Raw genomic sequence first — 72,089 nt, forward strand, 5'->3', positions numbered from 1 at the left:
AGGAAATGGGATTGTCCTCTGAAAGATGAGGGGGTACCCCCCAAAAAACCGGAATTTTTCCCCAAAGTTACGTATTTAAATTTTGTTTACAAAACAACCTTCAAAGTACTCTCTATTACACTTAATACATTGGGAAGCATTTTTCAAACTCATCTGTTTGGATGGCTGACAGCACCTCCCTCATTTTTTCTTCACCTCCTTCTACATCATCAAATGGCTATCCTTTCATGTCCCTCTGCATTCACAGAAACAAAACAAAGTTGCACAGAGTGAGCCCAGGTGAGTCAGGTGCATGGGGCAGGAAAGGCGTCCTGTTGTTTGCCCAAAACTGGAGCACTGAGATGTTGCGTGAGCAGGTGCTTTGTCGTGGTGGCAAAACCAGTGCTCCATGTGCTAGAAAGCAGGCCTTTCTGTGTTGCACACTGTTACACAATCTTTTCAGAGCCTCTAAACAGAAAGCTTGATTAAACCGTCGGACCTGGTGGAACAAACTCCAAATGCACCAAGAGTGGATATTTTCTTCCATTCAGGAAGTTGACAGCTGTCCAGAATGAGGTGTGTCATCAATCAACACTTCACCTTTTTAGAAAAGAGAAACCCATGGGCTGTGACAAGAGTTGTACAAGCCCCCCAAAAAAATGATTCAAAAAAGAAAAGAGAAAACCACTTGTACACTTGAGTTTTTCCCATAGTGCTGTCCTTGTAAGCTGTGTTCAACATCACAACAGTTTCTGCAGCATTCTTCTTGAGCAAGAAACAAAATTTCACAGCTGCACGCTGTTCTCTTAAATTGACCATCACAAAAAATGAGGTACGAAGGGAACTGCTTTGATGAACAAATTCAGTGACCAGAGAGAACCTTCCAAGGCAACGCCACTGGGTGCACTAACTCAGGGAGTTGCTCAATGCTCGCCTAGCAGGGAAAATGCATACTATGAAAGCTTTGCTTTGTGCAGAACAATTCCACTTTTTTGGGGGGGGTACCCCCACCCTAAGCCTGTGCTATCTATCATGGTGGCCCTCCTGATAGGCCACATGTGTCGAACTATATCATTGAGTGGCTTCCTCTTTTTTGATGACCCCTGCTTTACCAAGCCCGATGTCCCTTCTCCCGATAACATGTTCGAAGTACATGCGATGAAGACTTGCCATCCTTACTTCTAAGGAGAATCCTGGCTGTACTTCTTCCAAGAGGCTGTGCTTCTTTCGGTTTGTTCTTCTGGCAGTCCACAGAGCTTTCAAGAGTCTTGTCCAATACCATGAATTCAAGTGCATCAATCCTTCTTCAGCCTTCTTTGTCCATATGCTCGCAGTGGTTTTCCATTTTATGATGTGTTGTAAAATCTCACCTCTACACCAGTGGTTATAGTCCCATTTTGGAGTGAATTGTCTATTATAGTCCTATTTTGGAGTGAATTGTCTATTATGCTAATTAGACAGGACTATTGTGCTAATGAGTGAATTGTCTATTATGCTAATGAGGTAGGCTATATTTTTGAGTCTCCACCTTACTGGAGGGTCTGACTTGAGTCATCATCCCTTGTTTCTTCGGGGGCATGGTCTTCAGGTTAGCCATAGTGTTTGATATTTGCATAAAAAATAGAACCAACTTTTGGTTTTAAAGTGTTCTCGTAATAGATGGGGAGCCCTGTGGCATAGTGGTTATAAGTTGGGCTGCTAACCGCAGGCCAGCAGCTTGAAACTGCTCTGAGGGTGAACGAAGAGGCTCTCTACTCCCATGAAGGGTTACAGTCTTGGAAACTCACAGGGGCAGTATTACCCTGTCCTTTGGGGTTGCTCTGAGTCAGCATTGCCCCGATGGCAGTGCGTTTATTTATATTAATAGACAAACCACCACTGCCTGCTTCATTGAGAAAAGCAGGAGCCTGAGGTCATAGCCTGAGACTCTACACCTGACCTGCCTCAGATATGCAGGAGTGACCAACAACATGCCCTTGACCTAACTTTTTGATGTCAGAAGGTAAAAACCAGATCTCCATCAAAGCCCCAGACATGGGCAAGACATCCTCTTTGTAACCACCTCCCCTTCTAATGTAGACAACTAGTGCTGAGTCACCCTTGACAAATACCAATCATGCTGGTCACCACCCTGAAAAAAATCAAAAACTAGCCCAGTACACTAGACCTGGACCTGCACTGAGCAACTGTGGGAAAACACATGCTCTTATTCTGGACCGTGCAACTTGTTTGCCCCTGACTGACCTCTCATTTTGGAACTTGTGGCCACAGCGTAACATCTGGCCTGATTCACCAGCTCCTGCAACCTTGTGAGTCAACTGCCCTATTTGGAGTGAATGAGGACGTTCCTCTAGATAGATACCTGTACTTCGGCTGTGGGACTTGTCAGCTTCCACCACGAGGTAAGCCATCTCCTTGACAATCGGTGGGTTTGTAAGACCTTACAAGGAATTGTGGAGCCCTGGGAGAGCCCTGAGAGGCGGGTTGGAGATTGATCTCAGGGATAATGATTTTTTAGACATTTGGGACATCTTGAACTTCCACGTCATTGGGACCAATTTCACGTGTTTGTTTTCCACTGTGACTAGTGGAGACTATTTGTATTGAGCAGAACTGACCTAATGATTACTAAGAATTAGGTGAGGGGGAATGGAGTATAGACCAGAGGCTGGAGGTTTAATAATAAAATCCAGCCTACCAGTTCTACTTGTTAATACAGCGTTACCTTTTGAAATCACAGTAAGTGGGGGATTTACTGTATGCTTGGTACTGTGTTTTATCTGACGTCCACATATATTCCTGTTTGTTGTTGATGTCCTTGTTGCTGTTGTTGTTGTTGTTAGGTGCCCAGCCATGCACCATCTTCACAATTGTTACATTTGAGCCCATTGTTGCAACCACTGTGTCATTCTTTTTCTCGGACCCTGTACTTGACCAAGCATGATCGTCTTTCCCAGGAATTGATCTCTCCCGATTATATATCCAAAGCATGTAAGACAAAGTCTCTCCATCCTCACTTCTAAGGAGTACTCTGGTTGTATCTCTCCCAAGACAGATTCTTCGGGCAGTCCACGCTACTTTCACCAGCCTTCACCGACAGCATTATTCAAATGCTTCAACTCTTCTCCAAGCTTCCTTACACATATCTACCTTTCACGTGTATATGAGAAGATGGACATCCCGTGGCTTGGGTGAGGCACATCTTAGTCCTCAGAGTGACATCATTGCCCTTTAGCACTTTAAAGCAGTCTTGTGCAATAGATTTTCCAAATGCAGCTCCTTAACTGCAGCTTCCATGAGCATTGCTGGTGGGTCCAAATAAAATTAAATCCTTGACAACTTCTTTTCTCTATTTATCATGAGGCTATCTATTGGTCCAGCTGTGAGGACTGGGGTTTTCTATACATTGAGTTGTAGTCCATGCTGAAGGCTGTACTCCATCAGCTAGGAATTCAAGTCCTCCTCACTGTCGGCAAGCCAGGTTACATCAAAGCTGTTAATAAGCCTTCCTCCAGTGCTGATGCCTCATTCTTCATATAATCCAGCTTCTCTGATGATTTGCTCAACAAACAGATTGAATACATCTGGTGATTCCCAACACAATTGCCTAAAACAAAATGGGTGCATAAGCAAATGTGGTGAAGAAAGCTGATGGTGCCCGGCTATTAAAAGATATAGAGTCTGGGGTCATAAAGGCTTGAAGATAAACAAGTGGCCATCTAGCTGGAAGCAACCACGCCCACATGGAAGCAGCACACCAGTTTGTGTCATCCTGAGCTGTCTACAAGAACAGGTACATCAGGAGGGAGGGGGCGAAAAAAGAGGACCTGATGCAGAGGGTTTAAGTGGAGAGCAAATGCTTTGAGAGTGATTAGGGCAAAGAATGTACGGATATGCTTTATACAATTAATGTATGTATATGTGTGGATTGTGATAAGAGTTGTATGAGCCCCTAATAAAATGTAAAAATAGAAAAGAAAATGATTAGGGAAAAGAATGTACAGATGTGCTTTATACAATTGATGTATGTATATGCATGGATTGTGATAAGAGTTGTATGAGCCCCTAATAAAATGTTTTAAAAAAAAGAACAGGTACATCAGAAGACCCAAAACAAACAATCATATTGATGCAAACAGTGGGGGAGGGGTGACACAGAGTGTAGACCCAAGCCCATCTGTAGACAATTGGACATCACCCCATAGACAAGTCAAAAGGAAGGGATGAGTCAGCCTGGGTACAAGTAGAGCACCAACAAAGCATACAACATTCCTCTAGTTTTTTAATGCTTCACACACAAGCGCACACACTATCATGACCCCAGTTCTACCTTACCAATCCAGCTAAACCACAGCTTGTACACTGGTACCAATAAGAGCTCTCAACACATGGAATCCAGGAAAGATTTACCCCTCCCCCTCAGGAACAATGAGAGTAGCAATACCGCGTGGGTAGGGGAAAGGCGGGGTGTAAAGGAGGGAACCAATCACAATGATCAATATATAACTCACACACACCCAGGGTAACAAACAATAGAAACATAGGTGAAGGGAGACAGCAGGAGGTATAATACATGAAAATAATAATAATTTATAATATAGATTTGTGAAGTTGGGCAGGGGGGAGGGAGGAAAAAACATGAGGAGCTGATACTAAGGGCTCAAATAGAAGATGTTTGAAAAGGATGATGGCAACATATGTACAAATGTGCTCGACACAGTGGATGTACAGATTGTTATAAGAGCTGCAAAAGCCCCCAATAAAATTTTTTTTTAAAACACATCCAGTGAAATAATACAATCTTGGAACACCCTTTTCCTGACTTTAAACCATGCAGTCTGTCCTTGTTCTATGAATGACCGCCTCTTAGTCTGTGTGTACAGCTGCCACACAAGCACAATTAAGTGTTCCAGAATGCCCATTCTTTGTGATATGAGCCATCATTTGTTATGATCCTCCCCATCAAATATCTTTGCATAGTCAAAAAAACACAAGTATGTATCTTTCTGGTAGTCTCCACTTCTAGTCAAGATCTATCTGACATCAGCAATGATGCCGCTCAGTCCATGTCTCCTCTTATTTAACAGCACCAACAGCAGCCGCATGGCTGTCAAGTCAGGCCAGCTGATGGCACCTCCAATAGGATCTCTCACGCTGCAAGGATTTCTAGGAGCAGACAGACTCATCTTTTGTCCCCTGGAACAGCTGGTGGATTTGATTCATTGACCTTGTAGTTAGCATCTCATGTCTCTTTTGAAAAAAAATAATTTTATTGGGGGTTCCTACATATATGGATCCTTATCACAATCCATATGTCTATCCATTGTGTCAAGCACATTTGCATATTTGTTGCCATCATTCTCAAAAAACATTTGCTTTCTACTTGATCCCTTGGTATCAGCTCATTTTTCCCTTCCTTCCCCCACCCTTCCTCCCTCACAAGCCCTTGATAATCTATAAATTATTTTGTCATGTCTTACACTGACCGATGTCTCCCTTCACCCACTTTTCTGTTGTCCATCCTCCAGGGAGAGGGTTATATGTAGGTCATTGTGGTCAGTTCCCCCTTGCTACCCCATCTTCCCCTTACCCTCCTGGTATCGCCACTCTCATTATTGGTCCTGAGGAGTTTATCTGTCCTGGATTCCCTGTGTTTCCAACTCTTATCTGTATCTGTATACATCCTCTGGTCTAGCTGGACTTGTAAGGTAGAATTGGGATCATGATAGTGGGGGAGAGGAAGCATTAAAGAACTAGAGGAAAGTTGTATGTTTCATCGGTGTTATACTGCACCCTGACTGGTTCGTCTCCTCCCCGCGATCCCACTGTAAGAGGATGTCTACTTGCCTACAGTTAGGCTTTGGGTCCCTATTCTGCACTCCCCCTCATTCACAATATGATTTTTTGTTCTTTGATGCCTGATTCCTGATCCCATCGACACCTTGTGATCACACAGGCTGGTGTGCTTCTTCCATGTGGGCTTTGTTGCTTCTGAGCTAGATGGCCACTTATTTACCATCAAGTCTTTAAGACCCCAGATATTATATCTTTTGATAGGCACCATCAGCTTTCTTCACCACATTTGCCTATGCACCCGCTTTTGTCTTTGGTGATCATGTAGGGAATGTGTGCATCATGGAATGCCAGGTTAATAAAACACAGTGCATTGAGGGAGTAGAGGCCCAATGTCCATCTGCTACCTTAATACTGAACCTATAAATATATGCACATAGATCTATTTCCCCATCATTATATATAAATATATTTACTTATGTACATGCCTATATTTAGGTCTCTATAAATGCCCTTTGCCTCCTAGTTTTTCCCTCTATTTCCTTTTACTTTCCTTTTGTCCCACTATCATGTTCAGCCTTCATTTGGGTTTCAGTAGTAATTCTTCTCAGTTACATTGACCTTAATCAAGCCCTACCAGGCCTCCTATACCTTCCTTCACATTGATTTTGGATCACTTGTTGTTCTCTTGTCCCTGGGTTTGTTAACACCCACTTCCTTTTCCCCGCCTCCCTCTCTCCCATGCCCCACCCCAGAATTGTCAGTGCCTTTGTTTTCTCCTCCAGATTGTTTATCCCCCCCTGTCTTATCTGGATAGACATGCAGAGATAATAATATGCACACACAAAAAAACAAGACAAAGCAAAACAAAGTAACAAAAGAAAACAAAATAAGAACAAAAAAGAAAAGCCTGTAAATAGTTCAAGATTTGTTTGTTGACCTTTAGGAGTGTTTTCTGGTCGAGTCTGATGGGTCGCCAAGCCCTGGCCCCAAAGTCTATTTTTGGTATTCCCTGGGGACTTCGTTGCTCTGTTCCCCCTTGCTGTTCTGTTGTATGCCCTTAGTGTTTCACCTCAGTGTGGTGGAGTCAGATCGGGTGCAATTCCCACACTGTGTCTCCAGCGTTGTCCCCCGTGGTGCTTTGGGTCAGTGAGGGATGTTGTGTCTCGTAGTGGGGCCAGCCATATGGTCCTCTCTGTGCTTTGGCTGCCCTGAGCAGGAATATTGTCCTCAGGGCTTGATGGGCCAGGATGTGCCCCACTCTCTTCCTCCTCCCCCTTCATTTGCTCCTGTGTGCTCTGATCAGACATGCCCCTCTCCTTGAGCTGTAGCTTCAGTGCTGTCCTCTGAAGTAAATTCTTCTGGGGGAGGGGCAGCTCTCCACATAGTTGGCATTGGGGCTGGACCCTCAGACCTCTCTAAGCATCTCAACTCTTAACCCACTACACTACCCTCAGCGAAAACAATAAACCCCAATTGTCACCAAGCTGATTTCCACTCAAATTCATGGTAACCTGGTTTTCAATGGCAGATTTTTGGAAAGTAGATTGCCAGGCCTTTCTGCCGAGGTGCTTTTGGGGGACTCAACCAGCCAAACTTGTGGTCAGCAGCCATCTACCCACAACACCTCCCACTGTAGGGAAGGAGACGAGGTGTCTTGCATCCATAGATGCCTCGAGGGAAGGAGAGTCCCAGAGTAGGGTGGGCTTAACACGGAGAATTTGAGACTTATAACTAGAAGAGAGAACAACTCCCTTATTTCCAAATATTTGAATGCCTAATGCACATATATTCTAGACTCTCTCCCAGGGCACAGTAGTGAAAAAGAAATCTGCCATCCTTAACTCTACAAGGTTATAGCAAATTAATGGTATCCATGCCATCCTGTCCCCACCCTGCACCTCTGACAGACATCACCAATCAACCCCAGGATCCTTTCTAACAAGCTCTGCATCTCAAAATCTCTTTCCAGGTGGCTGGTGCCAATCAGTTGAGGACTGCGTGTGAGATGACAACTCTCCTCCATTCTCCTTTGAACGTTAGAGTTCGCAAAAAAGATTGTCCGAGTCCCTATCACGTGGTGACCAACACTCGGAGAATTTGTCAATTGTTTTGAAGCTGTGCTGCCCGTGAGGATCACCTAGGAAGCTCTGAGAACTCCCGTTGCCTGCCCCCACTCCCCACCTCCAGACCAGTGGCCTCAGACTCTCAGAACACGCAGGCATCTATATTCGTCTCTCTCCTCCAGTGAGTCTAAGGTAGAGCCAGGCTCTGAGAACCGCTGGCCTCAAGTGTGCCTTTGTGGCTTCTTCTCCTTCGTGGGCCCAGGGAGGACAGGAGCTGCCAGCAACTTGCTCAGAGTCCGAGTCGAGTCAGCTCCGTGAGGTGATAGCCAAGCTGGAGACAGGCGGCCAGCCTGCCAGCTGCTCACCCTCCAAACCGCATCCCCTGCCGGGCGCAGCTCGGACAGAGCATGGCCAGGCCTGCTCCCCAAGGCGCTGGGTCCTCCAAATAAAAACAGGCAGCCAGAGTTCAGGGCCTGCTGGCGTTCTCCCGGTAAGCACCTTTTGTTCCAGGCTCAGAGCTGTTAATTAAAGAGCCGTGATTAATGAGGAGGCGCTCCTGGTCCCCATCTAGGAGGAGAGGTCCTGGGGATGCTGACTTTGCTGGAGGAATCTGCAGTCAGGTTCCAAGCGGAGCTATTTTTAGTTCGGTCTGCGCAGGTTGGGTTGGGAGGAAGGGGCCCCTCCTTCTCCCTGCTCCTCGCCCCCACCCCCAACCCCAGCATACCATGATCAAATGTAAAGGTGGAAATATTTATTGAAGAAGAAGTTTTAAAGAGGTAAATCCCAGCATGCATGCATCACGCTGACACATCCGCACGTCCGTTTCCTCAATGTGTATTTACTGAATGCCTACCATGCACCAGGCTCCTGGCCAGCTGGGGGGCCGAAGGAGGGTGAGGCTGCAGCTCTGACATGGAGATGGACATGTGCCCACCATTCCAAAGTAGTCATAGTCAAGGACATGTGGCACAAGGGAGAGCCCTTGGGTGACCTTACTAGTCAAGCTGCTACTAACCAAAAGGCTTGAGCCTACTCCGAAGTACCCCGGAAGAAAGGTCTGGTGATTGACCTCTGATAACCCAAAGGAGCGCCATTGTACTCTAGCACGCATGAGGTCACCATGGGTGGACCCAACCGCAACAGACCGGGTTGGGTTTGGCTCTGGTCTATGGGTGGGAAGAGGTTGATTGGATCCACAGAGTGCGGAAGCAAGGATTTCCATAAGCCCCCCAACCACCCTGGCAGGTTCTGCAATCTCCCTTTTCATAAGGAAACTGAGATTAGCCACCTTGAAGATGGTAAGGTCACCCAAATAGTCTGTGGCAGGGTTCAGGGTCAAAGTCAAGAATGGGAGAGAGACCACTGTGAAACTTTCCTAATAATGCATTTCCTCTCAGAGGGCATTGGGCACAATCAGGTGGCACAGTCTAGCCTGCAAAGACAACATTCTACATCCTACTGTGATGACTAATGACAAGGTGAATAAGAACCCATGAGCAGGGTCTTTAAAGTTTGCAAGCAGCCAACTAAGCTGCAAACCTTGGTCTAGTCCAAAGGTCTCATGGACCACAGGATCCACAGCCTCCACTAGCCTGAGACCGGAAGAATTAGATGGTACCCGTTACCGACACCTCTCGTCAGGATCACAATACCAAGTCCTGGCTGAGTGAGGGGCAAAAGAAAATGTAGAACAAAATTCAAAATCATTCAGAAAGCCAGATTTGCTGGTCTTACAGAGCCCTGGTGGCATAGTGGGCTACACACCAGGCCAGCCGTTCAAAACCGCTCCAAGTGAAAGAGAGGAGAATTTCTATTCCCCAAAAGAAACCCGCAGGGGCAGCTCTGCCCTGTTCTATAGGATCACTATGAGTCGGAATTGACTCTGTGGCAGTGAGTTTTGGGTTGGGGTTGTTTACTGTTCTCATACAGACTGGTAGAGCCTGGAGACTGTGGCCCGCACACACCTTTCAAACCTGGAGCTGAAGCGCTCCCCAGCTCAAACAATAGGCAGATGTATGACGTGAAGAATAACACCAGGAGGGATATGCCCCTCCATGCAAGCTAACACATGAGAGCAAAAGCGTAGCATTTGCTCCAGAGCCACAGCTCAGGACGCAGGAGCGGGCAGGAAAGAAGGACAAATGGAAGCAGGAGAGGCAGGGAGGAGGGGAGAGGAGCTGTTACATGAAGGGGACTACATTCAATGGCACAGAGCAAAATATGTGCACAGTGTTGATGAGAAACTCATGCGCCCTGCACACTTGCACCCAAGTTACCATAAAATGATCCAAATAGAATATCATTGCCTTGTCTTCTCATGTACCTGTCCTATGATTAGCCTCCCCACCTCCACGCATGCTCTCATGAGGTCCAAAAGCAGAAGTGATGTGCACCCCTCCATGGGAAAACCTACCCCAAAACTCCTGGGCACCGTCCTCCAGGCTCCGGACGATGGCATCACGATGACCTGGGAACCACTTTTCAGAGGTTCTACCAGCCTGGCTTCTCAATAGGCTTTGTGGAGCGAGCACCTTCCTTCCGCCGACCTTGCCACCAAGTCACAGCAAGATATAAGCTTCATCTGCCAAGCTTGAGAGACAGCAAGGTCTACCTGTTACAGAAGCTAGCACAACCTAAGTAATACAAGAGAGCTGCCTGCCCAGCCCCGTACTTTCTCTGCTAACCCTGAGAAATCGTGGGCAAGTCAAGGATGTTCAACTTCCTGCGCAGACACCTAGAGAGGCAGCCTGTCATTGAGACTCAGCCCTAAGATGTCCCAGCCCTAGCTACCTTGCTTCCCTCTTAACTGCTAAAACCAAGGAAGTCCACCCACACCCACTGGGGACAGAGGGCAGAGCCAGCAGCCCTGCCTCCTTGGAAAAGGCATCCTCCCAGAGTCTAGACCAGGACTATGGAGAAGATCCCTGACACTGGCTGGGCAGCCCGGAGGAGGAGAAGGGGCCCTGGAATTGAAATCAGAAGACCTGGAATACCTGAGGTGAGTGACTCAGGCCTCAATTTCCTTCTTCATTAAATGGGTATGGAAACAAGCTTCCACAATCCCTGACACGCAAATGACAAAAAGTTGTATACCTGCTTGCAAACCTTCTGGGAACTTGAGTCTGAGAGTATATTGTTGAGCTGTTGAATCGGCCAACCCCAGGACCACCTTATTCATATCCAGCCTTCTCAATGTCCAAGCTACTCAATGCTCCTCGTTGTTGGAGACCATTGTAATTCCGGCTTTGCTAGTTGTAGCAAAAGGCTTTCTGGGTCATGTATGGGACAAACCCATGGCCAGCAAATTGATTCAGACTCATAGCGACCCTGAAGGACAGAGTAGAACGTTCCCCATAGGATTTCCGGGCTGTAGTCATTAAGAATCAGACGACCTCATCTCTCCAATGGTCAATCTTCTGGTTAGCCACTAATGCTTAACCCACTGTCTAAGAGCACATAGCGTCTGCGTCCTTCTCCTCGACTGCAAAATAGGAACGTCACTTCCTTTTCCATGAAGATGTGTGATGGTGGGGACAACCCTAATAACCATGCCCACAGTGCCAGGGTTTTGTGATAACTAAATGAGATTGTGTTTCAACGAACAATTGGAATTGGAGAGCGTTTCTCAAAGTGCCTCTCTTTCCCTGCAGAGCTAGGCGTGGCCTGAGAGTTTGTGTTGCTCACGTGGTTTTTCCAGTCTTTGCTAGATACAAAATCCTGTGGCTATGCCACGTACCAAAGGGTTGCTGGGTGGGGTCAATGGTTCACGTACTCAGCAGCTCCTGGTAGAAAGGCTAGATGTTTGAGAGTCTACCCAGAGGCACCTCATAAGAAAGGCCTGGTGATCTTCTTCCCCAAAGCCAGCCACTGAAAACCCAACAGAGCACAATGCTACTCAGACACACATCGATCCGGTCGACATGAACCAGAATCAAAGCAACTCAACACAATTAGTTGGTGGCGTGAACTGAACACCAGCATCCAACACCGATGTAACCAGATGACAAATTTGTCAATACATGGTCTACTGGGCTCCTAAGGTGGCTGGCTCAAGAGGCAGCCTTGTCCACCCTGGCTCTGCTGAGCCCTAATAGGGTGGGGTCAGCAAGGTGGAGAGCTGACCCCCAGCTCCTCCTCAAAAGGAGCGGAGTGTCTCAGACTGAGAGCAGAGGAGGGCTGAGAGGGAAACTTGTGCGGAGTCCCAGGCAGTGCTCTGTGGGATGTGGCACTCGCCCATTCACTCCCAGGATGTCAGTAAAATGAACGCATCTCCACAATTTCTGGTGTGAGTGGGCATGCGGCGAGCTCCAACGAAGGCTGAGCGACTGACGTCAGTGACAAGAAGGCCAAGTAAGGACAGATGCAGAACTCAAAGGAGAGGGAGTCTCAGGGACAGGGGAGGCTCCAGGAGGAACTTGTCCAAGGTCAGTGAGCACGTGGGGCACAGGTGTGCTTGGTCCCAAAGCAGTGCCTTTCAACACCTGCTGTCATCCCCACCCACCTGCCACCTAGCGTCCTTCTGCGCTCCCAGCTTTGTCCTCCAGGGTCCCTCTGCTCTCCACCTTTGGGAATAAAACATGCAGAGGGCTCTGAGAGTGGGCCAGGCTGAGTCTTGCTTGCTGCCTGGAAACCCATGTGTGTGTTCATAGCACACACACACACACACACACACACACACACACACACACCTCTGAGCTGTCCTTCCATATCCCCTCCACCACCACCCCACCCCCCACCCCAGGGGAGCTGGCCCAGCCTGGGGACCTTTGCTGAACACGCTGCTCTGCCCTTGGCTGCCCTACACCAGATTCAGAGTTCCTTCTCCATCTTCTGAAGCATCTCCAGCTCCTGTTTGTTAGGCAGAGAGAATGGCCATGTCTTAGACCCCTACCCAAGGCTAGGATCCCCCAGAAGAGGGCTCTGAGCACCAATGGTTTGTTGGGGAGATGCCCCAGGGAAGGGAGAGGGATGGAGAATGGAAAACAGCCGACCCGGGGCCCTTCCCCAGCAGGGACCCTGAGCATCACAGAGGCTCAGACTCCTTACGAGGCGCCTCTAAGACAGTGGTCTCAACCTGTGGATCGAGACCCCTTTGGGGGTTGAGTGACCCTTTCCCAGGGATCTCCCAATTCATAACAGTAGCAAAATGATAGTTATGAAGTAGCATAACTGTATGAAAGGGCCGTGGCATTAGGAAGGTCGAGAACCACTGTGTGATAAAGTACCATTGGAGGGGCTTTATCCAACAGTTCCCAACCTCATTGTTGCAGGAATTCTCCAGTGTCTGCCCCCACTGCTGTCCCCACACACAGTGAGAGTGGGAATCAAGATGGCGGGAGGTCCCCCCAGAGGAATTTATTTCAGAGGACAGCACTGAATCTGCAGCTCTGGGAGAGGGACATATGTGATTGGAACATATGGGAGCAGATAAAGGAGGAGGAGGAGGAGGAGGAGAGAGTGGAGCACATCCTGGCCCACCAGGTCTTGAGGACGATGCTCCTGCTCAGAGCAACGAGTCCACAGAGAAGACCACATGGCCAGCCCCACTATGAGATGGGACGTCCCTCACTGACCCATAGCCCTACAGGGGACAACACTGGAGACACAGTGTGGGAATTGTGCCTGATCTGACCCCGCCACATTGAGGCAAAACACTAAGGGGGTGCAACAGAACAGCAAGGGAACAGAACAGAGAGGTCCCCAGGGAATGCCAAAGATGGACTTTGAGGCCAGGACTTGGAGCCCCAACAGACTGGACTGGAAAACACTCCTAAAGGCCAAAAAACAGTCCTTGAACTAACTATAAGCTTTTCTTTCTTGTTGTATTTTGTTTTTTGTCATTGGTTTGTTGTTGTTGTTTTGCTCTATATTGTTGCTTGGTTTTACTCTGTCTTGTGTTTGTGCATGTTATTATCTCCGCAGGTCTGTCTAAAAAGATAAGCTGCATGAACAATCTGGAGGAGAAAACAGCAGGACTGACAGTTCCGGTGGGACATGGGAGAGGGGGAGGTGTGGGGAAAGGTAGTGGTGTTAACAAACCCAGGGACAAGGGAACAACAAGTGATCCAAATCGGTGGTGAGGAGGGTGTGGGAGGCCTGGTAGGGTGTGACCAAGGGTAATGTAACCAAGAAGACTTGCCGAAACCCAAATGAAGACAGATCGTGATAGTGGGACAAGAGGAAAGTCAAAGGAAATAGAAGAAAGAGCTAGGAGGCAAAGGGCATTTATAGAGGTCTAAATAAAGGCATGTACATATGTAAATATATTTATATATGAGGATGGGGAAATAGATTTATGTGCATATATTTATAGGTTTAGTATTAAGGTAGCAGATGGACATTGGGCCTCCACTCAAGTACTCCCTCAGTGCAAGAATACTTTGTTCTATTAAACTAGCATTCTATGATGCTCACCTTCCCAACATAATCGCTGAAGGCAAAGCGGATGAATAAGCAAATGTGGTGAAGAAAGCTGATGGTGCCCGGCTATCAAAAGAGACAGCATCTGGGATCTTAAAGACTTGAAGGTAAACAAGCGGCCATCTAGCTCAGAAGCAACAAAGCCCACATGTAACAAGCACACCAGCCTGTGTGATCACGAGGTGCTGGAGGGATCAATTATCAGACATCAAAGAATAAAAATTCATATCATTGTGTGCTCACCTCCCTGATATGATCGCAGAAGACAAATAGGTGCATAAGCAAATGTGGCGAAGAAAGCTGATGGTGCCTGGCTATCAAAAGATATAGCATCTGGTGTCTTAAAGGCTTGAAGGTAAACAAGAGGCCATCTAGCTCAGAAGCAACAAAGCCCACATGGAAGAAGCACACCAGCCTGTGCAATCACGAGGTGTTGAACGGATCAGGTATCAGGCATTAGTAGAACAAAAAAAAAAATTGTATCATTGTGAATGGGGGGTGGGGAGTGCAGAGTAGAGACCCAAAGTCCATTTATAGGCCACAGGACATACCTTTACAGAAGGGTCTCTAGGAGGAGACAAGCCAGACAGGGTGTAATGTAGCAATGATGAAAAATACAACTTTCCTCTAGTTTCTAAATGTTTCCTCCCCAACCCCCACTATCATGATCCCAATTCTACCTTGCAAGTCTGGCTAGACCAGAGGATGTACACTGGTACAGATAGGAGCTGAAGGCACAGGAAATTCAGGGTGGATGTTCCCTTCAGGACCAGTGGAGTGAGTGGCGATACTGGGAGGGTAGAGGGAGGGTGGGTTGGAAAGAGGGAACCGATTATAAGGATCTACATGTGACTCCTCCCTGGGGGACAGACAGCAGAAAAGTGGGTGAAGGGAGACATCGGACAGCACCAAGATATGACAAAATAATTTATAAATTATGAAGGGTTCATGAGGGAGGGGTGAGCGGGGAGGGGGGGAAACATGAGGAACTGATGATGGACTTGGGTGGAGAGCAGATGTTTTGAGAATGATAAGGGCAATGAATGTACAAATGTGTTTACACAATTAATGTATGGATGGATTGTGATAAGAGTTGGATGAGCCTCTAATAAAATGATTTTTTTAAAGATGGCAGGAGGACACAGAGGCTGGACACTGGCAGCATGGACTACAGCTCCATCCTCCTTCCCACCATCTTGGGCCTCCATGAAATTCAAGCAAACGTGTACACACACACCATCTGTGCTTACGTGTGCATTTATTTACCATTTTGCCCACCTACATATACACAACCATAACCACACCCGTGTGTGTGAGCACGCGCGCATGCATGCTCCGGGATACTCACCTACACACATAGACACCCAAGACACAGCATGGGGCTATACACAAGGACATCCTCACCCCACCCCCAGGGCACACACATCCCCCAAGAGCATGCACTGGCACCCGTTGGCCCACACAGGTCGCCCGCACACAAGCACTGCTCTGGGAGCCCAGCATAAGAGGGGGTCCTCCTCAGGCTGTCTGAGAGAGCGCTGAAGTAATTAGCTCTTTCATTAAAGTCCTCTCGCCACGCGCTGGCCACGAGGACCTGCATGCCAACCCCTGGCTCAGATCCTAGGCATCTCAGAGGCTGCAGATGGGCCAAGCCTGGGCCGGCCCAGAGCTGGCTGGAGTGGGTATTAAGGACAGGCCTCAGCTGAGGAACAAGAAGTCTACCAGGTGCTCCTCCCCCGCCTCTTCACTTCTTGATTTCAGGAGATGAGATCCTGCCAGTGCCAAGGCTCTGTTTTCCCACGGCCTAAGTAAGCCTCTGCTGGGGCTCCACTCCTCAATGTACCACCCCCAAATCCACCACATACATACACCCCCGGAGAAGAGAGAGGCCAGGGGCCCAGCACAGGCCTAAGACAAGCTTCAGGGCTCCCAGCCCATCCAGCACAAGGCCAAATGGGAATGAACATACACAGGGCCCCAAGCCACCTTCATCTATTTCCCCCAAGCCCGGCCCAGCCCCTACTCACCCCTGTCCGCCCCTCTCTCCACCAGGCCTCCCGCATTTCCTCCAACCTGTCCTGTTGGCAGGCACACAATTCACACCACACTACCCAGTCTGTGTGGCCTCTCCCCACTCCACACATTGTTCCAATTCGCCATGGGGTAATTCGAGTCAGAAATGGATTCATTCATTTTTTAAAGGTGGGGAGTACCACCATCGAGTCCCTCCTGGTTCCAGGCAGCCCCTTGTGTTCCAGGGCACAACTGTGACCCAAGGGGTTTCCTGGCTGTAATCTTGACTGAGGCAGCTTACCAGGTCTTTCCTCGGCAGCACAGCTGGGTGGGTTTGAACCGCCAACTGTTTCACTGTCAGCCAAGTGTAACACCATTTGCACCACCCCGGACCCTAGTTAATGCGTGATCCATTGATTTCCACCTATTTACTCTACATGTCCCCTTATATAGATAGATCGCCTTCTATGTGCAGACACCCTCCAGAGTGGTCCTACCAAACAAGGACAAGTGACCACACACATGGAATTATACCAGCTCTCCAGCCACGTGCTCAGGACCTGAGCACCAGGCAGCAACCGAGAGCAGTGGAGAGGAGAGCGGGTGGCCACTCAGGACTGGGTGGTCAGGGACCACTTTCCCAAGGAGGAGATCATCCCACTGAGACCTGAAGGATAAGAAGTTTCTGCTGTGCAAACGAGTTTAAGAAACAACATTCCAGGCCGGGCTAACGACAAGCCTGAAGACACGGAGAGCAGAGGCAAGCTCAGCATGGCCCTGGAAGAGGAAGGAGGCAGACCGAGTGCACTGTCCAGGGACCCAGAGGGGGAGCCCCTTTCTGGGGCAGGGAACTGAGCAAACCCCTGCAGTCCCCAGAGTGTGTGAGACGAGGCCAGGTGGCTGGACCAGGGCTGCATCACCAGGGCCTCGTTGGCCAAGAGAAGGAATTTAGGTTTTACCCTAAGAACAGAGGTGGGCACATACCTGTGGAGGCTGTGCTGGAAGAAGCCAGAGCAGGAGTGAGGAAAGCAGAGGCCAGTTTCCAAGACACCTGTGCCTCCATTCACCAGAGCCCACCTGAGCAGGCCTGAGGATTGCAGTGTCGTCCGCACGTGTCCTGGCTCCACTGGCTGCCGTGTTTTAACCTGAGTCTGCTGAGGCCAGTGATGGTATGTAGGAATGCTCCTCAGCTGTCCATCGAGGCTGGCAAGTGGCTGTGATTGGAAACACATTTCAGCCGAGCTGAATGACCAGAGCAGACAAGGAACAAAGGCCTGGCGATCTGTTTCTGGAAAATCATCCTGTGAAGACTCCCCAGATCAAGAGACGTCCAATCCCACCCTGTGGGAGGGGTCCCCATGAATCCAGGGTGTCAGGCTTGGTATAGCTACAGCAGCAGTGTGGAAACACTGCAGTTCCATGATCCTGAAAGCGAATGAGCGTCCAGCCTGGTCCCTATAGAAACGGGTTGACATAAGCATCGAGGGTGATGTCCTGGCAAATGTGTGGATCCTCACGTGCCCCGAGACTGGGGTCCTCAGGAATTGTGGGAGCAGAGCCTGCACAAGGGTCAGAAGTGGCCTCACACCTTTCCCGTGCTGGTTCCCTTTGGCTCCCAGAGCCACCAAGCTTTCTCCCAGCTCAGCGCCTCTGGACTGTCTGTTCTCAAGGGTGGGAACACGCTTCCAGTAGCCCTCACATCACTGGGTCTTCCTCTTTTGAGTGCTCACTTAAATGCCAAGCCGAGAGGCCTTCTCTGACCACCCCACGTAAAGGGAGCCCCCGTCGCCCTCCACCACGGCAGCCTCCATAGCATTTATCCTCATGGCTTCACTGATTGATTTCTATATTGTCTGAGTCGCCTCCCCACCCCCAGTTAAAGTCCCTGAAAGCTGGCTTACATGGCTATCTTCCTGCAGAGAGAGGAAGTTCAGAAGGAGGAAGGGAGAGAAGAAGGGAGAGTAATTATTAGGTGCTGGAGTTTCAGGTGGATCAGAGCAGGTTTTATCAATTGTTGACAAGGTTTTGCTATTGTTGACATCTTGGGCCAGACCATTCCTTGTCTTGGGCTGTCTGAGATGCCAGGAGTACCCGTTCCTGTCAAGTCCTTGGGTGACAGGCTGGCCTGGAAGATAGCAGAGCGGGAGAGGCCAGACGCTGTAGGATAGAGTAGAACTGTCCCGCGGGGTTTCCAAACCGACAATCTTTACAAAAGCTGGCTGCTTCAGCTCTCTCCCACAGAGTGGCTGTGGGTTCAAACTGCCACCTTTCAGTAGAACAGCTGAGAGCTTAACCACTGCACCACCAGGGCTCCTTGCCAATAGGACACCTCCCTCCCTCAACTACCAGACCTTTATCTAGGCATTGCCAAACACCTCCTCAAGGATCAATCATCCTAGGGGGGCACCACTAATCCAGAAGTCTTCTATCTGTTTTCAACAATTGAACTCATGTCAGACATCATTTGATGCAGAAAACCAATGTCTAAAACACATGGCTGTAGACCTGCCTTGGAGCTCTGTATTGGTCAGCAAGTGCCACAATACTGCTGTGTAACAGAGCAGCTGCAAGCATTTATTCTCGTGCTCTGCAATGTGACTGGCTTCAGTCAAGCCTAACTGCGCTTCTCAGGCTGTAAACTAGGTTAGATCTACTCCTCACTGTTTATTCCAGGGGTACCTAGACGGGTTCTCTGCTCTGGCAGGTCAACGATATACAGGAGAGCACAAGTTAGATCACATCTGCTCATGTTTCACTGGGCACAGCAAGTCACGTGAGCAAGCCCAACACCAAGGGCCCAGAAGTATAGGCCTGCTCTGAATAAAATGTGAGTGGATATTTGTTGCACGGTGATTCCTGCAGGACATCCGGGTCTGATTTTCAGCCAATGCACCTCTTGCACAGACACTGCCTGTCTTTCAGTGGAGACTTGCTTGGTGCTATGATGCTGATGAGATCTCAATGGAGCTTCCGGTCTAAGGCAGACTGGGGAGACAGGCCTGATGACCCACTTCCACGCATCAACCACTGAACGCTAGGGTTCACAACAGTCCGATCTAGGACCAGTCTGAGGATGGTGCAGTGTTTTATTCCTTTCTACACAGAGTCGCCATGCACTGGAGGCGGGGGTTGGGGAGGACGACTCAATAGCAGCCAACAGCCAACTCCGTCCAACTCATTGATCCAAAGACTTGAGGCTCTTACACAAGACCAAACCCCAAGCTTGCCCCAACATATCCCAGATATCAGTGCCTCAGTGAGCCTCTGCTCATGGCTGGACCACACCAGAGCATCACAGGGCTCGGAACCCAGCGAGGTCAACATATGTGATCTATATGCCAGGCCACACTCGCCACTCTGGCTTCTTTGTAGTTCAAATATGGCTTCCACCCAATACACAAGTTCCTAGGGCCTCCTCGGTGTCCAAATGGGGATCGGTAGTGAGCATGACCCCATTCTCTATGGGGTGGCCCCAACATACCCAATTAGAGGGTGCCACTGTGAGCCACAAAGCTCTTCTTGCTCTGATGGGTATGCCTGGTGCCCATCACGTCCAGATCGGCACTGGACCTTCACAAAGATCCTTTTTCTGCCATGGCCCTGGCCCCTCTAACAGGGATCCTTTTGATACGAGACTTGTCTCATCAAGATATCATCATGTCTAAATCGAGGCTGTGTCAGCACCCCATGAAAATGAATAATGCTCACAATTATGACCCATGTAACAGCCCAATAAAACCTAATTAAAATGATCCACATCCCATCTGTCAAGTGCAGGGCAAAGCAGGCAGAGAGGAAGGGGGCCTAGTTAGTTCAAGGAGAACAAGTAACACGAATAATAATAATATGAATATATTTTATTTAATAATTATATATTTTATTGTAGCTAACATTTATTATGTGCCTGCCGTCTCCCAGCCCGTATGCTAACTAAACACTGTATCATCTCATCTAACTCAAACTGGTTTACCATGAAGGAGCCTTGGGGTTCAGGGTGACAAGCAGGGCTATTATCCACAAGGTCAGGAGTTCAAAGCCGCCAGCAGCTCCTTGAGAGAAAGAAAGTTGGTGGCAGTAAGTTGTTTGCCACAAAGGAAGGGCTAATACTATCTCCGCTTGCAGGTAGGGAAACTGAGGCACAGAGAAGTTAACTTGCTCTAAATTGCACAGCTAGTAGGTACCAGAACCTGCTCTTCTGTCTATACACACTTAAGCCCCGTGTGATATTGTCCCAAACAATGCCAAGCGTGCAGCTGCCGTTCAGTGCATATTTGTGGACTGCATAAATGAATTTTGCCAGGAGTCTAAGTTAAGGAACCCAAGAAGTATGCAGACACCAGCAAACATTTACTTAACATCAACTAGCCGATGTGGCTACCTGCCGGGCTGCTACCTTCAAGGTCAGCGGTTGGAGATCACCAGCCACAACGAAGGAGAAAGATGAGGCTTTCTACTCCTGTAAAGAATGACAGTCTCAGAAAGTTCCAGGGCCAGTTCCACCCTGTTCTCTAAGGTCTCTGTGAGTTAGAATTGACTCAGTGGCAGTGAGAGACAGCAGGTGCTTTTACTAGGAGGTGGAGAAAAAGACAAGCAAATAAAATAATTAAAAGTTCATCTAAGCACATTGCTCTAATGGAAGAATGTACAAGCAAATGAGGACATGGAAGACTCACTGCCATCAAGTCAGCTCTGACCCATAGCGACAGGGTGGAACTGTCCCTGTGGGTCCCCAAGACTCTATCTCATGATGGGAGTGGAAAGCCCTGACTTCCCCCGCAGAGCAGCTGGGCGTTTCACATCCCTGACTTGTGGCTAGCGGTCCAACACATAACCTCGATGCCGCCACAGCGCCTCTGGCTACACAGAGCGGGTGGGGAATTTAGGCCAGAAAATCAGGGAAGATTTCCCAGCGGCTGTAGCGTGAAAGCAGGCTCTGAAAGGACGGATGGGATGACATCGTCATGGATAGCAAAGTTTTTAAAAACAGAAAATAACAGACACTGGAGAAAGTGCAGAGAGATCGGAACCCTCATACACTGCTGGTGTCAAACTGCACCCACTGTGGACGGCCGGGCGGTGCTTCCAGAGACAACTGGGAGAGTGACACCATTTGACTCAGGAGTCTCTTCACTTGATATAGATCCTACAGGTAAGAGCCATAGCATGCACAGACATGTGCACACGCATGTTCATCGCACCACTAAGAAGATGGAAACCAGCTCGATGGCCATCAGTGGAAGGCTGGATAGGTAAGATGCATCACATACTCACGGCACACTATACACCACTGAAGAACGATGAAACTGCAGGACACTCACAGCACGGATGGCTTCTGCTGAGTAAAATTAGTCAACCGTGGACAAATGATGTACAAGACCACTGTTGGAAAAGAGAAAGTCAGGATAAAGCTTTTCATATCAAAAGAAACCGGTTTTGCCAGTCAGGGTTCAGGGAAGCAACGATGAAACATATAGCCTTCCTCTAGTTCTGAAATGCTTCCTCCCCCCACTATCATGATCCCAATTCTACCTTACAAATCTGGCTAGACCAGAGGATGTACACTGGTACAGATAGGAACTGGAAACACAGGGAACCCAGGATAGATGATCCCTTTAGGACCAGTGCTGAGAGTGGTGAAACCGGAGGGTGGAGGGAAAGTGGGATAGAAAGGGGGAGCTGATTATAAGGATCTACATATAACCTCCTCATGGGGGACGGAAAACAGAAAAGTGGCTGAAGGGAGACGTCAGACAGTGTAAGATATGATAAATAATGATAATTTATAAATTATCAAAGGTTCATGAGAGAGGGGGAGCGGGGAGGGAGGGGGAAATATGAGGAGCTGATACCAAGGGCTCAAGTAGAAAGCAAATGTTTTGAGAATGATGATAGCAAATGTGCTTGACAATGGATGGATGGATTGTGATAAGAGTTGTATGAGCCCCAATAAGATCATTTTTGAAAGAAAGAGGAAAGAAAGGCATGAAGGCAGGAAGAGAGAAAGAAAGAAAGAAAGAAAGAAAGAAAGAAAGAAAGAAAGAAAGAAAGGAAGGAAGGAAGGAAGGAAGGAAGGAAGGAAGGAAGGAAGGAAGGAAGAAAGAAAGAAAGAAAGAAAGAAAGAAAGAAAGAAAGAAAGAAAGAAAGAAAGAAAGAAAGATAGGTGGTGGTGGTTCGCAGGAGTGGGAGGGAGAGAGGGAACCAGAGGGCGGCTGTTGATGGTGTCATGGGGTGGGTTCCTATCCACAGACACCTGACACACAGCAGAAAGAAACACTGCTCAGCCGGCGCCATCCTCACACGTGATCCCATGCCTGAGCCCAGTGCTGCAGCCCCGGCCTCCCCCTCTGTCACTGTCCCTCTACTGTACCAAGCAGGAGGTCCTGCTCCGGGGACCAGTCTCTGGAACCTGACGACATGGCCAGAGTCCATGAGATTTAACCTCGTCGTCCTTGCCTCTCAGGAGCACTACTTCTTCCATGATGGATCGGTTTGTCCTTTTAGCAATCCATGTTACTTTCTGTATTCTTCGCCAGCACCACGATTCAAGAGAAGCTGCTAACTGAGGGGGAGGGAAAGGCAAAGTTCTACAGGAAGGAGAGGGGGAGAAGGAGGAGGAGGGGCCCAGGGCAAGCTATGGGGTGGGGAAGGGGGATCAGTTTATAAACTGTTTACATTGTTGGATACAACAATTATTACCTGAAATGTAAACCCCTACCTAAGTCACAATAAAAAATTAAATTAAAAAGAAAAGAAAGACAGGTGGGTATGTATCAGATGTCTCGGACGTACAGTGGGGGAAGGCACCGCAGGCAGAAGAACAGCAAGTGGGACGTTATGAAAGGGTCTTATCTGGCATATTCTCAGAGTTGCGAAGTTATGTCAGATGTGACTTACAATTTCACACTCTGGCTGGAGCCTGACGTGAGAGCGGGTCTTATCTACAAGGAGGTTGGATGGAATTGATGCTCAATACATATTTGATCATTAAAAAACTACCTTTCAGGCCAAGTTCAGGAATTTAAATTTTCTCCTAAGCCCTAGGGATCCACGGAACATTGTAAAGGAGAGGACCAGTCCCCTGGGGAGCAAGGCAGGGAATGTCTAGGCAGGAAATACATTGCATTGTGTCCCCCAAAACTACCATACTGCAAATCCTAACCCCTCTACACACAGAAACCACTTAGGAATGGTTTCTTTGGCTGTGGTAATGAAGCAGCGTTCATGCAAGGTGTGTCTTTTGAGATTTGAAAACAAACGAAGCAAGCAATCAAGGGAGGGGGAAAAAACAGCACCTGGTAGCCATCAAGTCTGTGCCGACTCACAGCGACCCCATAGGACAGCGCAGAACTGCCCCTGTGGGTTTCCCAGACGATAACTTCATCTTTCTCCCAACAAGCAGCTGGAGATTTTGAACTCTGACCTTGTGGCTAGCAGCCCAACTTGTACCCACTATGCCACCAAATCAGCAAGGAAGGAAAAAGCCCAGATGCATGGGAAGACGCAAACGGCTGGATTGCCAAGGAACCCAGGAATAGAAGGTGGGAAGCGCTGGGACAAAGTCCTTCTGCTGAGAGGACAGAAAGCTAGCCGCCTGAATTTGGACTTCTAGCGTCCTGGACTGTGAGAGCCACACATGTGTTGAGACCCCACAGATAACCCAGACAGACCGAACAGCCCAGGCCCTGGGATGTTTGCACGGAGCACCCACAAGCAGGAGGGCAGATTGCCAGACCTCTCTGATGGAGACTAAACCTGTCAGCAAGCCCAGCATGTTCAGCTGTGCAGCCCCCACCTGCCTCCACCTGCCATGACAGACAGCCAGAACAGGACAGGCGTCTCTTTGGTTTTTGCCTGAATAGCAGGTAGAACATTCAGATCACCTCCAACGGGTGCCACCCTCTCTCCACCCATGGGACCACCCTGCCAGGAACCACACAGCCACCTTCAGAGGGTCCTGTTGGCCATCAGGATGGCAAGCGATGACAGAAGCAATCATTCAGGGAGGAGCTGACTATCCCAAATGGATGGGGCTTTTGAAAAGCCGAGAGCCCATGGGTTGCAGGCGCACAGGACGGATCAGCTTTAAAAAAAAAAAAAAAACTCTTTCTGTGGTTGTCTTTGTCATTTCCAATGATGCTGCCCTTTGACCCAGGAAGAGTTTCCAAATGCATAAATAGAGCAATAATCTCCAGCATCAATGTTTTGATAAAATGAAAGAGGTGGGGGGGAAATACATATTATAAACACCACCTCCGGGAAGCGCAGTCAGGAAAAGTTATTAAACAGTCTGTCAGGAGCATTGCAGACGGCGCTGTCCACCCACCCGGCACTGAGTCCCTAATAAAGGCAGCGTCTTGGAATTTGTCACTCTCGAATGCATAATTCACTAGTCCAAAAGCAGCGGTAATACATTGCATTTTCATAAGGGGCTCTGAAGCTGTCTAATTTCCCTGAGCTGCAGGACGGCAGGAGGCTGTGGCCACTCACGGAGGCCCCTTTATGCATTATGGATAGACACTTTGCAATTCAAAGCGACAGCTCAGCCTCCCCATCGAGTGCCCCCCGAACCCCCTGATCGTATTGGAAGGCCTAGAACGAAAGGGCAGGTCTGCCCCAAAGCCTACAGTCACTGGGCAGCTAGAATTGTGTGTGTGTGTGTGTGTGTGTGTGTGTGTGTGTGTGTGTGTGTGTGTGTGTGAAAGTAGAGTGTCTGGGTTTCTGAGTGCTACCACAACAAAATACACCAGATTGGGAGGCTTTAAAGAAGAGAATTTTTTTTTCCTCCGGTCAGGGGCTCGAAGCCCCAATTCAGGGTGTGCTCTAGCAAAGGGTTCTTCTCAGTCTGATCCTAGTAATTGCTGGCAATACCTGACATTCCCAGGCTTGTAGATGTACCTGCCGCCGTGTCCTGTCTCCAAAGGGTGCCTTCCCACTATGTGTTCCTCCATGCATCTTTCCCATTTTCATAAGAAACCTGTCCGAGGGCTTGAGTTGAAGACTCTTGCTACTCCAATATAACCTTGTTAGCTTAAAATAAAATGCCTATCTCCCAATAGTGTCATATTTCCAGGGGGTGGGCCTTACATATAACTTTGGGGGTGGGGTGGGACACGATTCATTCTACAACAGATGTGTTAGTCTGGGTTCTCTAGAGAAGTAAAATCACACACACACACACACACACATATAAGAAAGAAATTTATATCAAGACAGAGAGGCCAATGCAGCTGCAGAAGCAGGCAAGCCTAATCAGGCTCCAGTCTGTGGGCAGATGCTAAGCCGAAGAACCTTCCCAAATCATGCTGCCACCAGGGCTGACAAACCAGGAAGCAAGACAATGAACCAGAAGCAACCTGGCGAAAGCAGAGTCGAATGAATCCAAGGTTAGTAGGCCACTGACAGTTCTTGGGTTCAGCAACCCACATAGCAGCCTGCCGGATCTCCCAGGGTTGATAGGCAATGTGGCAGGCTGCTGGCAGCTCCTCGGGTGAGTGGGGCACATGGTAGGCCGCTAACCAAAGTCCCAAGAACCCAAGTGGCAAGGTCCAGGTCAGCAGCTACTTATACACACGATGTAAGCCCCACCTCCAAGGAGCTGTGACCTAAGTTAGGGGGTGTGCTCCACCATAACTGTGTGGATGCTTTATACTAGGCTCCACTATGGGGGAGGCCTTACTGCCAAAGGACTGCAGATCCTGACTCTGTTACTTTGGCACGAAGCCTATCACGGCAGGCAAGAACAGACGGCATTGCTTGCATCTCACCAAGAATAATCAGACACCAAGTCTGGCTTCTTACTTGATATTTGTCGGATGAGATAAAGAACAAGTGAACGGTGACTAAATGGGGCCACCCAGCCCTGTCCCCTACATATACCACAGTTGTTCTCCTCTGTCCCGCAAGTTAGGCCAACAGTGGCTTCCCTGAAGCCTGCTGGGATCTCCATAGGTATAGAAAGCTGTCAGGTCACTACCTGGCAAACAGATTGCGAAGGTCTTGGTATGTCTTCATCCAACAACCTCACAGAGGCAGAGAGAGAAAGTCAGGCAAAGAGGGGGCATGGTCTTGATGGAGGCAGGTCAATTTGGTGGAAGGGATGTTCGACAAGAGGCCAAAAAGCAGAAACTCTAACCCTTTCTTTCACCGCAAACATCATGGGGCCCACAGGCAGTCACTCTGCCTATCCTGGTGGTGATCTGATTAAAAGGTAAAATAATGCTGTGTATTACATGGAACCCAGACAGGGAGATCAAGAAAAATTGATTCGGGTACTTTCCCTACCATTCTGCCCCCAACTCACCTGTTGACGTGACTGTAGAGTATCAGAGGTCAATCTCTACCCACGTGTCTCTGGCTCCAGTTGTTAGGTGGTCAGTCTGACCACTGCTGCTTCTCTTCAGAACCAAGAGGCCAGGATATCGCATTATACCCTGGCCTGCAGAGGATGCAGCATGCTATTGCCTAAATTTGAGTCCTAACATCTCTAGGTCTCAATTGCCTCAGCTCTAAAATGCTGCCTAACACAAACAGGTGGTAAAGGTGATGTTAGGATAGGCATTCCAGAGCGGAGGTGATGAAACTAGGGATCAGGCCGGGACAAAACAGTTCCTGAGAGCTCTTCAGCTGGCAGGAGCTAACCGAACCGTACAGTCCGAAAGATGCGTCACTGGCATCTGACACTCTTATCTCCTTCCTTGAGGGCCAGTGGTAGGACACAAGAGAGAGATCACAGCCAGGTTCACCCAAAGCTGAGTCTACTCAATAGCCAGAAGTGGTCGGTTCAGTAGTATGGGGACTGGGGAAAATAATCATAATATGTAATAAAAATAAAGAGAAGAAAACTATCTTATTGGTCCTTATAACCATGCCCTCAATAATAAAGTAAATCCCTCCATGCTCCCTGTGCCGGGGGCCCTCACAGTCTTCATGTCGATAGGCAGCAGAGATGAGCTGAACGGTGAGTGTCTCTGGGAGCTGGGAGCACACAGCCTTGGTGAAAATGTCTCATTAAGCCACTTGGGGTAGATGGCAAGACCCAAAACACAGGGCGGGAAGCCAGCAAGGGAAAACAACTGAGCTTCTCTGCAGAAGACACAGAAGAGAATGCTTCTCCCTCCTGAGAGGAAGGGACAGAGGAAAGGGGAGGAAGTGCTTGAGAAAGGAGGAGAGAGAGAAGCTAGATGGGGGGGGGGGTCCCCACTGACATCGAGTGAAGTCCTGATGACAGTGTGGCTTGAACACAAGGTAAGAACAGGATATTGCCCTCTGGTGTCAACCCATCACGGCCAACATCCATCTTCCGTGAAGTTCTACTACACTCAGACTCGTGGATACTTGGAAGAAGAGGGATTGTTCACCGGCCTCCAAGAAGAGACTGGATTTCATGTTGGGGCCAGCAAGTGTCACTATAAGATGCAAATCCTGAAGGAAGGAACCCCCAGACAGAGTGTCACTAAACAGATAAGACCCAGGGGAATGGGCAGGAAAGTTGAGAGGCAGTTCTTTACAGATACAATGCAAACCTGACCCAGATTCCAGCAGCATTCTTTTAAAAGATGAAAACGCTAATCGCCAGCCTCATATGGAAAGAAACCCCAGGGAAACAAAGCGCTCCTGAAGAAGAACAAAGAAGGAGGTCTCACACTTGCCGATCTCAAACCTGACTACCACCGTAGTCAAAAATAGCCTGGTACTGGTACAGGAGAGACACACAGGCCAATGAAGCAGGATCGAAAACCCTGAAATAAAGCCAGCTCCCTATGAACAGCTGATCTTTGGCCAAGGGTCAAAATACATTAACTGGGGAAGAGATAGTCTCTTTAATAACTGATGCTAGCAGGAAAAAAATGAAAGAGAACCCATATCTCACATCATATACAAAATCAAACTCACTATGAATAAAAGACCCAAATGTAAAACCTAAAACTGCAAAGGCCTTCGGTGGGAAAATAGGAATAAACTTAGAGGCCCTAAAGAGAAGGGAGCGTCTAAAGATCTGTGGGGAATGAAACTTTTCCATCAACTTTGGAAGCCCCTCACACATGGTGTCACTGCACCATCAGACAAAACTGACAACACACAAACAGAAAAGGCAAACAAAACTGACAACACACAAACAGAAAAGGCAAACAAAACTGACAACACACAAACAGAAAAGGCAAACAAAACTGACAACACACAAACAGAAAAGGCAAACTGGGTGACTGGGACCACCAAAAACTAATGTGCATCAAAGAATTTCACCAAAACAATGCAAAAATTACCCACAGATTGGGGTGGAAATAGCCACCAGGTATCAGACAAGAGACTCATCTCTAAATGTATGGAAAATTTTGACACTTCAACAAGAAAAAGACACATAATCGAAGCTGAAGATGGCGAGAAGACATGAGCAGAACACTTCACAAAAGAAGTCAGCCAAGAGGCCAACAAACATGAGGAAATGCTCACAATCCTTAGCCTCTAGAGAGATGCAAATCAAAACCACAAAGAGCTATCAGCTCCCCACCCCCCCATCAATGATAGCAAAATTCAAGGAAGACAGAAAACAACATGTAGTGGAGAGACTGGAACCTCCTGTACTGCTGGTGGGATTGTAAACTAGTGACAACACCGTGGGAAACAGTATGGCACCTCCTCAAATAGTTGGAAACAGAAATACCATTTGATCCAACAGCCCTATGAGTTGGCATAGATCCTAAAGTCCTAAGCGCCATGACACAAAGATCTATGCACACCCATGTTCCTCACAGCACTATTCACGAAAGGAAGAGGACAGAAACAAACCACATGCCCCTCCATGGGAGAATGGACAAAGAAACTAGACAACACACACACAATGAAATCCTACGTTGTTTCCATGAAGTCTGCTCCAAGAGATATCCACCGTGCACAACAGAACAAAGCGCTGTCCAGTCCTGAACTATCTTCACAATTGTCATGTTTGAGCCCATGGGAGCACTCACAGTGTCCACCAAGTCCGTCGCCTGGATGGTCTTCTTCTTTATCACTGACCCTCTGCTTCAGCAAGCATGATGTTCATTTCCAGAACTGACCCCTCCCGACGACATGGCCGAAGTGTGTGAGACAAAGTCTCACCATCATCACTCTACAGAGATTCTGGCTGTACGTCATCCAACACAGATCTGTCTGTCCTTGTGACAGTCCACAGTACTTTCCGTATTCTTGACCAACGCCATAATTCAAATGCATCAATTTTTCTGGTGTCTTCCTTATGTGTTGTCCAGCTTCCACATGCATATGAGGCCATTGAAAACACTGTACCTTGGTTCAGGGACACCTCAGCCCTCAGGGCCACATCTTTGATCTTTAAAGACGTTTGGTGCAGCAGAATTGCCCATCGTTGGATTTTTTGACTGCTACTCTCATGAGTATTGATTGTTAAGCTACATAAAGTGACATCCGTGACAGCTTCACTCGCTTCTCCATTTATCATGAAGTTGTCTATCGGTCCAGTTGTGTTGATTTAGAGCTTCTTTACATTAAGTTATAATCCATACTGTAATCTTGGATCTTTAATAATAAGTGTTTCAAGAATTTATTCAGTATTAAAGAATAACTATGAATCTGCAAAACACCTCATACCATGAGGGACCCTGGAGGATATAATGCAGAGTGAACTAAATCAATCAGAAAAGGACAACTATTGTATGAGATCATGCAAAATAAAGAAAGGTGTTCCACGCAAAAATAAATAGTCTTTCTTGGTCACCAGGGATGGAAGGAAAAGAAAGGGAGGATAAATTACAAACTAGAGAGTCGACACATTAATTTGGGGGGAGGGGAATGTAATATACTATAAGAAGGAGGGGCAACCAAAAATAATTGGGGCAGGGGAAGACACTGGGATGTTACAAGAGTTAAAGGCTACAGAGGTAACTGCTGTTACGCACCCAACCCTGCAATGATGGTGTTCATGACGACACGCATAGGCAGGCGTGCAGACTGAACAAATGTGGGGGACGAGTGGGATTATACTCACATATGAGTAGCTAGACTAGATAGATGATAGATAGATAGATAGATAGATAGATAGATAGATAGATAGATAGATAGATAGATAGGGAATAGTCCTACATGTGTCTTTACTTACATATCCATGAATACAGTAGAGCATACAGAGGAAAAAGTTATAAAACTTTTTAGACGCATCCAAACACCTTGTGAGAATGAGATTTTTGACCTGGGGGCTCAGGACCAATAGTCATGGAGGACCCAAGTCATCGCCCCCCATCATACTTTGACGGAGAGCAAAGCTCATGAGTAACCTCCTAAAGTGGAGCTATTGGCTTCTCCCCATCTGGAGCAAAGGAGGATGGAGAAAATCTAAGATTCAACTGGCCCAGTTGAGTGATAAAACATAAACCTCAGGCTCCATGACCCTGAGACCGGAAAAACCAGATGGTGCCTGGCAACCACTACCAACTGCTCTGAGAGGGGTCACATTAGAAGGTCATGAATAAGGTGGGAAAGAGACATGGCACAAACTCAAAATCCTACAACAGACCAGGCTAACCGGTCAGAGTGCAACCAGTAGAAACCCTGAGACCACGCCCCTCAGTCACTCCTCAAGGCGGGATCTGCACTCCCTCCTCCTCCTTGGCTCAATTATCTGCCCAACAGTAGACAAGTCTAGAAAGGGAACAATAACACTACTGAGGCATGCACGCTTCAGAATATCCAATGATTTGAGATCAAAGAGGGAGTATTTTCCCAAGAAGGAGGAAAGGAGATGGGGTGGTCCAGGAGAAAGTGAGATCAGGGATGTTCTATTGTGGAGATTACAATCAATGCCATGAAACAAAACACATATGAACAGATGAATAGAAAACTGACTTGCTCTATAAACCTTCACCCAATTCATAATGAAAAGTCCTTTTAAAAAGAAGAGGAGAAAGAACAAATAGTGGGAGGGTTCTACAGAAAAGAGTCATAAAATGGGAGTCCATAAAATGGGAGTCCCGATCAATCTTGTCTGCAACACAACAGGACCAGAGATGCCAGTTGGCATCCAGAACCCACCAACAGTCTCCATCCTCATTTGTTGGCCTGAAATACACCCAAAGCCCAGTGAGGGTGCCAAGGAGGTTGCAGAGAACCCTTGATCTGGACATTGGAAGATAAATCAAAGTTTCCTAATCCCTAAAGTTCTTCACCACTCGTCTGTCACTTTGACATCCTGCCGAGGCTTGCCCAGGGTGCTGTGTTGCCAGATGCGATACCACTGGTATTTCTAATCCCAGCGGGGCCACCCACGATGGGCAAGGTTCAGGGAAGCTTCCAAACTAAGTAAGACCTCCAAGAAGGCATCGGCTGCCCACTTCTGAGCGACTGACCACCAGAAACCTTCTGAGTAGCAGTGGAACATTGACAGATTCAGTGCCAGAAGATGAAGCCCTCAGGTTGGAAAGCAAGAAAATTACAGTTAGGAAAGAGAGTCGACCTTCATGACACAGATGGAGTAAGGCTTTCAAGACATTCACTGATTGATGGAGCACGACTCAGAATATGCAGGAGCAGCTGCGACATGCATCAGTCGTCAGAGCGGAGCTGTAAGATATGAATGCAGGAACACTGTAAATCATCAGTGGTGAAATGGAATGGATGCAGATCAATATCCTAGCATCGGGATAGCCTAGGACTGGTCTTGGCCATTTTGAATCAGAAAATCATCTGGCTCACTATGCCAGGATTGACAAATTCCAGAGGAATGCCATCGTACTCATTATCAAAATGAAGCATTCAAGTTCTATCTTGAAGTACTTTGTGGTCTGCGACAGGATAATATCCATGTATCTACAAGGAATATAAATACTATTCAAACTGATGTTCCAAACTGATGAAGAAATTAAAGAATTCTACCAACTTCTTTAGTCTGAAAGTGATCAAATATGTAATCAATGCAATGAAGGTGCATTGATAACTATTGACAATTGGAATCTGTAAAGAAAAAGGAAGAAACGGTAGTTGGGAAACAGAATATTGGTGATAGACATGATGCTGAAGATCCCATGATAGACCAATGACTTCTTCATTGCAAATACCTCTTTTCAAGAGCATCAATGGCAACAAGACACAGGGACTTCTTCACATAGAACATACATAGAATATCTCTGCTAAGAGACAAGTGGCACTGTTGGATAAGTATTGGCTTTCTAACCACAAGGTTGTACGTTCAAACCTACCAGCAGGATGGGCATTCCAAACACTTTATTGTGCCCATACAGAACCTATACATGAGCCAAGAGGCAGTCTTTCAAACAGAACAAAGGAATCCTGAGTGGTTTAAAACCAGGGAAGGTTTGCGTCTTTTCAGGGTTGTATCCTTTCCCCATACTCTGAGCAAATAATCCAAGAATTTGAAATAGATGAAGGAAAATTAGGCATTAGAGTTGAAGGGAGGAATATTAATAACCTTTGATATGCAGATGACACAACCTTGCGTGCTGAAAATGAGGACTGGAAGACCTTTCTGATGAAAATCAAAGTCTGCAGTCTTCCACAGAGATTGAAATTCAGTGCAGAGAAGACAAAAATCCTCACAACCAAACCAGCATCATGATAAACAGAGAGGAGATTAACGTTATCAAGGATCTTATTTTACAAAGGCTTAGGCAACAAAAGGGGAAAAGACCGAGAAATTAGGCTTTGTTAAAAGTAAAAGTGTTCAGGGACCAAAGGACACACTCATGAAAATGGACAGGCATCCCCCAGAGGGGAGAAGATATTTAGAAATCACACCACTGCGTAGGGCTGAGTGTTCGGAGTACAGACACACCCCAGAAATAGCGCCGGTTCCACTCCACACGAGCACAATAAACCAAGTCCCGTGGACGTGTTGGCTTCCCCAGGCACACAAAGTGTGCTCGTACTTCAGTGAGTATACAGTAGCATTAAGGAAGAGTTTGAAATAAACAACACTCACACATGCACACAGAAAACCCCACCGCCAAGAAGAGGCATCGTGGTTGGGAATGGTGGGAGAAGCGAGTACCTACAAAGATTGGGGGAAACAGGAGCAGGTCCGGGAAAATCGACGGAACTCTCCCTTAGGAGGCCTCGCTGCAGTTACCAGGGACCGCCGAGTCTACTCGTCATAGCAACACAAGGAAACACTGCCCTGTCCGGCACCATCCTCACAATGGTTGCTGTGTTTGAACCCCTTGTTGCAGCCACTGGATCAATCCATCTCTTCGACGGTCTTCCTCTGTTTTTGCTGACCTTCCCATTTTGACCAAGCATGATGTTCTTTTCCGAAGACTGGTTCCTCCTGGTGATATAGCCAAAGAATGTGAGCTGAGATCTCAGCATCCTTACTTTGCAGAGGCAAGCAGTCGGGTTGAATTTCTGGTTGAGCCCTGAAAAGACTTAAATCCGTGACTCCATGTGGTCAGATCTGTGTTAAATATAAGAAATTCAGCACAAGGTGAGACTGCCCGTGGGAAGAGGAGAGCTCCCGGGAAGACAGGAGGCCTCACCAGCATCCTAACAAGCAAGCAAGGCCACCTGAAACAGTCTGAAGAGACAGTGCACAAAGCAAAGGGCTCTGCAGGACTGAGAAGCCCCTGGGAACATGCCCGAGAGCATTCGTCGTCAGAGAACTGAGTAGGAAAGCAGCCTACTGTGTGAGGTCACAGAATAACCACTGCACCGCAGTGACAAGTAGCAACCTGCTGTTTGTGCTTCCTCGGGGACAGTGAATCCAGGAGGACTGGGGAGGAGGAGGCCTTGGGGTGGGGCCTTCAAGTGTGTCTGCAGGGTTTTATTCCCAGAGAAATTCTCAAACAAATGTGGAAAGGCTTAAGGCATGATCAAATCAATGGTAGGTGCATAAGCAGTCATTGGATTCGTCTCCATTTCTTTCTGAATATCACCACTCTCAACTTGCTGGATATCTTTGAACCTGAAGCCACTCCACAGCTGGGCATTTTTCTCAAGCAAGTTCTGGCCAACATGCCCCCAGAATTCATCTTGGCAAGGGAACATAAGAGATACTATAAATGTACAGAAAAATTCAGTAGTCAGAGATAATATTGTAGACGGGGACTGAATGATATGGAGACATGTACATTATAGATTAATTAATAAAAGAACCGCTAGACACAGCAGCCTATATACACAATGCCCATTTTGAAAAAAAAATGAAGACATGTGCACATGCTTAGAAAGAGTGGACTGGCCCTTTCCAGTGTATTAAGGATGACTGATACGCACGTCCGTCTACCTAGTCGTTTTTCTGTACGTTCTGTCTATAAGTTAAACAAATAAGAGCTACATCAATTAAAAGAAAACTTTTTAATAACTTTATAAATACTATCAATAGCATCTCTTCCCCCAAAACACAGCCAGAATGTAATCATGAAAGACAAGAATCCAACTGATCATTCCACAAAACTGCGCTGGGTGTTTCAGAAGCCTCAGTGTTGTGAACGTCATGGTAAATGTGAGGAGGCGAGGAGGCCAGGCTAGGGGAAAGAAGACCTGCATGACAATGACATGCAATGAATGAACCTAGCGCGGATTTTGAATCATATATATATGTACGTATATGTGTATGTATAGCTATGTACATATGTACGTATATGTGTATGTATAGCTATGAACCACATTACTGGGTCAGTTGATTAAAGGTGAATATAAGGTGCTACTGAGATCATAATTTTATAGGGGTTCTAAACCCAAAAACTCACTGTATGCCATCGATTCTAACTCCTAGCGACCCCATAGGGCAGACGAGAACTGCCCCTGTGCGTGTCTGAGGCTGTAACTCTTTACAGAACTAGAAAGCCTCGTCTTTCTCCCACAGAGCGGCTGGTGGTTTTGAACCATGGCTCTCCGTAAGAGATGATAATAAAGAAGGGTCATGTATCTGCACCTTGCAGTGAAGGGTAGCATCGCCAATAATAACAGTCACAAGGAGTTACATAAAAAGAACAAACCTAAACTAGTGGCCGTCAGGTCAAGGTCAGCTCCCCATAGAGGCCAGACAAGAACTGCCCTCCCTCTGGTTCTTAGGGTTTTCAGTGGCTGCTTTGTCAGAGGTCGATGAGCAGACCTTTCTCTGGAGGCACTTCCGGATGGGCTCCGCCTGCGGGTCTTTCAGGTCACCACCAAGTGCCTGACCTCTGTGCCGCCCGGGGACGTCCGTGCACGGTGAGTGTGCAGAGAGAAGAGGGGCGACGGCACGGTGTTCATGATGGGTGCACAGAGAGGAGGCAGGAGTGTATGAGGCTATTCTTGGGGGGGTTCTGGAAGCTTGGAATTGAAATAAAATTTTAAACCCTCCCAATGAGAAAATAAAGACCAGAAACAGCAATGTGCCAGAGCTGGCTCCTAAGGGCTGAGCTGGTAGTTTCAGGAATTTAGCAAATCAATTGACATCCAGTCGGTAGTTTAATTGGTCATTATGGGAGTATTTACACCATGAAAATTGGCAAATGTTAAAAATCAGGCTCCTTTTTTCCTTCTTTCTTTTATTAACCCCTCTTATTTTCTTTTTCTGTTGTTTCAGACCTCGCAGGGTAGATCATTCTCCTCATAGTGGTTCTATGCCCTTCACCATGCGGTCCTCTTCTTTTCTTCCGAGCAGCTGTCAGACTGAACAAGGGGTGGACTGGTTGGCTTCAGCAGGCCCTCTGTTTCTCCAGCGTCTGCAGTCGATCAGCTTTGACTCACGGGAGGAGTGGAGAAGCGAGGGGAGGCAGGAAAGGAAACCAGCAGAAGGATGTTGCCAGGTCATTTGCTGCTGTGGACAAATGAGCTCGAGTCAGCTGAGAAACTCAAGGACACGGGGTAGGGAAAGGTCAGAGTTCTCTTCCCCAAGGGCCAACATAGCCAGAGCGGTTACCTCCTAACACGGACTAGGCTAACAATGGCCCCCAAAGTTACCAAATCATAAGTCCTGGGACCCTGAATGTCACCTTAGATGGGGAGAAAAGGACTTTGCAGAGTGGAAGATCTTGAGACGGGCAGATTAGCCTGGACCATCAAGATGCGCTCGGTGGTGGTTGAGGGTGTGTGTGAACCTGGGTGGATCAGGAGTCTCCGGTTTGGTGGCGGTGGGGTCGCCCTCCTCCGTGATGAGGTCGAATATAATGTTGAGATCTGTTATGAGCAGCCAATCAGTTGAAAAGGAGCTTCCCCCGGGGGCAGGAAGGGGGGCGGGGGGGCCTGTATCCAGTATAGAAAAACATTCTGGCAAAGCTCTCTCGCTTTTTGCTCACTCTAGAACCTGCATCCAACTTTCTTCATCTGAAAGCAGAGGCCTACCAAGGATTTTAATCTTGAGATTCGTTATCCTCCGTTGCCTGTGAGCCAGCAGCCTGCCATGTTACTGCCAGTCTTGCACTAATCAACCTGCAAACTCCAGAAGCCAACAACCTGCTCTCTGAACTGCTTGTTCCGGGTTTGTCAACAACCCCTGTCGTGGTGTGAATCAGGAGAGACCGCTAGCCTGACCTCTGACCCAGGAACTTAGAACTTGCCAACCTCTACGATCATGGGAGTCATCCCCTTAAGATAAATGTCTCTGTGTGAAGAGACTTCCAGAAGTTCGTGGAGGAAAAATGCAGAATTAAAAGATAAGGGAATTTTCCCACTGACTCTTTGAAGCCCCCTGACATACACATACATGTGAAACTTCTCTCCAAACTAAGCCAAACTCACTGCCCTGGAGTCGAGCTGGCCCACTGTGGCTCAATAGAACAAGAGAGAACTGCCTCTGTGGGCTTCCAAGACTGTAACTCATTACAGCAGTGGTTCTCAACCTTCCTAATGCCGAGACCCTTTAATACAGTTCCTCATGCTGTGGTGATCCTCCCCCCTGACAACCAAAAAATTATTTTCTTAATCATTTTACAGGGGGCTCTTACAACTCTTATCACAATCCACACACACATCCATGGTGTCAAGCACATTTGTACATTTGTTGCCCTCATCATTCTCAAAACATTTGCTTTCTACTTGAGCCCTTGGTATCAGCTCCTCATTTTTTCTCCTCCTTCCATGCCCCCTCCCTCATGAACCTTTGATAATATATAATTATTATTTTGTCATTTCGTACACTGTCTGATGTCTCCCTTCACCCACTTTTCTATTGTCCATCCCCCAGGAAGGCCTTATATGTAGATCCTTGTAATCAGTTCCCTCTTTCTACCCACCTTCCCTCCACCCTGCAGATATGGCTACTTTCACCATTGGTCCTGAGGAGTTCATCTGTCCTGGATTCTCTGTGTTTCCAGTTCCTATCTGTACCAGTGTACATCTTCTGGTCTAGCCAGATTTGCAAGGTAGAATTGGGATCATGATGGGTTAGGGCAGGGGGCGGGGGGAGGGGGGAAGCATTTAAGAACTAGAGGAAAGTTGTATGTTTCATTGTTGCTACACTGCACGCTGACTGGCTCGTCTCCTCCCTGTGACTCTTCTGTAAGGGGATATCCAGTTGCCTAAAGATGGGATTTGGGTCTCCACTCTGCAATTCCCCTCATTCAAAATGATATGATTTTTTTGTTCTTTGATGCCTTATACCTGATCTCATCAACACCTTGTGATCACACAGGCTGGTTTGCTTCTTCCGTGTGAGCTTTGTTGCTTCTCAGCTAGATGGCTGCTTGTTTACCTTCAAGTCTTTTGAGACCCCAGACGCTATATCTTTTGATAGCCAGGCACCATCCATTTCTGTACCACATTTGCTTATGCACTCACTTTGTCTTCAAGTATTGTGTCACCAGTTTAAAAGAAAAAGGTATTCTTGCATTCAGGGAGTACTTGAGTAGAGGCCCAATGTCCACCAGCTACCTTAATACTAAATCCATAAATATATGCATATAGATCTATTTCTCAACATCATAAATAAATATATTTACATATGTACATGCCTGTATTTAGACCTCTATAAATGCCCTTTGCCTCCTAGTTCTTTCCTCTATTTCCTTTTACTTTCCTCTTGTCCCACTATCATGCTCAGCCTTCATTTGGGTTTCATAATTCCTTTTGGTTACATTACCCTTAATCAAGTCCTGCTAGGCCTCTTACATCCTCCTCAACACTGATTTTGGATCACTTGTTGTTCCCTTGTCCCTGGGTTTGTTAGCACCCACTTCATTTCCCCCACCTCCTCCTCTCCCAATTGCCCCCCGCTGCCCAAACCCTCGATCTCATTGTTTGCTCCTCCAGATTGTTTATCCTGCCTGTCTTATCTAGATAGACCTGCAGAGATAATAATATGCAGAAAAACAAGACAGAACAAAACAAAGCAACAAAATATGACAAAATGAAAATCCTGTAAACAGTTCAAGTCTGTTTGTTGACCTTTAGGAGTATTTTCCAGTGGAGTCTGGTGGGGTGCCATGTGATGACCCCAAAGTTTATTTTTGGTACTCCCTCTGGACTTTCTTGCTCTGCTCCCCTTGCTGTTCTGCTGCACACCCTTAGTGTTTTGCCTCAGTGTGGCGGCGTCAGATCAGGCACAATTCCCACACTGTGTCTCCAGTGTTGTCCCCTGTAGGGATATGGGTCAGTGAGGGATGCCAGGTCTCATAGTGGGGCCGGCCATATGGTTTTCATAAAATTATTTCCGTTGCTACTTCATAGCTGTAATTTTGCTACTGTTAAGAATTGGGTGACCCCTATGAGAGTTGTTCAACCCCCAAAGGGGTCAAGACCCACAGGTTGAGAACCGCTGCTTTATAGGATCAGAAAGCCCAGTGTTTCTCCCTGGTGGCTTTGAACTTGCTGACTTTGGGGATCACAGGCCAACGCATAACCACTGTGCCACCAGGGCTCCTCTAAAGAATTCTAAATACAAGCCCTAAACCCAATCACAAGTGTCCTTAAAAGAGGGAGGCAGGAAGAGGTGAGACACAGACAGCAAAGGAGAAGGCCACGTGGCTGTGGAGTCGAAACAGAAATGATGTGCTCACAGCCAAGGATGGTCAGCACCCAGCAGAGGTAAGGAATGACTTCTCTCTGAGAGCTCCAGAGGGGGTATGGCCGGGCTGACCCCTTGACTTGATCCCAGTGAAACTGACTTTGGACTTGTGGCCTCCAGAACGATGAGGAACTGTTGTCTGAAGCCACTGTGTTTGTGGTGATTTGCTACAGCAGCCACAGAACCTCACACCTCCCAACAGGGACTGACAGTGTCCACCCATCTGATCTTCAGAGAACAGTGCCTCTGGCAGAGTCCCGGAAGCTTGCAGCAGATGCCCGGATGCTCCTCCGGGATGGTGAGTTCAAAGGCACAGGTGCGCACCGTGAGAAGCATCCGCCTCGGCGGGCACGGTCTGGGGTGGAGTATATCACTAAGCTCATTACCCTTGGAGTTGGGCAAAGGGGTGGACCTGAGTGGCCCCAGGCTAGCTCCTTGCTTTTCTCTGCAAGGGAATAGCCTAAAAGCTCCCATGTTGGCACACAGGACAGACACAGGAGGCAAGCCAGGAGAGAGAGGCGTGTGACAGACCAGCACAATAGAAGAGAAGCTGTACCCCACACACACAGCTCCCCCAACTCACAGGCTGGCTGCTCCCTGGACCATACCCACCTCATCTTCGGGTCTTCGGGTCAGGGCTGTGAAGCAGGAAAGCTGCTCTCCTCTCCTGAGCACCCCCCCCCACCCAAGTCACCAACCAGTCACTGCGCACTCCTGGCCCCTACGTGGGTTAGAGAGGACTATGTGCCACACGGTTGCTAATGGCTATGATATTTCAGAAACAGCGACCACCCTTGGATGGGCATGGCCCTCAACCTGTCAATTAGCCACCGAGCACTTAAATGCTTGTGCCACCCAGGGACTCGGAGGCCCTAATAGTTCATAAAGAACATTCCAGGGTCCAACGAGTAGGAGGCCACGTCAGGTGTGACTGACTCACACATGGTGACATGGGGTGATTATTGGCTGGGTCAGTTCTCAGCTCCCAGGGACCCTCGGTTTGGGGTCCCACCTTTAGGGTTTCCACTGCCTAGTCTTGAAGAGATGGTGAGACCCCTCTCTAATATGTTCGTTTGTGTTTTTATGCTTCAAAAAGAAAGATTATTCAATTTTTCCAATTTCTTTAGCCTTCAAGGGCGTTTTGTTCTGTTTGTTTGTTTTGTTTGCAGAGCACCGCGTGGAATTTGTTTCAGGAAGCACACCTGGAGACAATGATGGGAGAGGGCCCCGTGGGTCCCTGGAAGGGGGTGGCGGGTGGGGCCCAGGGGCCAGATGCCAAGGAGGCAGGGCCGGGCCAGATGCTGTGCAGGTTTGGGTCTGGACTGAGACACAAGCCCAGGTGCTTCAACTGTGTTTTCTCCTTTGCCCCAAAACCTTGCCAGGAAGGCAGTGTGGTCCCTGCTTTTTGGTGAGCAAGCCATTGGATGGTGAGGACAGAGCAGGGTGGCCAGGGGGCTCGGGGCAGAGTGGGGTGGGCAGTGGCCCCCGGCCAGACAGGAGTCATCTAAGGAGAGCCGAGGCAGGAATAGGGAAATTGCGTTTCACTCGGGTGACTCATAGCCCAGCCTAGAGGCCTTTGCAGACTGACTCACACTGGGAATTAGGGACCAGGATGGATGGACTTCTTGACTAAGAGTGGAGTGTCAGGACTCTAGTCAGCCCGGGTCCCTGTCACTTCTGCAAACACATGTCCCCTCTCCGGGACGGATGCCTGGTGCCCATGAGTTCCAGCCCTAGCCTCCCGAGGGCACAGAGAAGCCCAGCTCATAGACCGACAGCAAGACCTCCTTCACCCCAGCATCCGGTCAACGCACCCACACCCAAGACACCTTCACCGCCGCCCAACCTGCCCGCAATTCCAGCAGGCCACCAAGCCACATCATTCTTCATAAGCAACAACGGACCTTGTTAAAGATGCAATGACGGGGGACGAGACAGAAGTCCCTGGAAACTGCAGTCCGTGACGGCACGAATTCACCAAGGCTGCTCCAGAGATGCTATGCGTGCCAGGTTGGGCTCAGATGCCTTGAAATAAGGTTCGGCTCAGATGCCTGCCGTAGGGCTAGCTGGGATGCCGAGAATGGCAGGGTAGAACTTGTGCTACCCATATGGTTTCCAATAGCTGGTTTTTGTTTGGTTGCTTGCTTCTAAAAGTGGGTAGCCAAGCCTTTCTTCTGAGGCACCTCTGAGTGGACTCACCCGCCAAACTTCCCATGGGAGTGCTCTCACCGTTTGCACCACTGTACAGACTCTGTTGGGTACTAGCTTCGGAGACTCCTCTGTGGATTTGAGAAGTTCGAGCCTGGGCAGGGCTGCCAGGGGTGGGCAGGCAGGAATGCCCTTAGATTCGTAGCATTTCCTTGGCGGGGGTCCTTGAATCTAGGGGCTCCTGCTGAGGTCCCAGAGGTCACCTAGTTGCCCCTAGGCGGTCACTTCGCTCAGTGACCCCTGCCTCAAGAGAGTCTTGATGGGATTCTGCCAGCATGGTGCATGGGTGCTCCAGGGGCCCCTGACTCTTCTGGCGAGAGCATAGGGGTGGAGGTGGGGGGCGATCCCTCCACCCCAAACTTCTGTGTCTCAGTAAAATGCTTCGTGAAAAAGTGCCGAGTATGTAAATCAGAGATCATTAGAGGTTGGGTTTTTTTCTTAAAGAATGGATTCAGCAAAACGCTCTTCTCTCCCCAGCTCCGGGCCTCTATTTAGGGGCTTGGCGCGGGGTTTATTTATTTATTTATTTATTCATTAGCTGGGCCCACAGTCAAGGAGAAGGGAGCAGGGCTATTAATCTTTCCTGTCACCCATTCACAGATGTGGAGTTCACACCACGGCAAATGTGAAGTCAGCAGTACACAACCACAAGGTGGAAATTTCAGGAGAGGAATGGGGAAACTAAATAAATAAATAAATGGTTTTAAAGGGGAAGGAAGGAAAAAAAACAAGAAGAAGAAGAGAAGTGGGGGGCGGGGGAGTGGGGAGCAGGAGATGCCGGGAGACAGAGCACAGTTAAAAAGACGGCCTCTGTGCTCCCACCGCCGCCACGTGGGGTGCCTGGGTGGGCCGAGGGTAATCTTGCTCCCAGCATGGAGGTGCCATTGAAACATTAATAATAATTTCCTCTTCTCTTGATCCTAAAGAAATGAAGTTTGCACACTGATGCTGATTAAGTAGGTCTGGCTGTGTGCGTGCGTGTGCGTGTGTGTGTGTGTGTGTACATAGAATATCTGAGACAGACGCACACCCTTCTTTGTCTATTTATGGCATTTACTTAGTGGATTCTGGAAATCTCCTTGGAATGAACAGCAGGGAAGGGAGGGAGGGAGGGAGGTCTGAGATGGGAGCATGGGTGTCCCTTTGAAGAGCGATGTGGTGGCCAGCTCTCGTCACGGTGGGGAGGTGGGAGTTGGGCAGTGTGCTGGAAAGACCGACCAAGAAGCCTCACAAGTGCCTTCCAGGCTGTCCTGCTGCAGGAGAGCCACTGACAGGTGCCTGGAAGCCTTCATCCATGAGAAGGGAGGGCGGGCCACATCAGAGGGCCCCGGCCTGACACTCACTAGCGCTGGCATCTCCCTAAAGACTGGCGACTCCATGGCAGTCTTCATAAATAGATGTGCCCTGTCTGAGTGGAGCTGCTTCGCTCCTGCCTCCATGTCCTCCTTGTTCTGCACCTGCCTTAAGGGCTGAAACCCTGATTCTTTGGATCTTAGCTTATCAGCCATTTCTCTCAGGAGACCTGGGGTGAATGGGAGGTCATTGAAACCCCGAGGGGAGAGCTTATTTAGAGCCTTCCAGAGCCCTTGGTGCTGTACCCACTGCTCAGGCCAGACCATGCATCAATGCCAGCGTGGGCCAATCTCGATTTGAACTTCTACCTTGGGCTCCTGCCAGTCCCATGGGGTCGGCGGGGTGGGGGGTTCTCTCCTCTGTCCCACCTGTACTTTCTCCTCTCCTGGGAGGCTGAGGTCCACACAGCTACACCTAAAGATGGGTGGGAAAGACAGAGTCAGGTTCGGCGTGGAGAGGCTGTGAGTAGCAAGGCCCTGAGCAACAGGACAGGCAGGCTACCGCCTTGAGTCACGGGTTAGGAGAGCGGCCTCGCTGCCTGGATGGAGTGCTTCAGTTTATACCGCAGGCCCTGCCCGGGGCTTTGTCTGCCCCTGGGAATGAGGAGAGGTGTGTTGATGGGTGGGTAGAGGCTGCGTTGAGCACAATGGCAAGGCTGAGTCTGGACTCAGGGCAGAGGCCTGGTGCTCTTGGAGTCGGTCGATCCTGGGCCAGAGACCCGGAGTGGGGCCTCTCAAGTGGCATTGCAGGGTGTTACTCTCAGTGTGGACTTCAATGGAAAATACCCTAGCTTGGGCTAGGCATACCTTAGTCCTCACAGTAACATCCTTGCTTTTTAATCCTCTAAAAGATGTTTTGTGCAGCAGATTTACCCAATGCACCTCCTCGTTTGATCTCTTGATTGCTGTTTCCATGAGCAGTGATTGTGGATTCCAGCAAGATAAAATCCTTGACAACTTCAACTTTCTCTCCATTTATCATGATGTAATCTATTGGCCCAGTTGTGACGATTTGGGTCTCCTGAACATTGAATTGCAATCCATACTAAAGGCTGTCAGATTGCATCATCTGCACATCACCGGTTATTAAAAAGTCTTCCTCCCATCCTAATACTACATTCTTCTTAACGTAATCCAGCTTCTCTGATTGAATACAGGATACAGACTGAATAAGTATGGCGAGAGGATACAACCCTGTCACACACTTTTTCTGACTTTAAACCATGCAGTCTGCCCTTGATCCATTCGCACAACTTCCTCTTGACCCGTGTACAAGTAGGGTACTGAAGTAGTTAGTTTATTGTGCCAACCTGGCCGACAAACACATGTGGGGTAAATTGAAGGGTGGAGGGATAAATGGCTCTTGCCTTTCTCATTCTTGGGTATCTTACTTTCTGATGGTCCGACCAGGCTGCAGCTGCCTTAGGCAGTTCCCTGCTTTAGCTGGCAAGGCTCACTTCCTGCAAGACATCCCCAAAAAGAAGCCACATACACCATTGCAGCCCTGGGTGCTAGGGCAGCCGTATGGAGACCCCTGCCAGCGCTGACATGCTTACACATTCACTGACTCAGCTTTCCTCCTGCAGTCAGCATCATTTGTCTGTTTTGTGAGATGGAGAAGGACTTTGTGAATTTGTGTTGGACATATGGGTTAATGTTGAACTGTGGGCTTGGACAGCACTGGGTTGGGATGTTTTCTTGATGCACACTTAACCTTTATATAAAACTCTCTCTTATACATGAGTTTCTGTGGATTTGTTTCTCTAAAGTACCCAGACTAGCACAAATACCAAAACAGGGCCCTGCTTCAGTCCAGCCCGAGTTTGCTAATCCAGGCATTCAACGATGAGCTTCTCTGGGCTGAGAAAGGCTCTTGTTCAGCAGTCGCTGGTACAGTACTTCAGAAGGAAGGAAAGAAGGAGCCTCGTTTGCCATTGCCATCCCTGTTGTTGTCAGGGAGGATGGAGTCAACCTGGGACGAGCCACCAGGGCATCAGGCCTTGAGATGGACATGGGCCATTTCATGTGCCGGTGACTGGGGCAGTCACCCCCAAGAGCACCTGCAAGCTCTGCCATTTCGGACAGCAGACTCCAATGGTGCTGCCTCTGGGTACCAGTGTTCCTGCTACTTCTGGAAACCAACATGTCCCACCCTCGGCCAAAAACAGCCACTGAGGATGAGCTGGGAGGTTTCCAAGCTCCAGAGGGAAGGCTCATGATATGGGGGGAGGGGGGCACTTTCCCTTCATGTTCCAATGGCATTTATGTTCCAACATTTCACTGTCCCAAGGAGCCAGCCTGAGTCAGACTGGGATGTGCCATGCAAGGATGACACAGGGATGACCCTGGAGACTTCCATGATGAAGTCTTCCAAATGGCTCCTCCCTTCATGGTCTGGGGTCGTGTTCCTTGGCAAAGCTCCTTCACCCGAGGCTGTGTTTTTCAGAAGGGGCTATTTTTCTCAGAAGAGTCTTCAATTGTGCACATAAATTCTGTTGAGCCAGTTCGCCAGACAATAGTTTATCAGACACTCCCAGGCAAAGGTGAGCCTGTGCCTACACACCACACAGGTGGAACGTCAGGATGCCAGTCCCCAAGCCCCTCTGAATCTTTCGGTTCCAACGCGTTCTCCACCACATTAAGATGGTAGCATCCAACCTTTTGCGGTGTAACTTGCAAGGCCCTCCCACTGGGAGGAGGAGCTTAGCCTCTTGCCATTAATGCCTGTATTGCCCCTATGCCTTCTTTGGCCAATAGAAAGAGAGCAGGCATGAACAATGCGTGTGCTTGGTTCCCTTGCCCTCCTTCCATTCTCCCTGGGGTGACTGTGAGGCTGCTGGTCCAAGAAGAAGGAAGCTCTGTGGAACAGACTTGAACCCAACCCACTGCCAACTTCAGCCAAATCCCAGCCAACCCTCTGCGCGTCTATTTGCTCCTGAGTTCGGAATGTTTCAGCAATGCAATATCATTGCAATAGTAGCTGCAGAAACTAAGAAAATTTCACCAAATCTTCCACAAGACCAACAGAATGCTTGAGGTCCTGCCCACCTCCACGCTCCCCCAGCAGCAACTTTGACCACAGGGCCCTGTATTTGTCGGTTCCTAGGAGGATACGGGGCTTCATTCTCCTTCTCTCAGGAGGGTTGGTTGCCTTTTGAAGTTTTCCGATAGGCTACAGATCTCTGTGGAGCTTTTCCCGCTCATATGGCCTTTGAGAGGAAGTTCTACTTGGTGAAAGCCATCCGTGAAATGGCTCTTGTCAAGAGTGAGAGGCTGCCCGGGCAGAGCTGACCTGAGTCCACAGCCGACAGCAAGTGAATGGGACATGAAGGCGTGACCTCCCTGATGGCTTCTTGAGAGAATCATTTCTTTGGAGCTACCCACTGATTTTAGAGGGGAGACGTCTTCAGGCTCACAGCCTTTATCCCACATTTCCCGGCACAGGCTTGTCCCTTGCAGGTGTGACCCAGAACCTCAGCAACTCATAAACGGGATGAGCCCAGCTGAGTACATCTGAAATGCAAATTCTTGCCGCCTCTATTAAAACTTGCTAAAAAGCTGTCCTGGTTTATTATTTCACTCCCTATACCCACAGCCCTTTCCAGTTGATACTGCATCTCCTCCCCTTGAAAAGTAGACGATCTCTCACACCCACCCCCACTCCCCACCCCCATGGATCTGGGCTAACCTGGTAACTGGCTTTGACCCATGGCACGCAGAGGAAATGATGCTGTGCCAGGCCTCCATGGGGCATGGTGTGTTTCTGTTTGTTCTCCTGGAATCCTAGCCTTCATGTGTGTGAGCTTGTGGGAGCCTACTGGATGCCAGCCAACCTGGAGTCATTCCAACTCAGTGTCATTGAGTCGATGCTGACTCACAGTGACCATATAGGACAAGGTAGACCCTGAGTTTCTGAGACAGTAATTGCTTACAGGAGTAGAAAGCCCCATTTTTCTCCTGAAGAGCGGCTGCTGGTTTCAAACTGCTGACCTTGCAGATGGCAGCCCAGTGCCTCACCACAATACTACCAGGGCTCCTCTGAAGTCACCTGAGACCAGCCAATCCTGCAGTCAACCTGAGACACATGTGAATTCAATGGAGACCAGAAGAACCATCCAGCTGAACTCAGCCCGTATTGCCAGCTGGCAGAATTGTGAGTTTAAAACAGGACACCAAAAGGTTTATGGAAGAATGCAATGAACAGATAACTGGAATTTTGCCACAAACTTCTTGAAGCTCCCACATAAATGGTGCTTATTTATTGTAACCTGTGGATTTGGGGGTGGTTTTTATGCAACAAAATGGGAGTCGTTAATAAAGATCTAGTAAGGTGGTATTGAGAACTTTTCTGAGAGCAACAAATATTTCAGAGAACCCTTTACCACAGTGTGAAAAAGCACATACTGTAGGGCAAGAGGAACCAAAGGCACAAATGCCAGTCATAAAATCTGGGGGAATATTATTAGGTAGTTTAGAGAGTGTGATGTAACATTGGAGGTTGAATTAGACCGATTTGTTTAGTTGTATTAGAGAAACAAACTCTCACTCACTCACTGTCATACAGTCAATACTGACTCATAGTGACCCTACAGGAAAGGGTAGAACTGTCCCTATGAGTTTCCAAGACCCTGTTTGCTTGGGTTGAAAGCCCAGTCCTTCTCCCAAGGAGCTGCTGGAGGTTTTGAACTGCCGACCTTGAAGATCAAAGCCCAACATGTAACCACTATGCCACCAGGGCTCCTACTAGCTCACAATAACTGGGGACAATACAAGCCCAGGCAATTGTCAACACAATGTAAAAGTCAGCCCCTGCTGATTCCTCCTCTCCAGCTCCTCCTGGAGCGGTAGCTGCTGGAATCCCCTCACCACCTTCCCGCACAGTCGCCCCACAAGTAAAGCAGCTCTTCCTCCAGCAACTAACTAGAAAATCCCTGGGAAAGCATATGATTGGCTTAGCTTGAGTCCCACATTCCCCTCTGGACCAATCATGATGTCCAGGGAGATGGAAGATTTTGATTGGTCAATCGTAAATCAGGTAGCTTCATTTTCCAGGGCTACTGTAACACCCCCGCCCCAAAAAAATGCCATGTGGCTTTAAAGAATAGAAGCTTATTTTTTCATAGTTCACGAGGCTTTAAGTTCAAAGCCAAGGTGCCATCATTTGTGGAAGGTCCTTCTTCATCTTTCAGCTTCTAGTAAACCAGAAACATCAAACCCACTACCGTCAAGTTGATTCTGACTCGCCATGACCCCATCTGTTAGAGGAGAGGATAGAACTGGCTCCTAGTGTTTGTTGACGGCAAGCCGTCTGGGAGCAGAAGGCCTTCCATGTGCTGCCGGGTGGGTTCCAACCACCAACCTTTATATTAGGAAATAAGCACCAATCGTTTGCTCCACCCAGGGGCCCAGTGGTCAACATTTCATGTGCTTCTTGGGCTTTTCCTTGCATCTGTCCCCGTCCCTGCACAGTGTCTGCCTCCTTGAGTATGCATGTGTGTGTCCCCTTTACAAGAAACTACTCAGAGGTGATGAGATTTGGAGCCCCCCTACACTGGCAGGCCCTCACGAACGTAACAAAAGAAAAGCCATACTCCCAAACTGTGTCACAGTCAGAGGGTTAGGGATTAGGATTTCAAGTTCTCTTTCCAAATGACAGCATTCATAACACCAAGGCTGGGGGAGCTTTGCTTCAGAGAAGGGGGTGGAGATGCTTCCGGTACTACCATGTACAAAAGAAGCCCCAGGGGCAGTTAGCATTGGTCTGCTAACTGCTGGGTCAGCAGTTCACACCCACTAGCCGCTCCATAGGAGAGAGATGAGGCTCTCTGTTCCCAGAGAAATGTATAGACTTGGAACCCCATGGGGATAGTCGGGTTGCTATGAATAGGAAATGATTCAGTGATGGCAAGATTTTGGGGGTCTGTCCACAATACATGCCAGCAAGCTAAGGCAGGGCCATGTGGGGACAGGGTGTCCACGGCTGAGCAAAGCCCACATGTCGGTGTCCTCACCTAGCGCAGGCACAAAGACCACGAGCTTTGTGGAATAGGAGAGGGGGGTGCACGTCTCCATTCCATCACCAGCCAGCAAAAATGTGGGGGAAGACCCTATGCTTTCAAAGCCTCCGTTTTCCCACTCTGCAACCTGGGTTCACTCACAGAGCTGGTGTGAAAGTAAAATGTGGGGGAATGTTTATAAATGGTTTTTCATGCTGCCCAAATGTTGTATGCATCAAAAATGACATTGATAATGACATTCAGAGTTGTACAAATCCCCCTGAATATCGGGTCCCAGCTTCCTGGGTTCCCCCACTGGCCTGTAGACTGCAGCCTGAGCCAGAGAGCAGGTCTCCCTGGTCAGCCAATGGCTTTCACTGTTTCAAGGCCCATCTCCTGAGCACGGAGCACGGAGCACGGGGACACCGGGGACACCGAGGAGGCCCTCAGGACAGTTGAGGTGCAGGCTTTTCATAGGTCACTGCAAGGACTGTGTGAGATTGGTAGCCAGGTGACAAAGTTTAAGGAGGCCTACACTCTCAGGATCACATAAGTGCAGGGTCAGTGCCTAAGGGTGAGTGCCTCCTAAAATTTTATACCTAGATTTCCCCACCCCCACTTGCCCACCCCAGCCTTGGCCCAGCTGGCTGCCTTGGACTCATGGGAGGATCTTGTTAAAAGTACATTCCTGGTCGGGGAAGAGACGAGCCACTCAGGGTGCAGTGTAGCACCGATGAAACATACAACTCTCCTCTAGTCCTTTAATGCTTCCTCCCCTCCCCCCACCCCACTATCATGAGCCCAATTCTACCCTACAAATCCGGCTAGACCAGAGGATGTACACTGGTACAGATAGGAACTAGAAACACAGGGAATCCAGGACAGATAAACCCCTCAGGACTAATAATGAGAGTAGGGTCACCTTATCCAGGATGGTAAGGGTAAGGTGAGGGAAAAAGGGGGAACTGATTGCAAGGGTCTACATATAAGCCCCTCCCTGGGGGATGGGCAACAGAAAAGTAGGTGAAGAGAAACAACAGACAGCATAAGACATGACAAAATAATAATAATTTATAAATTATCAAGGTTTCATGAGGGAGGGGAACAGGGAGGGAGTAGAAAAAGAGAGGAGTTGATACCAAGGGCTCAAGTAGAAAGCAAATGTTTTGAGAATGATGAGGGCAACAAATGTACACATGTGCTTGACACATGGATGGATATATGGATTGTGATGAGAATTGTACCAGCCTCCAATAAAATGATTTTTTAAAGATTTGTAAGAGCCCCCAATAAAATTATTATACAAAAAAGTACATCCCTGGGTTTAGCTGCAGGCCTATGGAATCAGGGTGTCCCTTTGACCGGCCTGGGATTTTGAGAAGGCTTTATGTGGATGTCAGCCTGGAGCTGGTATGTGACTGGCTCCTGAGCCCGGGGCTGTGCAGGGCGCCCAGTCTGATTTGGTGCTTTCTCCAAGCCAGAAGACAGCCGCTGCTCTGCTTCTGGGGTCCGGGGACGCCTTGCACCCTGTCCAGCATGACCACCACCTGAAACTTTCGGGCTTATTGCTTAAAACACAAAGAGCTCGGAGATCTCTGGGCCAGCCATGGAAGAAATTTTGAAAGCTGTGTTCAATATGCAAATGGCCCACTTCTCCACCTACAGTGCGTCCTCTCCTAAACTCTCCTTTCCGCTGTCACCTCACCCTCCTCTTCCTTCCCTCTCTTCTTGCTCCCTCTCTTTCTCCATTTTCCCAGATGCTGTCTGGAAGCTGGAGGGCTGACCCTGACCAGCAGTGACAACGCAGAAGGAAGGGAGTCACCAGAGAAAGAGGAGCTGAGCCTCACAGGCCTGCTGGGCCCCCTGGGGCTGGGTCAGATCCTGGCCCCCCGCTGCCCATCTGCAGCCCCACCAGCCTGCACTCCACCTTCCCACTCCTAGCCCCAGGAGGCAGCCTCTGGACTGGGCTGGACTGGGCTGGGCAGGGAGGCAGGGCAGACAGAATGTTCAATCAGCTGCACGTCTGCCTCTCATTCCTACTCCAGAAGATCTGGGTCCCAGGGTCCCATGGGGAGTCTTGCTTCAGAAGAGGAAAAATTCTGAGTCTCCAGGGGTCCAACCCAGTCACGGTCCGCCCCCCCCCCCCGCAAGGCCTTCTTCTCTGATTTCAGAGCCAAGCATATTTGCATGTGACTTCATAAAAATAATTTTTCTCATAAATTTAGAAAACAAACCCTCCATTTTTTTTTTAAAAAGCCTGTTCTTTTGAAAGCTGTTAAAACACATTCTTTCGATGTTTGTAGACTAAAAAAACAAAAACTCACTGCCATCAAGTTTAACCACCCTGCAGGCTGGAACGGCTGCTGTGAGTTGAGTGTCTGAGGTGGGAACTCTTTGTGGAGTAGAAAGCCCAGTGTTTCTCCCTGGGAGCGGCTGGTGGTTTTGAACTACTGACCATGCTTCTAGACTAGTGACCAGAAACCCAGGTCCTCTTTCTGGCAGGCCCTTCCAGCTCCCGCTGCTGCTGGTTTGGGGGAGCCGGCCATCATGCCTGCAACTCGGTGCGGCAACCAGGTACATGATTCCAGGGGCTTTTGCAGTTGGGCTAAGGGGTTTGGTCATGGGATCTGTTTCTATTTGAGTTTTCTTAAAGCAAATAACCTCAAGAAGCAGAGACTCACAAGAGAGAAATGGTCCTTCCACAAAGAGTCAATCATTAGGGGACACTTTGGTCATCGAGCCCAAGCAGGCCAATCTCCAAAGGGAAAGATGGGCTCTGGCCACGCCCATCCGCCGGCCATGCCAGCAGGCCGCCGCCTCTGACACTTACACTGAGCTGCTTTCAAAGACTCAAGCACAACTAGACACCGCCTCGGAGAGAGACAGGAAAATGATTTGACACTGTGTATATAATCTAATTCAAATCATGGCCCCCCTAATCGACATTTAATTGATGCAATAATGTTTGTTCGTGACAGTAAATAAACAAAATATATAAACAGAAACATCGTCTTTGATGTTTAATGACTGCTTAGCAGCTATTTGGGTCAGAGCGGCTGAGCCCTAATAAACAAATGCTTAATAATCAATTGAAATGCATTTCTCCCGCTATCGCCTTATTAAATCAGGAGCTAACGCCAACCGTGGGGCACCCCTTCCAATAAAACCTGTCTGGGAAGGGAAAGGCCACACAGTGGTCGGTCGCTGCCCTCCTGTGAGTCACTGAACCTCAACCTCAATGCAGTGGGGTGGGGGTGGGGTAATGATAGCTGTAAATAACACCAGGTAAATAACCTCACAGCTCTCTGGGCACAGGTGGAATACACATGTGTCATCTCATGGGAACTGCTTTTCTCCCAAAGACCCATGTCCCCCCCCAACCCACACACACACACTCCCCACAGCCCGCAGAGGCCAGGTCCATAGTGCAAATGCCTCCCACCTGAGCTCTGAGCCAAGCCCCTCCTCACTGTCCAGGAAGTGAGACACACCTGGGTTGGGGCCCTCAGCCTGGCCAGCCAGATGTCCCATGGAAGGGCCTGCAGGGGGTTCCCTGAGCTCGCATCTGAGGGCCCGTCTGCACAGAGCTGCCCGGAAGTTACTCTGCTGACTCCCTCAGCCAAGGCCTTTGTGAAGCCCCTCTCCATCCCTTTCCACTGGCAAAGTCCACAGGGTCTGGGGGTTTGCTGGCAGCCAGCGGGACACCAGGAGTCAAACCCCAGAGATGGAGATGAGGGGAGGACACGTGTTCAGGAGCCTTGGTGGGACAACAGTGAGACAAAGCAGAAGCCGCTTAGCATCAGTGGAACATTTATGGGACAGATCAGACACCCCTGCCCTTCGGAGCAACTGGGCATAGGCTTGGTGGTCCCTGGGCGCCATCGTGTGGCCAGTCCATGCAATGACCAAAGTGGCCCTTTCGGGCAGCACCTGAACCTGTTCATCTGCTCTGGACACAGACACACACACACATGCCCACCCCAGCAGCCAATAATTTGTATTTTTACCCACCTGGGATAGACTTAATCAGAACGTACATTTTAGCAAGACCTCCAGGTAGTTCTTAAAAATCCCCAAGTGAGTCTTCTGCGTGAGAATCCAGTTCCGTCTACCTAGGTGGAAATGCCAATTCAGCAGGGGCGGGGCCCCAGATCCAGAATGCACCTGTTAGAAGGCGTTTCCCAGTGGCCTCTGCTCCTCCTGGTATCCCTGCTCCTGGGCCAGGGGATCCCATAGTGCTGAGACCTCACGCCCGCCGGGGGAGCAGAGGGGAAGTGGAAGGCAGAGGCCTGAGCTAAGACACAGACAGGGTGCCTGGAGGAGGCTGAGGCCTCTAGAGAGACCAAAAGATCCAAGGAGAAAGGAGAGTTGGGATGGGGGTAGGGAGAGCGGGGAGAGAAGATGGCCCCCGTGAAGGCAGAAACCCCATCAATGGCTTCTACTGGAGAGCTGGATTCCCAAGCCCCTGGTGCTGGAAATCTGGGGAAGGGAATGGGGCAGACTGCTCTGGGCACTGCAGTTCTCTGCTCCCCAACCTCCCTTCCCCCTGCCGCCCCCCCCCCCACCTGCCAGCCAACCAGGAGCATAAGACAGCCAGGTGTCCTACAGGGTTCGAAAGAGCACCCCACAACCTTGGCTGTTGGAGAGTCAGCGCCCACATTGGGTCATTCCTGGGACAAGGGCCCGATGTGTCCATCTCAATCCAAGTCATCCACAAGCTGGCCTTTGGCAGCCAGATATTAAATTGGAGGTGTGAGAGAAAGCCCAGCTGTGGCTGGCTCTCCGTACCCTGCCACTACTGGGTGGCTAACTTCTAAGTCACCAACTTCAGCTCTGAAAGTAAAGGATCAGGGAGTATCGCACAGTAGCTGCCCCAGGGGTTCCCTGCGGATAACAGAGATGCCTACACAATGCTGGAGACTGCTGCAGGCAAGAGGTCGTACACTTCCCAGGGAGTCCAGGAAGCACCATTCCCATCTGACAGACGAGGACATGGAGGTGGTCAGGAGGTGACCCTGACAGCAAGAGTCAGAGAGGTTCAACTGTGCGGTTTGAATGAGTGCCCCCACCCGACTGAGCTTGCTGAAGGCAGGATGACATCACAGAGCTCGCCATCCTCCCAGACGTAGTGGGCTCCCTGGCACGTAGCAGGGTGCCGTGAGCATGTGATAGACTAGAGATGCCAGCACAGAATCAGCGAGTGGATCCAAGGTTGCCCTGAGAGCCTGTGGCTTCCCCTCCTGTCTCCCCTTGTGGTTTTGTGTGCCTCAACTTCCCTTCCTTCCCAACACAGTCTAAGAGCCCAGGAGAGCTAGACCAATGCCGCTGCTCTGCCAGGGGTGCCTCAGCCCTCCAGGCCAGCAGCGCCCAGCTCCCAAGAGGACCTTCAGAGCATGTGAGTCACCCCCTGCCCACCCACCTGGCCCCACTAGCTTGGGGCTGGCTCCAGCAAGGCAGGGTCTCCCTGCAGCTGCGTGCAGCTTGGGGCACCAAGGAGCGTAGTGAGTCTTCTTCAAGGGAGGAGATGAAGGAGGAAAAGTGAAAAGAAAGAGGCAGGGAGCAGGGGTGAGGGTGAGGGTGAGGGTGAGGGTGAGGGTGAGGGTGAGGGTGAGGGTGAGGGTGAGGGAGAGGAGGGTGTGCAGAGAAGAGTGGGGGAGAGGAAGGAGGCTAGGAGGATCACAGGATCTGGAGAAGAGGAGGAATGAGAGAAGGCCAGGGGTGTGCGGACAGCAGCCGTCTCCCCTAATTCTCACACTCGCCTCCTCCAGCCTCTTTCCTTGGCAGAAGAGCTGGACCTGGGGGGCTGGCTGAGCCCCATGCCAGCCCCCTGGCCTTCTCCCAGCTCCCCCAGCTCTCGTGCACCGGCCGCCCGCCGGTTCGCCCTGCCTGCCTGCGATTCTCCGATTCTCCCCGCGTCGGCAGTTTTCCTCTGTGCCCGGGCCCAGGCGCAGACTCTGGAGTGAACACACCTGCCACTCCTGTGCTGACGCGCAGCTTTTCTGAAACGGAGGGGAAGGAGCAGCCAGCCTGGAGGACGCCCAGGAAGGAGCGGCGAGCCAACTCCCCCAGGCTAGCGAGGAGTCTGCGCTGGGTGGCTAACAGCAGCACCTGCTGATGGCGCTGTGGCCCCCTACCCCAGAGAGGAAGGTGAGGGCATCCCCCACACACCAGGAGCCCCGGGGCCTGGGTTCCACGTTGGGCTGCGTTCCGCAGGGTGGGTGGTTTAAAGCCCCTAGTCTCCCAGAGGAAGAAGTAGCTGGCTGTTCCTGTAAAGATTCTACTCTGTTCTGCAGGGTCTCTAAGAGTCAGAATCAACTCGATGTGGAGCGAGGGGGGTGGGCGGTGGCTTGGGCTCCCCTCCCCACAACCCATGCTGCCTGGCTGACCGGCACAGAAAAACAAGGGAGACAGGTAAGGGGTATACAGAGAGACGCTCTCAGCCCCCTCCCACACACAGCCCCTTCCTCTCACCACCTGCAAAGAACTCCCCCGGAAATATGCACCACAAAGAAACGGCACCATTCAGTGACACCAGGGCAGTGTGATGAAACAAACCGCCCTTTGAAGAACATTCCGTTAGCTTGCCAGTCTCTGCGGGTGATTTATTGGGGTTTTGTTTCCGATAAAGTTAAGTTGGTGCCTTGTCTTCCTCCTTCAAGAGATGAGAGTTGAATTCCAACAGCTCTGGGTTGGGGGTGAAGTAGGAAAAAGAGAAGCGCACAACACAAGCAGTCAGCAGCCAGCCCAAACCAACCAAGAGGACCCTGTCTGCCCCTAACTGGGCAGAGGACATGCCACACACTGCCCGACGGCAGAGCAAAGCACTGAGACCACATCCTCCTCCCCAAGCCCCAGACGGAAGTTGTTCTCCTCGTTCAACTCAGGCCCCGAGGACTGAAGCTGCTTCCCCAAGGTCACACCGCAAGTAAGAGATGACTCAGGACAGAAACCCAGACCAAGCCTTGGTTCCGAATCTTCCTCGTGAGGGAGGTTGTGGGGAAAGGTCCATTGGTAGGAACTGCTAATGATCAAGCTAGGAGCAAGGCTAGAAAAAACCAGGTGAGAGGGAAACCCAATGAACTCCACCTGAGGAGCCCTGCTGGCGTACTGGTTACGCACTAGGCTGCTCACGACAGAGTCCGCAGTTAGAAGCCACCTGCGGCTCCAAGGGAGAAAGGTGAGGCTCTCTAATGGAGAACCTATAGGAGCAGTTCTACTCTGCCATGTAGGGTCCCTTGGAGTCAGAATTCACTTGATGGCTCTGAGTTCGGTCCATTTGAGAGGCCAAATGAGGATAAGCAAAGGGCTCAGGGCCACAGTAGACTGGAATCACTTTGCCTCTGGGCAGGCCTAATCACAGCCCTTCCATCCTAGCCAAGCCAACCCAGGCAGCTCCAAGGCCTGGACTTGCTTGGAAACAAGGGGCAGGCGAGAAGTTCACCCAAGAATTGCCTTTGGAATCAGGACCCACTTATTCTGAGTTTGCGTATGCTGAGTTAGTGATCTGGAGTGGACAACTGCACGTGCGTGGTGACACTCGCGTGAAACTGTCTACTACGGCTTTATAAGTAAACACAAGGAAACTGGCACATACCTTGCTTTCGGGGTACTCTGGCCCTGATGGGAACTGGGAGGCCAAAATGAAGCTTCGATTCTGTGGGAAGAGGTTGTGAGGTTGAGAGACGAGACAGATGCCAGCCAGAGCTAGACAGGGCTCTTTGATGTGGGGAAGAAAACGTTCCCGATTAGTAAGTAAGCACAATTAAGCCCATGCTTACCTTGCTTGTTGGGTAACCCCACAGTGGGACAAGCTCAGGCAGAGAGTGTGAAGTCTGCCAGGAACTGTGGAGAAGATTCTCGCAAATGTATAACCCAAGAATCAACGTCCACCACACACCTCCCCCAAAGCTCTAAAGCCCCACAGGTCAATGGGGGCACAAAACTGTTCAGCAGGAACAGGAACCGTAAGAAGAGACAGCCCATCCTTCACTCCTGGGCATGAAATCTATGCCCCCATTGGCACACAGGTTGCCTTGGAAGGGAGTTTCATTAATTCTGGAACAGAAATGTTTAATTCCATGCATCACCTGTGATCAAGTGGTAATGACTACCTGGCAAAGGGGACTTAAAGCATCCTCAGAGCCGGTCCTGGGACTCACAGGAATGTGCACCAAGATCCATTAGTGATGCTGCCGAGGATGAAGTGGAGGAGCCGTCCCACATCCACCTGTCCTCATCCATTATCGGAAAAGAAGGAAAGAGATGTTTGGATGAGATGAAGCACTCAGGGATCTAAAGGCCGGCCATGTCCACTCAGCTATGTCCAGTTAGAGGTTCAGTCCCTGTGCCACCATGTCACCAGCTCAGGTCCAGAGAGTGTGCAAGCTACCCAATATTCCCTTTGCCACTTAAATTTGTCAGCATCTGTTTTTCTTGCCTGAAACTAGGAGCTCGGGCTTACACACCTACAAGACCGTTGCATTTAAGAGTCTCGGTGAAGGTTGAAGGGAGCCCGGTGTTGTAGCAGTTCTATGTCGGGCTGAAACCACAAGGCCCGCAGTTTGAAACCATCAATCACTCTGTGGGAGCAGGTAAGGCTTTCTACTCCCTTAAAGAGTTACAGTCAGAAACCCACAGGGGCAATTCTACCCTGTCCTGTAGGACCACTAGTGACTAGGAGTTAGAATCGACTCAATGGCAGTGAGTTTTTGAGTGAAGGCTTGTGGGTAAGAGAACGATCACTGAGTAGTGACAGGAATGGCTTCCAGTTCAATGCTGGCCATGTTGATTCCTAAATGCATATTGGCCCCAGCTTGCTACGTGACTGACCTTCCGGTCTGAATCTGTCTCAGTCTCTCTGTTTCCCACCAGATAAATCAAAATCTGAAGGGAATTTGTAGTAGATACTTCTCAGTATTTGCAGCAGCTCCCCATGAGTGGCTCCTGCCTGTCCCTCTGAGATTCACAGGGTTAAGCGCAGACAGAGGGCACTTAGTCCTGCTGAAGAGAGGGCAGGCATTTGCCCTCTGGGGGGTTGAGACCCAGCTTGGAGGAAGCAGCTGGGTGTCTAAGATCTTGAGATGGTAGAGGAGGAAAACCGTGCCCAGGGCTTGGGTGGCCTACTCTTGGGAACTCCTACTTGCTCTTTTCAGAACCCATCCTCGGTCTTTGGAGAATAAGCTGCTGTGGTCAGGGCCATAACACACATGGACCTGCCACCCTCCCCTCCAGGGGTCTGAGGTCCAGAGGACTCTGAGCTCTGGTAAAACCTCCCTGCTGCTGGCTTCCATGTACGATGTTGGAGCAAAGGGCTGAGCCAAGGTTTCCAGAGCACTGCATGCTGGGGATCTGCCTGGGAGCTGCTGGGCTAGGACCTACTCCGGGCACCATATATGACTGTATAGATTGTGTATTTATATACCGCGGTGGGAACTGCTCTCCTTAGAGTTGGCCCCGTGCCTTTCAAAGCCACCATCTCACCTGGTCTAGGCAGGTACTCTGTGAAAGACTTAGACATGATGCAAAGGTAGAGAGAGATGGTCCTCCTCACCCACTATGAATTCTTCGTCAACTTCCACAGCCAGTGGACTTCGGTTCCTAATATCCCCCTTCTCAACTCTCTTTAGTTCTATAATCCGCCTCCCCTTCCAACCAGTTCTTGCCTGGAGTTCTTGATGTGATCGTAGACTCTCCTTCTGCTCCCCAAATAAGTCTACCTGATCACGGGGTTACCCTTCCTCAAATGCCTCCCCCTGCAATACATCCCCAGAACCCCCACTGATTCCCCAATGACTCAATGGGGCCACTGAACCTGCTGCCCAAGACCAACACCAGTCCTGGCCCAAAGAACCTAATCTGGTCTCGAACTACCCCCTCCTCTCCATTCACAGGTGGAGGGTCAATGTCCTCCATGACATCTCTGCCCCGTCCTGTTTTGAGAAGCATGAGACTCCTAAGCACTGGAGTCAGACTTGACTCCTTGCTGGGTCTTTTTTCCAGGGTGTGATTGTACACTCATCTGCAGGATTTCTCTGTGATTCAACTTGCTTACCTATAATGGCCACCATTCATCATGGAAATGCTGCACACACAAAAGATATGTCGGCATTCGAATTCTGGAACTATGAATGTGACATAATTTAGAAAATAATATCTGTAAAGGTGACTAAAGTAAGGATCTTGAAAGAGTCATCCTCAACGGCTTAAAACCCAAACCAAATTCACTGACTCACTGTGACTCGCTAAAGCTTTCATGAGGCTGTGCTGCCAGTGGGATGTTGGCCTGAGCACTGTAGTCAGTGCTTCAAACCACCAGCTCCTCCTGGGGAGAAAGAAGAGGCTGTCTGTTCCCATGAAGATGAAGAACAGGGTCACGATGAGTCAGAATGGACTTAATGGCAAGGGGTTGGGCTTTGTGTTTTTTGGTTTAAATCTTCACAGGAGCAGACAGTCTCATCTTTCTCCCATAGCGCATCTGATAGGCTTGAACCACCAACCTGCCGTTAGCAGCCCAAAGCCCAAATCCAATGACAAGTGTCCTGATAAGAAACAGAAGAAGAGAGAATAAACAGAGGAGAAAGTTATGGGAAACAAAGACAAATATTGCAGCGACGAAGCCACGAGCCAAGGGATGCCAGCAGTCACCAGAAACTAGAAGAGGCAAAAGAGATTCCTCTCTAGAACTCTCAGGAGGATCACAGCTCTGCTGGCACCTTGATTTCCGACTAGCAGCCCAGGTGTGTGCTAGCTTGTTCCAGCAACGTCAGCAAACTAATGCAAGGCGGCTTCAAAAAGTCCATGTCAAACTGGAATTAAGAGACAATAGCACTTTTCCACAACCTTTTTGAAGCCCCTTCACACATGGGAACACATAGATGAATCTCTGACATGAGTCAATGCTTAGGAAATACTGAGCACAGCACGTTACCCAGAAAAGCTCAATAAAGGCCAAAAAGTGACATATTCTTCGCCATCCTCATCGTCACTGCCGCCACCATCACCGTCACCGATATCATTGTTGTACCATCATCACCGCCATCATCATCATACCCGTCACCATTATCATTCACACACCCCATGGAAACGCCTTCCTCTGACGCCTCATCTGGGGGCATTTGGTACTGCGCTGTAGAATGGGGTTCCAATCTCCCCTTTGCTCCACCACCTTCTCCGCAACAGCGAAGCTTCTCAAGCGTGTGTGCAACGTTGCTCTTTCCTTTCTTGGAAAGATTCTGCCTAATTCCGAGGTCACAGCCTTCCCCCAGCTTTGCTATTCAAGACACTCTTTCTCGCCACAGCACAGAGCATGAGTCGCACTGAGATGTTCAGAGACCTGTGAGACCACAGATGCGTGGCTGAACATGGCCTTGAGCAGCTCAGGGACGGAAAAGGAAGCAACGTGGAATGTGGGCTTTGAGCCAGACAAGCAACGAGTCAGGGATGGAACCAGGACCAGCAGTGAGGTCTCCGCGCTGTTGTCCAGCTTCGCCTGTGCTCCCTGGAAGCCCCCAGCCAAGCCCGCCTGTGGAGCCTCCCGCCCTTCATCCCCAGGTCCTCCTGACCTTGCTCCCCTTCCCCTCACCACTCTTCCCCAGAAGCAGGGATTCAGCACTTCCCACCCACCTCCATCCCACACACACCTGGAAGCCAGGGCAGGGACGATTGCACACCAAAGCCCCGTGTCCTGACAGGTATGTAATTACGCACTGAGTAGCTTAGCAGACAGAATGGGTTCCCCTTCCCTGGTGGATGCACGCATCGATCGAAGTGTGGGGGCATGAGAGAGAGGCCATTGGACTCTTCAGCTTCCACTAAAAACTCTACAGCAGTGGTTCTCAACCTGTGGGTCACGACCCCTTTGGGGGTCCAATGACCCTTTCACAGGGGTGGCCCAATTCATAACAGTAGCAAAATGACAGTGATGAAGTAGCAATGAAAATAATTTTTATAGTTGGGGGGTCACCACCACATGAGGAACTTTGTATGAAAGGGTGGCAGCATTAGGAAAGTTGAGAACCACTGATCTGGAGAGAGGCCAGGGTGGTCAGCTGGTCATCCCAAACCTCATCCCAGACCTGCAGGTTCAAGGGGGATAGCCACATGACAGAAGGGTTTTGGGGGACACAGAACCAGCACCTGCTTCAAGATATATAAAACAGAGGTGAATCCAGGCCCCGGGGGACGCTCACCACACATCAGGGTGAGAAGGGAACTTCAGGAAGAGGGGACCCCTGAAGTAATGACCTGAAGGCACAGACGTGCAGGTGAAGTTGGAGAATGGCTCCTGCAGAGGTGGAGGCAGGGGACAGGGTGCCTACTGGTCACCAACTGAGTGAAGTGTGGAGGAAGGAGGTGCTAACTGGTACGGCAGCACAGGTGAGGGACCTGGGGCCCGAACGGGATGAACAGCTGACACAGAAGACTACACAGCTCGGGAAAGGCAGAAATAGAGCCTAGACACCAGCGCTCCCACACTTCCTAAGGACAGAGGTGATTCCAGATCCTGGAGAACGTCTACAATCCGTACTGAGCCGAGGGTACGTGAGCCCAGAGGAAAGGGCAGTGTGAGTCAGAGAAGCTGTGAGACAAACAAGCCCAGGATCACAGTGCCACCGGAGCTTGCCGGGTTGGCTGTGCTCCTGGTGACAGGCCACACTCAGGTCTGCTCTTTGTGACTCTTGTCTGGGACCACCAAAGAGAATAGCATCCTCTTCTTGTGGAAAATGGCGGAAGCCCAAGAGGGTTGAACAGAGTAAAACACAGACCACATCCCCGAATGCCAGGTTTTGCCCTACCACCTAAGCACCCATCTCCCTCCTAAGTGGGTTGCTGAGCTCCCTCCTCCTGGCCCCTAGATTCCTCCTAATTTGCTTGTCTTTTTGTGAGCTGCCGCTGAGTGGAACCCCAACACATAGGGCCCCAGGCCCCACAGTACCGGGTCACCATGATTCCCAGAGTTTCCACCCGTTGATTGTCCAGAAGTAGATTGCCAGACCTTTCCTCCTTGTCTGTCTGGTCTGGAACCTCCACTGAAACCTGCTCAGCCTCCTAGTAGCACTCCAGCCTCCTGCCAGACAGACGCTGGTGCCTGCGCATGAGGGGTTGAGACTGGAAGCAGAACCCTCGTCTCCCACATGGAAGGCAAGAATCTGGCCACTGAGCTGCCCCGACCCCCTCCTCACATGCTCAGTGCACCAGTGAAGATGCCCCACAGGCGACGGGAAATATTTGGAATGGATCCTCGTCAATGCACATATATTGAAAATGATCATTAATGATCATTATAAAAGGAGACTGGGGTGAAAAATAGTCACCATTATTGTAAAGAGACTGGTGTGGAAATCCATTTACAAGTGTGTCCGAAAAAAAACACCAAGATAATTCTGCCAGGAATATAAACAAATAAACAAACTTCTCACCACACCACAAAGTGAAGCCGTGGGTTAGAATCTTCCCCCAAAGAAAATCTCTTCCTAAAGAAAACATCAGCCCTGCTTCTACCAAATGTTCAAAAATGAGTCATTGCACTCTCGTACAAGTAATTCCAGAGAAAAGAAAAAAGACCCCATCGCTTACTCCATGAGGGCCAGCGGAGCTCTGGTGGCATGGTGGAGCACAAGTTGGGCTGCTAACCGCAAGGTCAGCAGTTCAAAACTACCGACTGCTCCATGGGAGAAAGAGGTGGCTTTCTATTCCCATGTAGAGCTACAGTCTTGGAAACTCATGGGGACCATTCTACCCTGTCCTGTGGGGTCGCTGTGAGCCAGCATGGGTCTGAGTTTTGTATAGAGGAGGCTCTCCAAACCCCCCCAGGACAGCACGTGGCTCAGGCCAGTTCATTCATCAACCTCAAGACAAAATAATTCAACAGAAAACGGTATCATAGTGGCTCAGGACCTATAAAAAGGATTTCAGAACATTACCAAGTAGGTTTTATTTAGGAATGCTACATTCGTCTAACACATCAAAAAAATGCAAACTAATGAAATGCACTATGTTAATAAGTTAATAAGCACTAAGTTAATAAGTATATACTCGAGTATGAGCCAAGACACCTAATTTTACCACAAAAACTGCATTAAAATGTGCTAAAACACTCAACTTATACTCAAGTACATATTGTAATGTATATACAAGTATCTCAATAAATGCACAAAGTATGCTTGCTAGAAGGCAATGTGATTTCAGAAGAATTCGCAAACCAGGAGCAGAAGGCAGTGCCGTTAGCCTGATAAGGAGCATCCACACAGGACCATGACGTAAACACCACACTCTGGGTGAACTGATCATAGCAGTTTCTGGAACAAGACGAACACCACTGCCATCGCCACCTCTAAAGAGCTCTGGTGGCCCTTTGGGCCAGGCGCTGGGCTGCTGCCCACGAAGTCGGTGATTCACACCCACCAGCTTCTCCTGGGGAGAGAGACAGAGTTGTGTGTTCCCATCAAGATTTCCGGCCTAGGAAACCCACAGGAGCAGCTCTCTTCTGCCCTAGATAGAGGGGCGCTGTGCATAGGAATCAACTCACCAGCAGTGGGTTGGGTTTGGCTCACGACTTCTATTCGGCAACACCCACCACCTGCTGCCAGTCTTTTGGACTGTCATGGCTGGCGTGTTGCTAGGAAGCCTGGAAGCTATGCCTCCAGTCTTTCAAAAGACCGGCAGTGGACACCCTGGGTGGACAGGTTTCAGTGGGGTTTTCAGACGAGGACAGACTAGGAAGAAAGGCCTGGGGAGTGACTGCTGATGAGTAGCCATTACGGATGTCAACTGAATGTTGTTTATATGGTGCGGGAAGGCGTGCCCTACGGTTAAAAAGCACTGTGTAAGGGGCAGCCGGCCCAACAGTGAGCGCAGACGTACTGACCACAGTGAAGATTGCATCCTTGGGAAACTCACCGCATCGAGTCAAGCCCTGTCTTTCTCCTAAAAGAGGATGGCCGTTTCAAACTGCTGACCTTGTGGTTAACAGCCCAAGGGGTCACCCACTATGCCTTACCTGGGCTCCTTAAGGCGACTTTTCCTTCTGTCCTAAAGAAGGTTGCCGGGCGTCAGAGGTGACCTGCTGGCAACCCACAGCATTTGCCATGACAATAAAGGTCTGTGGAGGGAGGGAGATAAAGATAAGGAAACAAAGCCCTCTGTATTTGCAGACAATCCGATTGTCTCCAGAGAACAACAAATGATCCAAAATCAGTGGCCGAGGAGGGTATAAGAGGCTTGGTAGAACTTGATCAAGGGCAATGTAACTGAGAGAAATTACTGAAACTCAAATGAAGGCTGTGCATGATAGTGGGACAAGAGGAAAGTAAAAGAAAATAGAGGAAAGAACTAGGAGGCAAAGGGCATTTATAGAGGTCTAAATATGGGCAGGTACATATGTAAATATATTTATTTATAAGGATGGAGAAATATATCTATGTGTATATATTTATAGCTTTAGTATTAAGGTAGCAGATGGGCATTGGGCATTCACTCAAGTACTCCCTCAATGCAAGAACACTTTGTTCTATTAAACTGGCATTCCATGATGCACACATTTCCGACACTATCGCTGAAGACTAAGCGGATGCATAAGCAAATGTGGTTAAGAAAGCTGATGGTGCCTAGCTATCAAAAGATATAGTGTTTGGGGTCTTAAAGACTTGAAGATAAACAAGTGACCATCTAGCTGAGAAGCAACAGAGCCCACATGGAAGAAGCACACCAGCTTGTGTGATCATGAGGTGTTGATGGGATCAGGTATCAGACATCAAAGAATAAAAATTCATATCATTGTAAATAAGGGGGACTGCAGAGTGGGGACCCAAAGCCCATCTGTAGGCAACTGGACATCCCCTTCCAGAAGGGTCAAGGGGAGGAGACAAGCCAGTATGCAGTGTAGCACCGATAAAACATACAACTTTCCTCTAGTTCTCAAATACTTCCTCCCCGCACTGTCATGATCCCAATTCTACCTTACAAATCTGGCTAGTCCAGAAGATATACACTAGTACGATAGGAACTGGAAATACAGGGAATCCAGGACAGATGAACCCCTCAGGACCAGTGGTGAGAGTGGAGATACCAGGAGGGTAGAGGGAAGGTAGGGTAGAAAGGAGGAACTGATTACAAGGACCTACATATAACCCCCTCCCTGGGGGGTGGACAACAGAAAAGTGGATGAAGGGAGATGTCTGACAGTGTAAAACATGACAAAATAATAATTTATAAATTATCAAGGGTTCATGAGGGAAGTGGAGTAAAGAGGGAGGGGTAAAAATGAGGAGCTGATACCAAGGGCTCAAGCAGAAAACAAATGTTTTGAAAATGATGAGGGCAACAAATGTACAAATGTGCTTGACACAATTGATGTATGCCTGGATTGTGATAAGAGTTGTATGAGCCCCCAATAAAATGATTTTTAAAAAGAAAAGAAAGAAAACAAACAAAAACCCAATAGATGCTATGAAAAAGGGAGTGGTGGAAAAAGATGCCCATCACCTCTACCCAGATCAGAGCTTGTGGACCTGGCCCAAGGGCCGGCCCTTCTTCCTCAACTGAAGCCCTGGATTAAGAGTGGGGTATGCACTGGGCAACTAATCTCAAGGTCAGCTGTTCGAAACCACCAGCTTCTTCAAAGGAGGAATTCTTGACTTTCTGCTCCAGTAAAGAGTTACCATCTCAGAAACCCACCAGGGCAGTTCTGGCCTGTTCTATGGGGTCGCTATGAGTCCCAGGGACCCCACAGCAGTCAAGGCAGCCTTGGGGGAAAGATGCCAGAGTGGCCGGCTCTGCTCCCTGGAAGCCTTGAGCCCAGTGCCAGGAAGGAAGGCGTTTTCTCATATCCACAGAGCTCACCAACGTCCCAAGCAGGCTTGAGCTGGGCAGAGAAGGGTAACCCTCACCCATAGGTCCCAACTCCCTTCCCCAGTTCCCCAAGCCAGTCCCCAAAGCCAGGATTCCAGCAAAGGCCAGGGGGCTGAGGGCTGGGAATTTGGATTCAACTGGGATGAGGTCGGGGCAGAGGAAAGGGCCTGCCGGCTGCCTGGGTTCTTAATGCTCAGCTCCAAGAGGAAGAAATAACAACAATAACCTGCCCCCCCGCCCCCCGCTGCCGCGGCTCTCCGCCCGTGAAGGCGTCCGAGAAAGTGCTGACGGGGACGGCTGACAAGCGTGTGCATTGTAATTCACACCGTAACAGCGTCTCCGGGGCTCATGGATTTCTCATTGAAAAATTATGTGATGTCTTTTTGGAAACCCAATACTGAGTTATTGATATAGGAAGGCATCCCGCCTCACCACTTCCAGCTTATTAGCTTTATACTTTCTGAAGGAGCTTTTTTTCCCCTCTAATTTTCCAACTTGGTTTTCCCTTTGCAGCTTAAATTGGATCATGTGTTTGAGTATCTGTGCGTGTGTCCCTGAGACGAGGGGTGGGTGCCAGTCTGTATTCCTGGGGCTGGGGGTTTTCAGAAGTGTGTCCAAGATGTGTGTGTGTGTGTGTGTGCTTGTGTGTGTGTAAATGAGAGGGTCTGAGTGTACTGTTATCTCTGTGTACTTAGCTCTGTGTGTGTGTGTCTATGAGAATGTGAGTAGGTATGAGTGTGCTATACTATCTCTGTGTGTGGATGGGGGTGTGTATGTGTGAAGGGTTTGCAAGTCTGCACTACGGTGGCCATGTGTTTGTGCAAGTGCACGGTGTGTGTCTGTGTGTGTCCCTGTCTGGGTTGTCCTCCTCAAGGTCAGCTGCCGTCTCCTCAGCTCCAGGTCATTGAGACCTAGAACCGGAGGGAACACGGCCCAGCCCTGTGACTCCTTCAGCACCATTAGCGAGTTCAAGGACAACATCCTGTGGGCATTTATCAGCTAGTTTTCAGAAGTAAATCGCCAGACCTTTCCTCCTAGTCTGTCATCATCGGGAGGTTCTGCCGAAGCCTGCAAACACCAGTGGCCTGGCTTCCAGCAACCAAGCCGCAGGGGAGCCACACAGCGCGACAGACGGGCAGGTAGAAGAGGGGTAGGTGTAGTGATCCCAGGCTTGTTGGCACAGGTGTGGGAGTCGATATATGACAGGATTTCCAAACTTTGGGCGGGTGGGGGGGGGCTCCATTTTAGTTCTATGTTCCCATCAACTTTTTGGTGCCCGCTGGTATGTGTAGGTGTGACGTGTGTCAGTATATGGAAGGTGCAGTGCGGTGGGTGGGGGGGTGTCTGTGTAGTGTGGTGTGTGGGGATGTATGTGTAGGTAGACTGTGGTGGATGGGAGTGTGTGTGCAGATGTGGTGGGGTGTGTGGAGGGTATCTATAGGCAGACTGTCAGGTGTGTGTGTAGGGGTAGTTTGGTGTGTGTGGGTGTTTATATAGGTGCAGTGTGAGATGTGGGGTGTCTTTGGAGATAGACTGTGGTGGATGGGAGTGTGTGTGTGTGTGTGTGTGTGTGTGTGTGTGTAGCATGGTGGATGGGGTGCATGTGTGGTGAGTGCAGGATGAGTACAGGTATATGTGTATGTAGCTGCTCTGAGATCCCAAGGAAGAAATTCTCACCCCCAAAATCAGAGCTTGGAGCCCCTGGCTGAGCCTCTGGGCATGAGAAACCCTGAGGTCACACTGCCTAAGGGAGGAGCTGCTCTATTCCGTCCTGCCCGCTGCAGGCACAGTCCCTGCAGTGGCGGCTGCAGGCAGGTAGCAGGGTGCAGGGCCCTGCTGAGAACAAGTGCAGACACGGCAGCTGGAGAACAGGGCCACAGGCTGCGGAGAGAGCTGCCAGCCTGGGCCAGAGCGTGGTGTGTGCTGGGGCTGAGGGAAGGAGGGTGATGGCCCACCATGTGCCAGTCTCTGGGGACAGGTCCTCTCTGTCCGCCCTGCCAGAGTTCCTGAAAAGCTACTCCTTTCAACTTCAGGGGCTGTCTGGAGGCATGCGGGGCTCATGACTGGAGACCACTGCTGACACGGCCAATGAATGAGTATGTACCATCCGGCGCCGAGCACCACAGGGCATCCCACTGAGCAGCATGTTGGGGAGCTGGCTCCCCATAACGGCAGCCAGCTCAGAGCAGATGATCAGTAAATATCCATGGACAGGTTAATAAAAAGGCTAAAATACCTACCCCAATCACCCACCACAGTCACCTCCCCAGAGACCCCCTGGGCCTCTGTGTCCCTTGCGCCCTCTGCAGGCCAGTGCAGAGCCCTGCCCCAGGCACCTCACTTGTCTCTGTGCCCTCTCTCCCACTGAGGGCAGGGCAGGCAGGGGCGAGACATTCTCAACTTGGAATCCGACATCTAGGTTACAGTCCCTGCTCCGCCAGCCTGGGCTGAGTGGCCTTGGGAAAAGCCACCTACCATTTCAGTCATCACCCAGCCATGCATGCCCACGCCAAGGTGGGGAAAAGCAAGCGTCCCAGCTTAGCTTGGTCTCTGGCACATACTCTTCTCACCGGAGGAGCTGGGAAAGCGGCCTTCCTTCCCCACGTCAGCCCGTCCTCTCGGCCGAACAGGGACCCGACGGTGTGTTCACCACGCACCGCATTGGAGTGGGGAGTCCAGGTGCTATGTTCAGTCCGGACTCTCTCAGAGTCTCAGTCAAAATAAATAAATGAATAAATAAATAAATCATCCACCGAAGCCTGAAGTCATCTTAAAACCAAACAAGTTTGGCTTAACAGATTGAAATTAAAAACCAAAAAAAGTCTTCCTTGAGCGTTACGCTCTTTAAGAGCTCTCTCTACGGATCAAGTTGACAGCAGCAAGTGGAAAGAGGAGCCAGAAACTTCCCAGGAGAGTGGTTGTCTGGTCAGGAGGAAGGACCAACCAGGGAAGGAGGTAAAGGGTTAACAAGAAGCATGTCCTCCATGTCACTCAGCGGTTGGACTGCTGGCTGTCCTACTGCGTAAAGAAGAGTCCTGGTGGACTAGTTACTACGGTTACACATTGGGCTGTCCCCGCAAGGTCAGCAGTTCAAAGCCACCAGCTGCCCTGTGGGAGTAAGGTCAGCTTCCACTAGCACCAAGCGGTGCAGCCTTGGGAACCCACAGGGGCAGTGTTATCCTGTGCTACAGGGTCACTGGGGGGAATCACTGGGCGGCACTGAGTCTGGGTGGGGATTATTGTTCGCTTGCTTGTGGTGTGCATGCGCAACAAGTCTTTAAAAGGATCTAGTGAGCATCTATGGCAGCGGTTCTCAACGTGGGGGTCAAACGACCCTTTCACAGGGGCCGCCCGATTTATAGGAGTAGCAAACGTACAGTGATGAAGTAGCAATGAAAATAATTTCATGGTTGGGGGCCACCATCACATGAGGCACTGTATGAAAGGGTCACGGCATTAGGAAGGTTGAGAACAGCTGCTCTAAGGTGTCGTGTGGTGCAGGCGTGCGGCATGAACAAGATAGAAAATGAGCCCCCTCCGCCTCAAGAAGCTTACATCCTAGAGTGGGGAGGGCTAGACGGAGGGAGCATATGCTCAGAGGTTAGAGGGCACGTGGACCCAGGCGTTCTCCAAACAATGTTGTCTCTGGCAGGAGGCCAAGGGTGAGATAGAGAGCTTCCCCAGGGACACGAGGTCAGTGTGACTCCACAGCCAGCCAGCCAGCCTTCATCCAGCCTTCATCCAGCCTTCGTCCTTCCCCGGCCACCTCCCACTCTGTCCGCCCCTATCTGTTCCCCAGTGCAGACAGCCTCTCCATTGCCTAATTACAAAGCCTGGACCCATGGGAGGTGGGAACTGGACCTGAGAGGCATTGGGAGCGTGAGTCCAGCAAACGTGGCCAGTGCCTTAGGAGAGGACTCCAGCACACTCCCTGCCCATGCTGTTCAGAACCCAGGAGAGAGCCAACCCAGGCGGCTCCCAGTCATGTTCTCCGTCCACCCGCCACGCTGGGAGCTAACTCAGGGGCAGGCAGGCTGGGGCAGCCAACACCTTCCCGCCTCCCAGAGTCAAAGGTGCTCCCACAGTGTGACAACGACCGCACACACCAATATGGAAGGAGACAGATGTGCTTTCTATTGGATTCCCACTGATGTGCCTGTTGGGAACACACACGCACACGCACACGTGTTCCTGTGTGGGGCCTGCACAGAGCCAGAACGGCCCCGAGCAGTCCGTTCCCATGCGTGTCCACGCACAAGGTGCTTGTGCTCTGCCCCAGTGGGTCTATGTGACTGGGCTGAATTGTGTTCTCTCTTTTTATTATGATTAGATGAATTGCATCATTAAATTACATTATAAAAGCTAAAAATGCACCATTAATTTTCAAAAACAATAGTAAATACATCTCATTTCTAATACATGATTCTGCATTTAATTTTTGCCCCAGGCCTTGCTTTTTCTTTTTTTCCTCTCTTCCCAGCCTCACGGTCTCCCTTTATGCAGACTATATAAATGGAGCTAAATTGCCAAAGAAATTTTTGCCAAATGTCCATAATGTGAAAATAAATGAATTTCTAATTGGCTGTTGCAAAAAGAAAAATTACTTTTTGATCTCAGCTCAGCCAAGCAAAAACCTACCTAGCTGGAGTAATAAGAAGCAGGCACATGGCATACAATGAGCAGAGAGACAAAAGGCCCGGCAAGGGGGGCTCTCAGGGTGCGATTCTGTCCTCTCTCCCTGCCCTCTGCCAGCCAAGGGCCGTCTAGGAAAGCTGGCAATGAGGAAAGCCCAGGGAAGGGGCAGGAAGGGGCTGGGAGGGGCTCAGGCTGAGCAAGAGACCCCAAACCTGGTGAGCATGGTCAACAGACTGTGCGTACGTCCCACCGGTGCTGACGGCAAATGCGCTGAGCTGCTAACCCATTGGTCTGATGTTCACGGGCACTCAAAGGCACCTTGGAAGAAGGATTCGGCCATCGATTTCCAAAATATCCGTCATTGGAAAGCTTATTGTGTTAGTCTGGGTACCTTAGAGAAACAAATTCACAGAAACTCATGTGTAAGAGGGAGTTTTATATAAAGATTAAGTATACATCAAGAAAACATCCCAACCCAGTGCTGCCCAAGCCCACAAGTCCAACATTAACCCATATGTCTGACACCAATCCACAAAGTCCTCCTCCATCTCACAAAACACACACAATGATGCTGACTGCAGGAGGAAAGCCGAGACAGTGAATGTGTCAGCATCTCAGCGCTGGCAGCGGTCTCCACATGGTTGCTCCAGCACCCAGGGCTGTATCTGGGTAGGTCTATGTGGCTTCTCCTCAGGGATGTCTTGCAGGAAGTGAGCCTTGCCAGCTAAAACAGGAAACTGGCTAAGGCAGCTGTACCCTGGTCTGACCGTCAGAAAGCAAGAGACCCGAGAACTAGAAAGGTGAGGCTCGCCAAGCCATTTATCCCTCCGCCCTTCAATTAATCCCACATGTGTTTATCAGCCAGGTTGGCACAATAAATTAACTCACTCACTTATAGACACACTGGAGGCAGCCATGAGTTGGGATCGACTCAAAGGCAACTGGTCCTCATTGCTTCACCAGCCTGCCCAAGCCAAACCCACTACTGACCCACTGACCCACTGACATTCCTCGCTCCCTTCCTAGTCCCCGTCTGTCAACTGGCAATGTCTGCCATCTGTGGACTTGTGAGAAGATTCCTTCCTGCCTTCCTCCCTTCTTTTCTCCTAACCCTCTCTGAGTCAGAGAGTCTTTGGTGTCTCGCTGCCTCAGAGAATTTGTAAAACAAAAATTAATACCAGCCCACTGTCTTCTGGTTTTCCTACCAAGCTCAGAGCCCTTGAGGAGACTGGGGAGTGTCCCTGAGCAGAAGGCTAAGGACAAGAAGCCCTGGGCCTAGGAGCATCTGTCCTCCCAGGCTGCAAGAAGTACACAGGGGTGACACCCCTTCCTGCTCAGGCACTCCACAGATCCCCACGGGGCAGGCTGCCCCTGCTGCAGAACAAGACCCCAGGCCCTGTAGTGCCCAATCGGTGCATAGACCAGCGATCAGTCCCCATGTGGGGGACAGTCCCTTGGTCTCTAGGCTCTCTGTGAATTCAGACAAGGAGGAAGTCAGTTATCATGACCATAATGCACAGCTTGGTTCAAGAATCTGTCCCAGGCCAGAGGCTCCCTGAGCCCTCTGGATTGGGAAGGAGTCTCCAGAGGATGTCCTTTCTCCCTCTCGCTACCTAAATAACTCTGACTTGCCCTTGAAGCCACATCCCCAACATCCTCTCCTCCATCTCCATGAACGCTTCTCTAGCTCCATCAGCCACTCTGCAAATGACCCAAGGATCTTCAGTCAGGGGACGCTAAGGTCCAAGGGCCAGGGGTCTTCCTGTCTTTCCAGTTAGGCCTCAAGGATCAGCAACTACCCCCATTCCACTCCCTCCCCTTTTTCCTCTCA

This window comes from Tenrec ecaudatus, chromosome 12, assembly GCF_050624435.1.
Source record: "Tenrec ecaudatus isolate mTenEca1 chromosome 12, mTenEca1.hap1, whole genome shotgun sequence".
Lineage (NCBI taxonomy): Eukaryota > Metazoa > Chordata > Mammalia > Afrosoricida > Tenrecidae > Tenrec > Tenrec ecaudatus.